A 70,677-nucleotide genomic window follows, 5' to 3' on the forward strand; every position below is an offset into this window, starting at 1 on the left:
CTTGCAAGCGAGTACATGTCTGACTTAAATTGTGCATTTGAAAAAGATTTAGTTGTTATTAATATGATAAGATGGATGAATGAGCAATAGCCCATTCTAAAAATATTTTAAAACTATTTCTGTCTCCACAGCTGCTGTGAGATCTGTTGAGCATTTCTAACAATTTCTAATTTTATTTCAGATTCCAGCCTTTGCAATATTTTACTTTTGTAAATCAACATCGGTGCCATGATATGTATGGTAACGTCAATAAAATAAAACTGAAGAGAATTGAATGCAACATGCTTCACTAGAATAGGAAACCGAAAGATCTGCTATGAAGGACAAACAAAGTATCGTAATTCAAGTAACGATGTCTTCGTCACAGAGTGAGACAGGAAATTGTGGTTGAGGACCAGTAACCACCTAGTCTGCAGTTGCATGGATACCAACACACAGCTGCATCCTTTTCTGCTATAGAAGCAGAGCAGGAAAGATTAAGTGAGGAAAACTCATATGAACTGATGTTCAGAACTATTAAACATTGACTGAATTAAGTAACAATGTGGATTAAACAACTACGATGTCCACTTGTGTTGGAGTCCAACACTAGAAGCCCCAAATATAAGACAGTCACTGACCCATTCAATGTGGACTTCAATACGGAGTGGTTAGTAAGTGAATCTTGCTACCATGTGAAGTAGTTTTGGTGTATAGTACTGATTCATTTAAGAGAAAGCTTGATAAATATGTGAGGGAGAAAGGAATTTATGGTTTGTCGACAGGATTGGATGAAAAGCTTTGGCAGAAAACTTCTATGGAGCAACTGGGCTGAATAATCTGTATTGGTGATACAAATTCTATGCAATGCTATGCGATTTCAGTAATGTGGATCTAGCTATTCTAGAGTGCATGAGCACTGACATAAATAACATGGTGGCACAGTGATTAGCACTGCTGTCTCTCAGAGCCAGGGACCGGCCTTGGGTGACTGTCTGTGTGGAGTTTGCACATTCTCCCTGTGACTGCGTGGGTTTCCTTTGGGTTCTCCAGTTTCAGGTAAGTCCAGGTTAGGAGATTGACAATGCTAAATTGCCCTTTAGTGTCCAAAGGTGTAGGTTAGAAGAATATAGCCTGGGTAAGATGCTTTGTGGGAAATTTGGTGCTCGATAGACTAAATGGACCCCTTTTCACTGCAGAGATTCTATGATTCAATGAAAAAGAAATGGGGAGTTAGAAAATTACTCACTTCAGAAAACTCGTGAAGTAGTTTCAAATAGGTATGAAATTGAATGTTGACCTGAAAATAAATGGTTATGTGGAATTTCTGCTGATTTCTATTTCCAGTGACCACAAAATCCACAAACTAAATTAATTATTTAGAGAGACAGAAAATTAAGTCCTCCATTCACGACATCAGTGTTATGAAAACAATTTCTTTTTTACAGTTCCTTGAAGATAATAAAACTTCTCAAGTTTGATCATCCTAACAGGCCATTGCCCCCGCTAGCTGTGTGCTTGATATGTCAGTGTGACTGGAGATTGAATGCACAGTTCTTTACTTTCTATTCCTCCTTCATAAGACAAAAATAAAATTCATTTTCCCTCTCTGAGGCCACAGTGAGGGATTTGCAGTGGATCGTGTATATAAAGATATGCTCATTGATATCTTCAATAAAATCAAACTGGACAAAGATCTAAAATGGCTGATAAGCCTGAGCAGAAGGAAGCTACTTAGTGGTACAGGGGACACTCACATATTTTATCCCTGAAGAGCCACTAATGACTCCCTGTAGGCCTCACAGACCAAATTCAGGGACAGTTGTACAAATGCCAGCTCCAGCAGGAGTCTATGCACTGGTTAAGACAAAGGGCTCTGCAAATTTCCTTTCAGTTTTTAAGGAGTGAGACATTTAACAATCGCAGAGACCCAGACAAAAGATACAAGTCCTTTGTCGAAGACAGTATGGAGTGGTGGGAGTCATGTGATATGGGCCCCTGGCTTGTGTGGGCAGTAATATTGTCTTGCAGAACTCCTACAGTGCCATTCGGCCCATCAAGTTTGAACCAAACCCCCAAAAGAGCACTTTATTGAGGCCTACTCCCCCATCCTATCCCCGTAACCCTGCACATTGATCATGGCAATCCACCTAAACCTAATCTGCACATATTTGTGATGAGGGAGAAACCGCACACTTGGGGAGAATGTGCAAACTCAACACATACAGTCACCTGCAGTCGGAATTGAACTCGGGTCCTTGGCGCTGTGAGGAAGCAGTGCTAACCACTGCACCACTGTGCTATCATCTACTCTACTTCTGCTGGAAATTTTGCATCATCAGTTGCAAGAAAGATTCACCTCTGCCTCCCTTTCTCATCTTGTGAAGTTCATTCTAGTGGAAAAGTGGACGAGACAGCATCAGTCAACCTCCATGAAGGAATACCTCATTGCAATTTGATTCAATTGCATGAATCATTTTCTCTGTGGTCTCTACACTGAAAAAAAGACTTATTTCCTCTATCCCTCTCTTTACTGTCTGAGTTTGAAGGCAATGTTGTGACCCTCCTCCAGTGTTTGAGTGTATGCAAATAAATTAACCCTTTGAGCTCATCCTATCTAAGTTTGCTGTGGGAATATTAATAGAAAATTGGATCATACCAAAACCAGATGGTTGTGAAATAAACCAACACTAATAAAGAGAAAATAAATCAAAACACATTTTGTTTATGAGTGGGTAGTCAGAGGATAAATTAGTGCTGTTTAAAATAACCCCCCAAATAAAATCATTTATTTTAACAAAAAATATATTTTAAAATGCTGCCCAACTGTGACGATTCCTGGCATTTTTTTGCATTCTGTAATGTGTAAATGAGTTTGCTCAGCATTTGAAGACAGATAAAACATTTTCCAACATGTGTGTAATATGCAACCCAGGCAAGAGCTCTAACCTGACATAGCAAATTCTCCACAATTACATGTAAGTTATATGTATTTAATCCCAATCAGATGAGAAGGTGATAGGTGTAAAACACCCCGATTAGCAAAAGGAAAATCACCTCTCATGCTGCGATTCTTAAAGACCAAGATGACAGACATTTTTTTAAAATAACTGTTTTATCAGCATCTCATGCCCCCCTCAATTTTTTTTATGTGAACCTGCAGGTCTTTCTACTCCTCCAGCCCTTTAAAATGGTGCTGTATTTATACTGCACCTCTCCATTCATCTTCCCAAATTGCAGCAATATTTTGCATTCCTGTGACACCTTTTAAGGTACAAAATAACTCCAGCAGCATTATCAAAGAAAATTTGACAGGGAGATATGAGCACAGTGGCCCACAGTGGTTAAAGAAATGTTATTAGGGAGTACCTTAAAAGAGAGAGAGGAGGAAAGATGGGAGAGATTTAGGGAGGGAATTTCATAGCTTCCAATTTATCTGTATTAAATTACAATTGTCATTTGTCTACCCATTTCCACAAAATGGGGAGCAGCACAATGATTAACACTGCTGCCTCACCATGCCAGGACCTGGGTTCAATTCCTGGCTTGGATCCCTGTCTGTGTGGAGTTTGGACATTCTCCCTGTGTCTGTGTGGGTTTCCTCCGGGTGCTCTGGTTTCCTCCCACGGTCCAAAGATGTGCTGGTTAGGTGAATTGGCCATGCTAAATTCTCCCTCAGCGTATCCAAATAGGTGCTAGAATGTGGCAACTAGGAGATTGTCACAGTAATTTCATTGTAGTATTAAAGTAAGCCTACTTTTGGAATATTGTGTGCAGTTCTGGTCACCTCACTATAAGAAGGATGTGGAAGCGCTGGAAAGAGTGCAGAGGAGATTTACCAGGATGCTGCCTGGTTTGGAGGGTAGGTCTTATGAGGAAAGGTTGAGGGAGCTAGGGCTGTTCTCTCTGGAGTGGAGGAGGCTGAGGGGAGACTTAATAGGGGTTTATAAAATGATGAAGGGGATAGATAGAGTGAACGTTCAAAGACTATTTCCTCGGGTGGATGGAGCTATTACAAGGGGGCATAACTATAGGGTTCGTGGTGGGAGATATAGGAAGGATATCAGAGGTAGGTTCTTTACACAGAGAGTGGTTGGGGAGTGGAATGGACTGCCTGCAGTGATAGTGGAGTCAGACACTTTAGGAACATTTAAGCGGTTATTGGATAGGCACATGGAGCACACCAGGATGGTAGGGAGTGGGATAGCTTGATCTTGGTTTCAGATAAAGCTCGGCACAACATCGTGGGCTGAAGGGCCTGTTCTGTGCTGTACTGTTCTATGTTCTATGTACTTGTGACTAATAAATAAACTTTAACTTTATAATAATTAAAAATGATCAAATTCCAAATGTTTATTGTTTCACAGTAATTTCGAACAAAATCTTTAGATAAAAATGCTCTAATAAATATTTCCAACCAGTATATTTTGGCATAAATAATAATATTACAAAAGATATTTCTATTAGAACTAAATTATCAAATAAATAATCATTATTCAAAGTTTTCAATAAAGACCTATTTGGAAATGTTCAAGTGCTTTTAGACTCGTCCGTTTGGGCTATCAGTTGAACACAGGAACACTTTAAATATCATGTAACCATTTCTTAAAAAATGATCACAAATCCCAGTCTGTATTTGAACATTCATCATGGGGGCTATTCTCCCAACCCATTACCCTGCTTTTGTAGCGCAGCAGGCCAGGAGACTCTAGGAAGAACATTTAGTGGCCTCTGCGCATCTCCGGCAGTCAGATTTCCAGCGCCGACAGCTCCACACCGATTTCTGGTGTGGAGCTGCGTAATTTATTCAAATGACCTTTTTAATCCTATTTAAATATAATTAATGGGCCTGCGACTGAAGTCTTCGGGCCTGCTAGCCTCTTCCCCCCTCCATCAGGAGTGTTTCACTCCAGCAGGGTTTAGTATAGTTCCCCGTATGCAGAGAGCAGGTGGCCCAACCCTGCTGTGAAGTCGCATGGGATCAGAGGTGAGCTGGCAAGGTGGATACAGAACTGGCTCTGTCATAGAAGACGGAGGGTAGCAGTGGAAGGGTGTGATTCTGAATTGAGGGCTGTGACAAGTGGCGTTCCTCAGGGATCAGTGCTGGGATTTTTGCTGTTTGTAATATATATAAATGATTTGGAGGAAAATGTAACTGGTTTGATTAGTAAGTTTGTGGACAACACAAAGGTTGATGGATTTTCAGATAACAATGAGGACCATCAGAGGATACAGCAGGATATAGATTGGTTGGAGACTTTGCTGGAGAAATGGCAGATGGAATTTAATCTGGACAAACGTGGGGTAATGCATTTTGGAAGGTCTAATACAGATAGGAAATATACAGTAAAGGGCCGAACCTTTAAGAGTATTGATAGGCAGAGGGATCTGGGTGTGCAGGTACACAGGTCACTGAAAGTGGCAACGCAGGTGGAGAAGGTAGTCAAGAAGGCATACGGCATGCTTGCCTTCATCGGCCGGGGCATTGAATTTAAAAATTGGCAAGCCATATTGCAGCTTTATAGAACCTTAGTTAGGCCGCACTTGGAATATAGTGTTCAATTCTGGGCACCACACTACCAGAAGGATGTGGAGGCTTTGGAGAGGGTACAGAAAAGGTTTACCGGGATGTTGCCTGGCACGGAGGGCATTAGCTATGAGGGGAGGTTGGAGAAACTTGGTTTGTTCTCACAGGAATGACGGAGGTTGAAGGGCGACCTGATAAAAGTCTACAAGATTTTGAGGGGCATGGACAGAGTGGATAGTCAGAAGCTTTTTCCCAGGGTGGAAGAGTCAGTTACTAGGCGTCATAGGTTTAAGATGTGAGGGACAAGGTTTAGAGGAGATGTACGAGGCAAGTTTTTTACACAGAGGGTGGTGGTTTCCAGGAACTCGCTGCTGGGGGAGGTTGTGGAAGCAGATACGATCGTGATTTTTAAGGGGCATCTTGACAAACACATGGATACGATGGGAATGGAGGGATATGGCCCCTGGAAGGGTAGAGGGTTTTGGTTCAGTCGGGCAGCATGGTCAGTGCAGGCTTGGAGGGCTGAAGGGCCTGTTCTTGTGCTGTAATTTTCTTTGTTCTTTGTTCTTTGATCCCATTGGAGTAAAGGGGGAGCAATCAAGGCCCCCAGAGGGTAAGGTGTGAGGGGGTGCCGTCTGGGCATTGCCACCTTGGCAGTGCCAGCCTGGGCCCCCGATACTGCCCAAGTGGCAAAGTTCCAATGCCCAGGGGCCTGGGGCAGTGCCAAGCGGGTGGGGCCTAATGGAGGCAGAGTATCGGGGGATCAGGAGATTGGGGCTGCGGCAGGGGAGAACATTGAGGCGGCCGAGTATGGGGAGGGGGTGGTCGAGGCTGGCCTGGGTATGTTCGGGGAGCCAGCGATTGGGCTGAACGGGGGTCACATGGCCGGTGACATGGGGGTTGTGGAGCTGGCCAGCGGTCGAGCTGACCAGCGATTGGGAAGCTGGCAGCGTGGGGCCACTGCACATGTGCCAATCTCGGCGCTGACAGTGCATGCACAGTGGCCCGTTCAACGCTATGCTGCTGGCCTCTCCAATGGGAATAGGCCCCACCCACAGCTTTTTGGAGTGATTCATGCTAGTGCACTCTGCAGTGCAGTGTGTGAGAGATTCATTTTGAAACCCCCACTGAAAAAAACAGCATGATTTACTCCAGTTTTTATGTGAATTTGACATATGGAATTTTTTGGGGAGAATCGTCCTCCCCATATTTTGCTGATTTTTGTTATGTTAGAAAGAGTCTGCTGTAAAAGCGCCCTGGTCCTAAGGCAGATGACTTTCCAGGTGCAGTCACTGTAATCCTAAAAAAAAGGGAAATTGATTAGCGGGTGAATAGATTTAAAGGGGGTGAAATGTAATGTCAGTAATCGCAGGTCACTGAATGAAATACCAATTGGCCCACCTTCTCTTTGAGGAACATCTCCAAATCTCTGAAATATTTGTGAAGGGTGGCATTGGCCCTCATAAACCATGAGTCAGGATGCCCAGCACAGAGCTGCAGCTGCCTGAAGTGCCCCTCCAAGACCAGCTGGATATTCAACACCTTGTCCTGGACCCATGTGACTGAGCCCAGTTCATGCTGTAGATCTTACTGATCTGGCTCAGGGTTTGATGGATGAGCTCCAACATCCTGTGCAAAGTAGACAGGAGGACATTAAAAGGCAGTAATATTCCCAAACAACCGGCGTGGGATGGAGCTAATCTCACAGCTGGTCGCTGCAACTCAGTGTCTCATTTTTAATGTCATCTATAGACAGTGGTGTACATGGTAAAGCCATGTCTTTCAAAGCACACCCTAAATAGTGATTGCTACTAATAGCTAACTGCTTCCACCCACACTCCACTGTTGTATTAACTTTTATCTCCAGGCAAGTAGACATATCACTCAAAAAGCACGGTGGCACAGTGTTTGGCACTGCTGCCTCACAGGGACCTGGGTTTGATTCCAGCCTTGGGTGACTGTCTGTGTGGAGTTTGCACGTTTTCCCCATGTAAGTGTGGTTTTCCTCCAGGTGCTCTGCTTTCCTCCTACAGTCCAAAGTGTGCAGGTTAGGTGGATTGGCCATGCTAAATTGCTCTTTTGTGTCCCAGGATGTGTAGGTTAGGGGGATTTGTGGGGTAAATGTGAGGTTACAAGGATAGGGCTCTGAATCGGTGCTGACTCAATGGACCAAATGGCCTCCTTCTGCACTGTAGGGGTTCTATGATTCTATGACGCTATGTCCTCCCAACAGCTTGGTAAAATTATTTACATTTGACAAAATCACCAAACAAATACTAGTAGAGTGAATGCTGCACCCCTATGATTAACATAAGGTTTGGCAAATTAAAGGCCGACATTTTTCTGCTTTTTCATTTTATAGTTTTTTCCCATCTTCTTGCGAAACTCGCAAGATTTATGCAGTACTTTTCCTCTCTTCAATAAATGTACCTTGCAATGCAGAACATCAGGACCATTCATGAGCACCAGCAATTATTCTGAGTTTAGGCTGGGGTAGGATTCAATCTCAGATCTCAGAAGGAGCGATGCACTATTGAGACACCAAAATTCCTGTGTTCCAGATAGGTGGATTACTGCTGTAAAAAGTGGTAAGAAGAGGAACACCTCTGATCCAGTGCCTTGACCAAATTTTTCAGTTAAAGTTTATTTATTAGTCACGATTAAGGCTTACATTAACACTGCAGTAAAGTTACTGTGAAATTCCCCTAGTCATCACATTCCAGTGCTTGTTCAGGTCAATGCATCTAACCAGCACGTCTTTCAGACTGTGGGAGGAAACCGGAGCACCCGGAGGAAACCCACGCAGACACAGGGGGAACGTGCAAACTCCGCACAGACAGTGACCCAAGGCGGGAATTGAACCCGGGTCCCTAGCGCTGTAAGGCAGCAGTACCAACCACTGTGTCACCATGCTGCCATTACACTTGCAAAAAACCTCAACGTAAGTATTTAGCTCAGTATGTATTTTTATTCAGTGCCTGACAAATTGATCATTGAAATCATAGAAAACCTACAGTGCAGAAGGAGGCCATTCAGCCTATCGAGTCTTCACTGACAACAATCCCATCTTGGCCCTAACCCTGTAACCCCACATATTTACACCGCCAATCTCTCTAACCTACACATCCTGGGACACTAAGGGGCAATTTAGCAAGGCCAATGCACCTAACCCGCGCATCTTTGGACCGTGGGAGAAAGCCAGAGCACCTGGAGGAAACCCACGTAGACACGGGGAGAAAGTGCAAACTCCACACAGACAGTGACCCAAGGCCGGAATTGAACCCAGGTCTCTGGAGCTGTGAGGCAGCAGTGCTAACCACTGTGCCACCATGCCGCCCTCAGTTTTTAAATGAGTAAACGACAGCACAGCAGAGCACATTTAACCAGTTAGCCTTTAGTATTTTAACAAGTCACATTTCCCTTGTGTTTTCTATAGGCCAAGGACAAGATGCTGATCATCCATCAATGATTGGATCAAATCATCAGTTCTTTACTGTTTGCCTTGGGACTATGTCAGATTCTACAATGAGCAAATTGAGGAACTCTTCATGAATCTGAGGGAAACTTTAGAACTGGAGATTCATATTTGATTGTTTTATCCATTGTGAAGGATGTCAATAACTCCAATTTATCAATTGTCTGAGAGTCAGAATGACTCCAGTTTTGACATGTGGGCACTGTGGGTGTATTTGTAAAAATTTCCTCTCCTGGGTATTTCCAATTGGAAAATATTGGGCCATAATTTGCTGTCAAAATTATATTGAGACTGACAGCACTCATTGTTACTTCTGTGCAAAAAGAGCATCGACTTCAGACTTAGGGAGGTGTAAGTCAAAAACACAGAAAGCCAAAGGTTATTGTGAATGTGATGTTTCATTGTTTGCCTTACAATGGAAATAAATTAAATGATGAACAGTTGATATATTTTGATGATAGATACAAACTAAACGGACTTTGAAAAATTAAGCCCTGCCCGTTTTAATCTAAGAACCATTTTAATAACATAACTATTAATTACTTCCAGACAACCTCTCTGACACTGGGAATTTACTATTAAAAATGTGCGTCTAATTCATTCTGATCAGTTAGGATTGTAACTGCAAGGATGTATATCTGTTTAAATGGCAGTAACATACAGATTATTACTGTGCTACAGGGTGTAAAAAAATCAGAATTAATGCTTGGGCATTTGATGGTCTGATAATCAATTATTGAGCTCAGAAGCCATCATGTGCTGCAAATTTCCCACCTAAAACCTGCACATCTTGTAGTGGGTGATGTGGTTAAGTTTATATTTACTGTCAATAATCATTTAAGTGCTAGGGCAGGGGGAGCAAAGGAAATCTAGGATGGAGTAGTTTTTTTTGCAAAAATGTACTTAATTCGTAGAATATCTGAAAGAACATTACAAACATTTCAAAATTACCATCACACAAAGCACAATAATATTCAGGTTTTCTTCAAGGGCAGCACGGTGGCACAGTGGTTAGCACTGCTGCCTCACAGCGCCAGTGACCTGGGTTCAATTCCCGGATTGGGTCACTGTCGAGGTGGAGTTTGCACATTCTCCCTGTTTCTGCGTGGGTTTCCTCCAGGTGCTCCGGTTTCCTCCCACGGTCCAAAGATGTGCAGGTTAGGTTGATTGGCCGTGCTGAATTGCCCCTTAGTGTCCCAGGATGTGTAGGTTAGAGGGATTAGCAAGGTAAATATGTGGGGTTGTGGGATAGGGCATGGGTGGGATTGTTGTCAGTACAGACTCAATGGGCCGAATGGCCTCCTTCTGCACTATATGGATTATGTGGATCGGTCATGTTGCACTCTGAGGTGCTTCCATACAGTTGTGATACATGTAATATTCACTGTATACTTTCAATGTATTCGATGCATTTAATCTAGAATGGGGTGCTGAGTTGTTGCTAGGCCCCAGATTCAGCATTATTTGAGGGAAGTTGGCAGGGACCAACCAGCCAATGCATCTTAAAACAAACTCCATCGCCTGTTGCATTATTGTAACATTTTTCCTCCACCAGCCATTTTAAGCAAAATTTGCGATTTTATGTTGAATTAGGGAAACTTTTTGCCGGGAAGCCCATAAAACTTCAAGTGATCCCCTACATGTAATCACATCAATGGTTTGCACTGTCTCCCTTATCAAGTGAGCTATCTGCATAGGAGGTTTCTCATTTGCTGACCACAGACAATGAGAAATCCCACTCTCCACGTTCAGTTAAAATGAAACTGAAAGGGATACTGAGTCTGAAAGCAACTGTGAATGTAGCAGGCAACAGGAGAACAATTTGTGTAGAGATCAGAGGCTGGCCTTACTGCAACAGAGAGCGAATTAAAAAAAGAGGAAACATGTTTGTCACAGAAAATGTGTTGGAGCTGCAGCGACGCGGTACGGTGCCTGCCAAGCTCCAATCCAATGTTTCCTCCCATGGTTTTTCCAGTGATTGCGGTCTGGAAAATAGTCTAACCAATAGTTTGTTAAAGTGATGTGCTGCTTGCTGATTACTACATCAACGATAACACAGGCCTCAGCAGTTTGTGGATGTTTTTTTTGCAAACCCGTGTTATATTTTCCGGAGATTTTTAGATGATGGAAGTGCTACTTTTTCAAATACTACTACCAGTGAAGCCTAGAATATATTAGATTTAGCCCTTCTTTGGGGTTAGCTAACCTGGCATAATATTCTGGGTGCCCTGCATTTTAGTAGGTTTGAAATCAGCAAGGCTCCCCATTTCTGATCATTATTCCATTCTGACTGCTGATAATGGTGTACCTTCCTATTTTAGGGTCAGGCCACAACTGGTAATACCCCAAATTCTAGGCCATCTGATTAATGGCCATTTTGAGGAAGTAGTGGAGGATGGCACAGTGGTTAGCACTGCCGCCTCGCAGCACCAGGGACCCAGGTTCAATTCTGATGTTGGGTGACTGTGTGGAATTTGCACATCCTCCCTGTGTCTGTGTGGGTTTCCTCCCACAGTCCAAAGATGTGCAGGTTAGGTTGATTGGCCATTCTAAATTGTCTCTTAGTGCCCAAAGATATGTAGGATAGGGAAATTAGCAGGGTAAATATGTGGGGTTGCATGGATAGGGTCTGGGGGGTATGCTTCGTCAGAGAGTTGGTGCAAACTCAATGGACCAAATGGCCTGCTTCTGCACTGTAAGGCTTCTATGATTTCTATGATATTGGCATCTGTAAAGCTGTATCAACCGGTATTATTAGAGGAGCTAAGAATGACCCATTAGGTGTGAGTTTATCAATCCCCTGTGTTTACTATCTGATTCATGTTCATGATTCAGCTTGTTCTTATCAAATAAACAAACTCAGCCCAAATACTGGGGAAAGCTCCTTCCCTGAACTGCTCAGAGACATGAAAAAAATATCAGTAATATCATTAAGTATGTCTTTTCCAAAGTATCAAAGATAGAAAGTGCAATTTTCAGTATCCAGAGTTTATCAAGCTACATTATCCTCAAGTTGATCTAGAGTTTGCTTATTGAGAAACATTTATTAAAGCTCACTGTTTCATTCAGTGTTTCATCGATTGAGCAACAGCAACTTAAAAGAGCTGAGTAAATAAGAACACATAGATTTGGGGTGGCATGGTGGCACAGTGGTTAGCAGTGCTACTTCACAATGCCAGGGACCCAGGTTCGTTTCCCGGCTCAGGTCACTGTCTGTGCCAGGTTTGCACATTGTCCCCGTCTCTCCATGGGTTTCCTCTGCGCGCTCCGGTTTCCTCCCACAGTGCAAAAGACATGCTGGTTAGGTGCATTGGCCATGCAAAATTCTCCCTCAGTGTATCCAAACAGGTGCAGGAGTGTGGTGACTAGGGGATTTTCACAGTAACTTCATTGCAGTGTTAATGTAAACCTACTTGTGACACCAATAAGTAAATTTGAAAAACTTTAAGCTTCGGCCTAACCTCAGTCTTTGTGCAGTGGAAATATAGGCCGCGATTCTCCCATTGCAACACCCAACTTTTCTGGCAGGTGGCGGTGAGAGATGCACGTCGCCATCCTTGTACCGGGATTTGCACGTGCGCCGGGAACGCATGCGCATCTCCCAGAGCCGGCGAACAGTTGTTGCCGGTCAGACCACGCTGGAAACCAGCAGGAAAGCAGGTAAGTCATCTGAATCTTTTCTAAATGTATTTTAAATATGTTTGAAACGTGATTATCGGGAACTTTCAGGTCCAGATTGAATCTCCCACCCTGCCAGGGTACTTCATTCTGGCGGGGTTTACAGTAGCTCCCCACGTTCGGGAACTAGCGGGAGACCCTGCCGGAGTGAAGGGGGGGCAATCGGGGCCCTGCAGGGGTTTGGGCGGTAGGGGGATGGTGCCCCCTGGGCATGGGCTCCCTGGCAGTGCCAGCCTGTGTTCCCTGGCTTTGCCCAAGGGGCAAAGTGTCCATACCCAGGGGGCACCTTGGCACTGCCCATCAGGCATCGGGCAGTGCCAAGGGGACGGGTCCTACTGCAGGTGGGGCCTAGGGGCGATCGGTGGGGATGGGGGGGGTCCCGCTGTCACTCTGCAGACAGGAACAGTCTGGGCTGGAGGGAGGGCAGGGATTGGGGCAGGCTGGGAGGCGGGTGGTCTGCCTGGGGGGTCCTACCTCTGGGTGAGGGGTGGGGGTCTGACCCCAAGGGGGAGATCAGCAGTGGGAGTCTGCCGGGGTGAGGGGTGTGGGGGGATTGCCACTGCTGGGGTAGGTGGGCTGTACATTGGGGCGCTCCGGGATGGGGGGTCAGGGCTGGCCCAGGAATTGTTGTGGGGGCCGTGATCGGACTGTGGGGGGGCTGAAGGAGCAGCACTGTGGGGGTCCCGGGCTGGCCAACAAATGGGAGTTTGACAGTTTGGGGCCACTGCACATGCGCAGAGCTCCAGAACTGTCAGAGTCCGGCATGAATAGGTCCCGCCCCCCTGGGCTTTTAATGAGATTCACGACTGGGACCTCTGCAGTGCACAGAGTGAGGGAGATTCGAGTGAGAAGCTGAACTGAAAAAACAGTGGGGATCTAGAACAGTTTTCCACCCAATTCAGTGCTTTTGGGAGAATCACGGCCATTACTTCCAAACCCCCGTGTCACCTGACCTCAAGATGGAACGTTCAACATTCCAGTCACCTTTTCCACTTATGCTTTGTAATCTCTCCATCCGTGGTGTGGGCATCACTGGCTAGGCTCAGCATTTATTGGGCAGCACCTTGGCACAGTGGTTAGCACTGAAGCCTCACAGCACCAGGGGCCTAGATTCCTGTCTGTGTGGAGTTTGCAAATTCTCCCTGTGTCTGCGTCGGTTACCTCCGGGTGCTCCGGTTTCCTCCCACTGTCGAAGTATGTGCGGGTTAGGTTGATTGGTCATGTTAAATTGACGCTTCGTATCAGGGGGATTAGTCGGATAAATATGTGTGGTAACGGGGATTGGGCCTGGGTGGGATTGCTGTTGGTGCAGGCTTGACGGTCTGAATAGCCTCCTTCTGTACTGTAGTGATTCTATGATTCTATTCTATGATTCTATATACCTAAGCATAGTTGAAGAAATGAAATTCATGGAATCATAAAATATTACAACACAGAAGGCCTTTCTGCCCCTATTGCTCTTTGAAAGAGCTATCCATTTAATCCCACTCTACTGCTTTTCAATATAGCCCTTAACTTTTCCTTAACTAGGAAGCCTCCAGTTCCCTTTTGAACGTTACTACTGAATCAGCTATACCATTCTTTCTGGCAGTGAGTTCCAAGTTATAACAACCTGATGCATTAAAAGATCCTTACCTTCTCATGGTATTTCTTCTCTTGTTGAATAATTTATTTTCCTCTATTTAAACTCAACTTATTTATATCTTAGTGAATGTAAATGTTCTCTATCTAAGCAATTATTTCTATCGATCTCATTTCTACTTTTGCTTTTTTCTGGAGCCCCTTATACATTTGAAATCAAGGGTGCAATCTTACCACCCGTTTGACGCCATGCTTCTGCTGCAGCGAGGTCAGAGAACTTGGCACCCAGCCAACTCTCTGTTCACTGCAGCAGGATGGGAAAATCCCGTCGGCATGAACGGTGATAAGATTTTGGCACTGATCTCCCACCTAGTTTTATTTTAGGCTTAGGCTATTATCGCGCCTATGACCAACATGATCATTATCAGATCATGCACTCACCATCCTGACTTGAAAATATATCATCTTCCTTCATTGTCGCTGGGTCAAAATCCTGGAACTCCCTCCCTAACAGCACTGAGGGTTTATGTACACCACATGAACTACAACGGCTCAAGAAGGCAGCTCATCATTGCTTCTCAAGGGCAGTTAGGAATGGGCAATAAATGTTGTCCTAGCCAGCGATGCCCACAAACCATAAATGAATAAAAAATTCATAGGGCGATATCTTACCGGCCGTTCAAACCCCGCTCCCGCTGTAGCGAGGTTGGAGAATTTGGCAACCAGCCAAATCTCTATTCACTGCAGTGGGATGGGAAAATCCCACCAGTGTGAATGGACTTAACGTTCCGGACATAGCCTTTCACTTGAAATATTAACTCTTACAATGGATAATATTTTATCACAGTTACAGGAGCTTCTACAACATAATAAACATACAATTTCAGTAATTTCAGCAGGTAATAGTTAATGCACAAAGTTATTACACTAGTGAGGAGAATTCTGAGCCACCATGTGTGCCAACATTATAAAAATATTTCTAAAATCTTTCTCTGAAAAAAATGTAACCTTTAGACAGCACCAGGAAATCTGCTGTCCATAGCCAGTCTGGCCTAAATGTGACTCTAAACCGAGAGAATTGTGGTCGAACCTTAAGCAACCACTGAAATGGTCTATAAGCCACTTAATGAGCAGTACAGTGGCACAGTGGTTAGCACTGCTGTTTCACGGCATCAAGGACCAAGGTTCAATTATGGCCTCAGGTGACACTCTGTGGAGTTTACACATACTCCCCGTGTCTGTGTGGGCTTCCTCCGGGTGTTCCAATTTTCTCTTATAATCCAAAGATGTGAAGGTTAGATTGATTGGCCATGCTAAATTGCCTCTTAGTGTCAGGGGGATTATCAGGGTGGGATTATGGGGATAGGGCCTGGGTGGGAATTGTTGTCGGTGCTGGTTCGATGGGCTGAATGGCCTCCTTCTGCACTGTGGGATTCTATTCTATGATTAGTTGTATCTAACCACTGTGAAAATGTTGAATATGTATGAAACCAGATGGACCACCTGGCACTAATCTAGCCACTGAACACAACATGATTTCATATTCTCCCCCTGAGGAGTAAAGGATGGATTCACAAGTCGACTCACCTTCCATGCTTGTACATTACTTTCTCAGCCGTAACCATCTACATCTGAGTTGAAAGGCTGATTTCAAATAATCCTGTACATTAGCAAGATTTCATGTAGTCCCACAGCCAATACACTGAGAAGCTGAGAATCTCAATTTTTGGGCACAAATATATGGCTGGGCAGCATGGTGGCACAATGGTTGGCACTGCTGCCTCACATCACCAGGGACCCGGTTTCAGTTCCAGTCTTGGGTGACTGTGTGGAGTTTCTGTGTTCTCCCTGTGTCTGCGTGGGTTTCCTCCCACTGTCCAAAGATGTACAGGTTGGGTGGATTGGCGATGCTTAATTGCCCCAAAGTGTCCCAAGATGTGTAGTATAGGGGGATTAGTGGAGTAAAAACGTGGGGTTATGAAGATAGGGCCTGGTTTGGATGATCTGTCAGAGAATCAATTCAGGTTCAAAGACAAAATAGCCTCCTTCTGCAATGTCGGGATTCTATGGGACAACCCAGAATTCAGAGCCAGAGGTTGTGTCTCCACCATAACTCTCAAGTGAATTTGAACTTTCCAACCTTTGAATCCAAGGCAGGATTACAAACTCTATCATTCCAAAATCTCATTTCAAGCATGGATGAGATTCTGTAGAACAGATTTCTGAAGATTCTCCATCTTTTAGATTTTAAAAAAAGTTATTTTTCAATTGAATGTGGACAAAGGCAGGGTATATTTGCTAATAATAAGTAAAACATTATCCATTTGCAGATGAATAAAGACAAATTGTACTTGAATGTGATTAAATGACAATGATCAGAAACAGACCTCAGTTTTTCTCAGTGCAAGGTGAAAGATGAGCCCATGAAGAACGGAATGATCAAAAGAAAGACTGAAGTGAGTAACAATGGAATAGAGCGGAAGGGAGGATTACTTTGTGAATCTGTCTGGAAGTAGAAAATTTAGTCGGCTTAGATGGTTTGAATGCAACATCAGGAGTGTAGAGAGAAGAAATAAACCACAATTTTCAACAATGTTTGGGAATAGGTATTGACGAATAGCCCATTCCACTTAATGCCTGCAGTTACCCCCTTCTCTTTCTGTTTAACCCCTCAAGTTTGACCCCTCGCTCAAGAGGGAGAATATAGAGTTGAATACCAGAAGACTAAACAAGCTGTCATGCCTAGGAAACAGAAAATTGAGCCCATTGGGTTCAAAGGGATTTATGTGTTTTGCCTGGAGCGGGAATATCAAACATTGCAGAGAGGAAAATAGATTATTGAAGGAGTATCAGTAACAGCGACAGGGAGAGCAATTCAGATCATTTAGAGTCAAAGGGTGTGATCTTACCGGCTCGCTGTGCCCGTTGATTAGCATAACGAGCTGGATAGATAGCGTGAGAGGCCAAAGATCCGATTCATGAATTGGATTGGTATCTTCCCGGCCCTGTTTTACTGGTGAGAATGGCTTCGCATCCAGGAAGGGCTCATTAACACAGGATTGCCTGGATCTCCATATAATTAGGGAATCCGGCACAGCTGCTTCTCCCCTCCCGGATGCTTCCAACCTCACCAGTAGGCAGTGCCTGCCTCGTAGTGCCCACCTGGCATCATGGCCATGCCCACCTAGCACCCTAGCAGTACTCACCTGGCACCATGGCAGTGCCCAGCTGGCACTCTGGCACCATATGACAGAGGCAGTACCAAGGGGATAGGGTCTATATGGGGGTGGAGCATGAGTGGGGGAGTGAGGCTGTGTTAGGGGGCTATGAGTGGAGTCTATGCACAATGACTATGAGGGGCGTCTATGCACTCTGACAGAGAGCTATGCGCAATGACAAGGGGCTATGCATGGGTGGGCCTATCAGGAGGGAGGGTCATTTTGGAGGTTGCTAAGCAGGGGGATTGTTCAAGGGGTATCGTGCAGGAGTGGGTCATGGAGGGGGTCATCATGGGTGGTGGGGAGCCATGCCAGTGTCAACCAGGGGATTTACCTGGAGGGCTCTGATGCCCCGATGCCAATGAGCCGTGTCAGTTTGGGGAATACCAATGCTGTTAATGAAGGGGGTGCTCCAATGTCCGTTGGGAGACAGGAGTGAGAGGAGGTTTTCCAGTTCACCAGCAGGTTGGGGAACGCCGCAAAATGGCGCCCAAGCACTCTGAAGCCAGCTCCCCCGGCATATTTAACCTCCTCCACCCCTTTGTACCGGCGTAAGTCTCCCAGCTGTCAGAAAAATTGACATAGTGCCGAAAGATTGCAGTGCCAAGTTGCTGAAAATGTTGGCATGGAGGACTCCTTCTTTCTCATCATTGAGACACAGAAATGTTTTGGGAAAATTCCGCCCATTGAGTTTTACAGCACAAAAGAGGCCCTTTGGCCCATCATGTCTGCTTCGGCCATTGAGTACCTATCTATTTTCATCCCATTTTCCAGCACTTGATCCATAGCTTTGCATGCTACAGCACTACAAGTGCTCATCTAAATACTTCTTAAATGTTTTGAGGAAGACCACCTCTACCACCCTTTCAGGTAGTGAATTCTCAACACCCTCTGGGTGAAACAAATTCTCCTCAAATCCCCTCTAAATGCTGACTATCCCTGATTAATCTTTGCCTCTCCAAATGGATATTAATTCTCTCCCTCTGAATTTTGTTCTAATAATTTCTCCACCACTGATGTTAGGCTCACTGACCTGTAATTACTTGGTTTATCTCTACTTCCCTTGTTGAATAATGGTACCACGTTAGCTTTCCTCCTGCCCTCTGGCATGTCTCCTGTCGTAGTCATGATGTGGAACACAGGAACTGCATGTGGAACTGCAGGAAAGGATGTCCTGAGGCATGGTACATTGGGGAAACTATGCAGACGCTGCGACAACGGATGAATGAACACCGCTCGACAATCACCAGGCAAGACTGTTCTCTTCCTGTTGGGGAGCACTTCACCGGTCACGGGCATTCGGCCTCTGATATTCGGGTAAGCATTCTCCAAGGTGGCCTTCGCGACACACGACGGCGCAGAGTCGCTGAGCAGAAACTGATAGCCAAGTTCTGCACACACAAGGATGGCCTCAACTGGGATATTGGGTTCATGTCCCACTATTTGTAACCCCCACAGTTGCCTGGAACTGCAGAGTCTGGAGACAATACACATCTTTTTAGCCTGTCTTGATGCTCTCTCCACTCACATTGTTTTGTTTCTTAAAGACTTGATTAGCTGTAAGTATTCGCATTCCAACCATTATTCATGTAAATTGAGTCTGTGTCTTTATATGCCCTGTTTGTGAACAGAATTCCCACTCACCTGAAGAAGGGGCTTGGAGCTCCGAAAGCTTATGTGGCTTTTGCTACCAAATAAACCTGTTGGACTTTAACCTGGTGTTGTTAAACTTCTTAATGTCTCCTGTGGCCAGAGAGGATTGCAAATTAGTGTCAGAGCCCCTGCAATCTTTTCCCTTGCATCCCACAGCAACCTGGGATACATCTCAACTGGGCCTGGGGATTTATCCACTCTTAAACCCACTGAAACCATTAATATCTCCTCCCTCCCAATGCTGATTGCTTCAATGATATCATATTTATAGTGAAGAGAGAGACCAATGGACACAAATGAGTAATGTGTAATATAAAATACAATTTATTTGCACAAACATATTTCATTCAATATAAAACATTTTATAAATATATTATTGATTTTCCAACTTTTAATAAATATCCAATAAATTAATGTTTCTTTTTGAACTCACTTCACACATTGTATAAAACTGTAACAATCCATTACACAAAGCCATCACAGTGATAAATACAAATACATTAAAATGATTTGATGTGGAGATGCCGGCGTTGGACTGGGGTGGGCACAGTATGAAGTCTCACAACACCAGGTTAAAGTCCAACAGGTTTATTTAGTATCACGAGCTTTCGGAGCGCTGCTCCTTCATCAGGTGAGGAGTACCGCTCCAAAGGCTTGTGATGCCAAATAAACCTACTGGACTTTAACCTGGTGTAGTGGGACTTCTTAAAATGACATACAATTAACCGAAATGGTGACCTCGTGGAGAACAGAAATGTAAAGGTTAGTGTGGAACAGGGATGGAATCAGGAGTTTGCATCCCCACCCTTGAGACTGAGGAAACCTGGAAGTCAAAGCTGAGAATGGGCCGGACCATTCCAATGCAGATTTGTCACTGGAAGTTCAGCAGTTACACTAAGCAGCTCAGTGGAAATAGAATCATAGAATAGAATCATAGAATCCCTACAGTGCAGAAGGAGGCCATTCAACCCATCGAGTCTGCACTGACTCTCCGATAGATCATCTTACCCAGGCCCTATCCTCATAACTCCATACTTTTACCCCACCGATCCCCCCAAACTACACTCCTTGGGACACTAAGGGACAATTCAGCATGGCCAATCCATCTAACCTGCACATCTTTGCACTGTGGGAAGAAACCGGAGCACCCAGAGGAAACCCACACAGTCACCCAAGGCCAGAATCGAACCTGGGTCCCTGGTGCTGTGAGGCAGCAGTGTTAACCACTGCAGCCCCAAATGAAGTGGAGTTTTGAGCTTTCAAGCTGACGGAATTGTTTAATGACATAAATACTGTGCACATGAAACATAATACTTCTTTAAAAATTGAGGCCTTTCAAATAGCTTATTATCATTTCAGCCTGTAAAGACATGAGAAATATTCAGTTCCTTTTTGATTTTTGATTTTATACCTTCAAAGTTGTAAAATCTGTGGTACAAGGACATTGTGGTGATCAATTTAACTGAAGACAGATAAAGATGAGGAGCAAGAAGGATTAAAGTCAGCTAGTTGGGCAGCTCAGAAATTTCACAGTGGAAAAGTCAGCCAATGGAATAAAATGCCCAAAAGAGCAAACCTGGATTGAAACGTTTCATTGTCACCCCTGGCAGCCAATAAAGGAAGGGGCAGAATTATTTTCTCTTGGATTTCCCCTCGTGAAACATTTAGCATTTCATCATAGAAAACCATCGCAGCAATAAATATTAATAGATTAGAATAAATAATTAAACATAAAATAACATAATTCTTTGCTCTTCATCAGTCACCAAACATCAAAGTTTCACCACAGCGATACAGTAAAATACATGTTACGATATCATTATATTTTATCAGTAGCAGCTCATTTAAATTAATTATTCTAGTTTCTACGAAACATGGGGTTGGATTTTTTTCACGTTCTTCTGCTGATTTGTGCCATTACGAAAAGGAGCTGTTGTAATCGGGCTCTAGTCTCAGTGTGGATTATTTCCCAGGCGCAGTTGCTGAATCCCTGAAAAAGTGAAACAAACATTCAGGAAACCCCATTTGAAAATGGACAGATTTGAATACAGTTAAATTAACTACATGCCAGTAATCCCACTCTCAAATTTCAATTGTCCCACCTTCTGTTTGAGAAACTTCCTCAGTTTCCTGAAGTATTTTTGAATGGTGGAGTTTCTCCTCAGCCTATGCTCTGACCCTGGATTCCTGACACATTCTTCCAGCTCACTGAGCTGCCGATCCAGGAAAAGCCGGACGTTTTCCACCTTGTCCCGGGCCCATGTAACTGAGCCCAGATTCATGCTGTAAATCTTGTTGATGTGTCGCAGGGTTTGATGGACAATCTGGATCCTGTCCTGTGTCTGGACAAAATATACACAATGCCATTAGAGAGAACATGTTCCCTTTTAACCAGCAAAGTACAATTTGCACGGTTAATCCTTCACTGTTACTCTGGAGAAGCTAAGGATTGATGTAACACCACTGAAGCTGTTGCTCCATCTGATTGATGGTACAGTGGTTAGCACAGCTGCTTCACAGCACCAGGGACCCAGGTTCGATTGCTGGCTTAGGTCACTGTCTGTGTGAAGTTTGCATGTTCTCCCCGTGTCTGCGTGGGTTTCCTCCGGGTGCTCCAGTTTCCTCCGAAAGACGTGCTCGTTAGGTGCATTGGCCTGAATATGGGCCTGATAGTAGCGACTAGGGAAATTTCACAGTAACTTCATTGCAGCGTTAATGTAAGCCTTACTTGTGAGTAATAAATATACTTTCAAATGTAGTTACTAGGAGGTACAAGCTTGCATTGATGCAGATTGTACACTCTAACTGGCACCGAATATCTGCCACCTGGACAAGTACTTTGAGACCTCACACCCCATTTAGCCCAGTCCATGCACAGTTCCAATTTGCCCCATGTTGCCAACAATGGCTTGCATTTATATTTCACGTTTAACACAGCGAACAATCTCAAGGTTCCCGGGAGAATTACCAATCAGGGAGTTGGTGAGGTAGTGGTATTGCCACTGGATTTGTAATCCAGAGACTCAGGGGACATGGGTTCAATTCCCACTATGGCAGAGGGTGAAATTTGGGCCACAATTCTTCCATCACAACATGCAACTTTTCTGGTGGGTCATGGTGGGAGATGTGCGTTGCTGACCTTGTTCCGGGATTTGCACATTCGCTGGGGACACATGCGCATCTCCCAGAACTGGTGAACAGTCACCGGTCAGACCACACTGGAAACGGGCGTGAAGACAGGTAAGTCATTTGAATCTGTTTTAAATGTATTTTAAATATGTTTTCAATCTAATTATCGGGAACTTTCTGGTCCCGATTGAATCTCCCACCCAGCTAGGAGTACTTCATTATGGCAGGGTTTAGACTAGCTCCCCATGTTCGAGGGACTAGCGAGAAACCCTGCCGGAGGGGGGGCAATTGGGGCCCTCCAGCGGGTCGGTTGGTGGGGGTGGTGCCCCCTGGGCATAGGCACCCTGGCAGTGCCAGCCTGTGTCCCCTGGCACTGCCCAAGGGGCAAAGTGTCCAGGCCCAGGAGGCAGCTTCACACTGCCCATTTGGCATCGGGCAGTGCCGAGAGGGCGGGGCCTATTGTGAGCAGGGCCCCGGGTGATCAGTGGGAGTGGGGGGGTTCCACTGCCACTCTGCAGACAGGATCGGTCTGGGATGAAGGGAGGGCAGTGATTGGGGTGTGTTGGAGGGGTGGGTGGTCTGCCAAGGGGGGGCCCTGCCTCTGGGGGGAGGGTCTGACCCCGGGGGAGCGGTATTAGCGGGGGGGGGGGGGTCTGCCGGGTTGAATGGGTGGGGGGATTGCCACTGCTGGGGGGAAGTGGGCTGTACATCAGGGTGCTCCAGGGTGCGGAGGTCAGGGCTGGACCGGGAATTGCTGTGCGGGCCGTGATTGGGCCGTGGGGGTGGGGGGGGGGGGGGGTGGGGGGGGCGGGTGGGGGGGGAGGGGGGTTTGTTGGAGGGGCAGCATTGCGGGGTTCCCAGGCTGGCCAGCAAACGGGGAGACTGACAGATCGGGGCCACTGCATGCACAGAGTTCCAGAACCGTCAGACTCCAGCGTTAATAGGTCCCGCCCCCGGGTTTTAATGATATTCACGATTGGGTCTTCTTCAGTGCACAGAGTGCGGAGATTCGGGTGAGAAGCTGAACTGACAAAACAGTCGGATCTAGAACAGTTTTTCCGCCAATTCAGCACTTTTGGGAGAATTGCGGCCTTGATTTCAATAAAAATCTGGAATTAGAAGTCCAATGATAACCATGAAAGTATTGTCGACTGTCGTTAAAAAAAACCCCATCTGAATGAAAATAAGCCCCATCTGGTCCTTTAGGGAATGAAATCTGCCGTCCTTAGCTCGTCTGGCCTACATGTGACTTCAGAGCCTCAGCAATGTGGTTGACTCTTAAATGGGCAATAAATGCTGGCCCAGCCAGTGACACTCACATTCCACAAAGGAAACGGAGAGTTCGCTTCAGAGTGCAGAGAGACTTAGGCAGCTGAAGGCATGGCCACCAATAGCAGAGCAATGGACATCCAGAATGTGCATGAAATGAAAATTGGATGTAACATAGAATCATAGAATCCCTACAGTGCTGAAGGAGACCATTCGGCCCATTCAGCCTGCACCAACAACAATCCCACCCTACCCCTGTAACCCCACATATTTACCTTGCCAATTCCCCTGACACTAAGGGTCAATTTGGCATGGCCAATCAACCTAACCTGCACATCTACGGAATGTGGGAGGAAACCGGAGCACCCGAAGGAAACCCACGCAGACACAGGGAGAATGTGCAGACTCCACACAGACAGTGACCCCAGGCCTGAATTCAACCTGGGTCCCTGGTGCTGTGAGGCAGCAGTGCTAACCACTGTGCCACCATGCCCACATCTGGAAGCTTGGAGGAAGTCACAGAAATACGAGGGCCAAAACCATGGAGAGATTTCACACGAAGCATCAGAAAGTAAAAAAATACTGTTTCCTGTTCCGAGAATACAGAAGGATTTGATTTGATTTATTATTGCCACATGTATTAGTATGCAGTGAGAAGTATTTTTTCAATATTTTAGTTACAATATTGTTTTCAATAGAAGGGATGGTTGAATTGTGCGAGTTGGGATATTTCGATATACTAAAGCTGGGTTATATTGCAGCATAGTAAGAAGTTTAACAACACCAGGTTAAAGTCCAACAGGTTTATTTGGTAGCAAAAGCCACAAGCTTTCGGAGCCTTAAGCTCCTTCTTCAGGTGAGTGGGAATTCTGTTCACAAACAGGGCATATAAAGACACAAATTCAATTTACAGAATAATGGTTGGAATGCAAATACTTACAGCTAATCAAGTCTTAAAGGTACAAACAATGTGAGTGGAGAGAGCATTAAGGCAGGTTTTGTCTTCATGCTCTCTCCACTCACATTGTTTGTACCTTTAAGACTTGATTAGCTGTAAGTATTCACATTCCAACCATTATTCTGTAAATTGAGTTTATGTCTTTATATGCCCTGTTTGTGAACAGAATTCCCACTCACCTGAAGAAGGAGCTTAAGGCTCCGAAAGCTTGTGGCTTTTGCTACCAAATAAACCTGTTGGACTTTAACCTGGTGTTGTTCAACTTACTGTATTTACCCCAGTCCAACGCCGGCATCTCCACATTATATTACAGCAGTCATGTGAGGAAGTTCAAGTTTACAGAGGATGAAAGGTGGCTGGGTGACGTGGCCAGTATTAGAATAATGGAGTCTCGACACCATACACCAGACTGAGGGAATGGAGACGTGGGCCTTTCTTTGGGGTTCCTAAACTGCGCGGCGTGAGTTCAACCCTGACTCAGAGAGGACCAGATTCAATTTCACCGATACTTTCACAGCAATGAGTGGCCCGCTTTGTAAATCCTGGATTACGGTTGTTCGCCTTAATCAGGTTTTACGTAAAATTCTGTCAGAATGAATGAAAATAAGCCCCAGTGTTCGCTCACCTGCAACCCCTCCGACAGTCTCACAAGATCCAGGGGCTTGGTTTTCAGCGCAAACCTCTCCCTGACACATTGTCGAGGGAAGCGACCGGCCTGAGAGAAAAGACAAACACTGTCTCAGACGACAAACCCAAGCAGCAATGCTGGAGAATCGCTAACAATTAACTGAAAGCCGAGAAACACGTTCCCTGTTTTTTTTTCCAAAAACAAACGCACCCTGTGTGAATCGGAATTTGCTCAGGAAGCAGGTTAAACTCGCCAAAGGCATGATCAACCCGAGTTGGGGATCAGACTGCGGCCGGATCCGGGTTCAACTCCGAACAATAATTATTTTCAAACGAGTGAAACACCGGAGTGGAAATACAGCCTCGCGTGAACCCAGCCTGAACAGTCCAGTCCTGTGTGTGTGTGTGTGTGTGAGACTATGTGTGTGTGTGTCTCTTTCTGTGTGCCTGTTTGTGTGTCTATCTGTACGTTTCTGTTATGTCTGTGTCTGTGTGTCTGTTTCTGTATGTCTGTTTCAGTGTGTCTGTTTGTATCTGTGTGTGTCTGTTTCTATGTGCCCGTGAATGTTTGTGTCTGTGTGTGCATGTCTGTGTCTGTCTGTACGAGTGTCTGCGTGTGTGCCTGTGTGCATGTCTGTTTCTGTGTGCGTGCCGTTCTGTGTCTCTCTATGTATGTCTGTAATTGTCTCTCTGTGTGTCTCTGTGGGTCTTGTCTCTGTGAATATCTGTGTGTATGTGTGTGTGTTTCTCTGTGTCTGTGTTTGTGTGTGTGTGTCTCTGTGGTTTGTCTGTCTGTCTCTCTCTCTTTCTCTCTGTGTATCCGTGTCTATGTGTGGACTGTGCTGGGAGGAACTGTCCCTGCTATGCTGTCGCAGGGACTGGCGATTACATTTAAAAAGTGAAATCTGGTAGCGGGAGTTTTGGAAGTTCTTCAGGAGAGGAATAGTTAGTCAGCTCCCTGTCTGAGGTAAGGAATCTGAAAGCTGGAGATTCCGGAACCAGGGACTGGAAGATCCCCGAGAGAAAAATCACAAACAGCGCTCGGTTCCAGCTCAAAGTTCCAACAATCTGGATTAATATTATTAATATCCATTTTGTAAAAGCAGATTATTTCCTTCAAGTTGATCGGATTCCCTTCATTGGGGCATCATAGGCTGCTTTGATCATCATTCTTTTTCAAAATCACAAATTAAATCCTATGTGACTGTAACCGAAGTTAACCTCCCCTCCCCCCCTCCTCCCGCCCCTCCCCCCACCCCCAGGTCCTACTTGATCTGCCTGCACACTTTGACACGCTTCAATGCATCAGCATCCCCCAGGCCTCTGCACCACTGTCCGGTTGTGGGGGAAGTGGGGTAGGGGTGGTGGGGTGGGGTGGGGTGCTCCACTCGCTTGCTTTTATTCTTATCCATCTAAACGTAGCCAGAGAAACTCCTGCAATTGCTTCTGTTCCCGCTGTCGAGCGGTTTCGTTACCTCTGGTGTCCCCCAAGGATGAATCCTTGGCCTCTCCTCCCTCTCATCTACATCCTGCCTCTCAGATCATCTGTAAACCCTCGGTCAATTTTAACATGTGTCGATCATACCAATTGGAGATGACCTTATTGAAACATAGACGATTCTCAGGGAGCTTGACTGGGTGGATGCTGAGACGATGTTTCCCCCTCGTTGCGGAATCTTGAACTAGGGGGCACAGTTTAAAAATAAGGCGTCTCCCATTTAGGGTGGAAGTAAAGAGGAATTTCTTGTCTCAGAGGGTCATTAGTCTTTGGAATTCTCTTCCGTAGAAAACAGCCCCCTTAGCCATTGAAGATGTTTCAAGGCTAATCCACATGGAAGTCAAATGTTATAGGGGGAAGACAGGGAAAGTGAGGTTAAAGCTGCCAATTGATCAGTCATGATCTTACTGAATGGTAGAGCAGGCTAGAGGGGCCGAATGGTCTACTCCTGCTATGATCTTATGAGAAGACTGAAGCTGGTCCTCCGTGCAATGTTTCTTCCCCAGTCGCTGACACCAACTTCTCCCTGGAAACTAACTGAGGCTGAAGCAGAGATTGCACAAACGTGGCATCATATCTGACCATGAAATGAGTTTCTGATCACATATCCATGCCTTCAGTAAAACTGCCAACTTCCACCTCTATCATATCTGCTGCCTCCTCGTATTTACTGAAACATTAATCTATACCCTTCTAACCTCTGAGTTTGACTATTCCAACACAAATCTGATTGACATTCCACTTTCTCCCCACTGGAAATTTGAAGTTATCTAAATTTGTGATGGCTTTTTCCTAATTCGCAACAGCGGTTTTCTGACTACACCTGAGCTCTAGTTAAACAAGGCCTCAATCCTTAAATTCTTGAACTTGTTTTCAAGTCTCCTCCAGGGTCTGTAATCATCTCCAGCCTCAAGAAAAATCTGACATATCTGCTCTTCTGTTGTTTTGGCTTCCTTTGTACTCTTGACTTTCATTGTTTCACTATTGGTGGCCCGTACCTTCAACTATCAAGATGCTAAGATCAGGAATTCTTTCTGAAAATCTTTGTATCTCTTCAGCTCCCCTTCCTCTTGTGAGACACTCCTGCAAACCTAACTCTTTCACTAACATTTGGGCATCTGCATAACTTGATGTCAATTTTATTGTATTATGTTCCTGTGAAGCACTTTGGATATTTATTACATTAAAGGTGCTATATAAATATAGATTGTTGAGGCTAATGTGTTGTTTCTGAGCCCCCTTTTCATCCCTGCACCCCCCCCCCCCCCCATCACAATCCCCTTCTTGACCCATTTTGTGAGTCTTCCCCGCCTCAGTGTCCATTTTCTATTCACCCTTCAGACCAGATATATTTTTTCACAAGGATTCAGATTCTATCTCCCCCAGAGGATTATTTCCCCTTTCCCCTCAATGCAGTTATCCTTCACAAATTAACTCATTTCCTCTGCATCTGACTACCTCTCTCCACAGAGAATTAGTCTCTACCTGATTGTCACTCTGGGCCTTCTGCTGACCCTTCGTTTTTGTGTCTGATTCTACATCCGTGTTTAATTCAGCCTCTTCACAATGCCAAATTTCTCCTTTCCTCTATCATTCTTCTCTCCACAATGTGTGGGTTCCCATTTTCTCTAAATCTGATTTTTTCCCGTTCAACGCTGATTTCCCCTTGACTCACGGTTTGATTGCACCTAGCCTCAGGTTCAGTTTCCCCTCTGTATGATCAGACCCCCACACCCTCCTGTGTTCAGATTCTCCTGTTGTCTTTTGCCAATCACTGTAAGACTCCCCGACCCTCTATCTGATTTTTTCAGTTCCCTTGGGCTCTGATTTGTTGGTTCCACTGAAAGTTTCAGTACCCGGAATCGCAAAATGGTTGCTGCACAGAAGGAGGCGATTCAGCCCATCGTGCTGTGCTGGTTCTCCAAATCAGCAATTTACCTCATGCCACATCCTGGCCTTTTGGCATAGCCCTGTGCATTTGGCTTTTTCAAATGATAATCCAATTCCTTCTTAGATGGCTCAATTGATCCTGCCTGTGCTGTGTTCTCAGCCAGCACATTCCAGATTCTACTCACTCACTTTGCCAAAAGGAATTTCCTCCTGTCACCACAGATCCTCTTATTAGCTTCATTACCTTAAATTTCTATTTACTTGTTCCCAATCCTTCCATCAGTGGGAACAGCATTTTCCCTTTCTAGCCTAACAGAGAACAAAGAAAATTACAGCACAGGAACAGACCCTTCGGCCCTCCAAGCCTGCACCGACCATGCTGCTCGTCTGAACTAAAAAACCCTGCCCTTCCGGGGAAGATATCCCTCTATTCCCATCCTATTCATGTATTTGTCAAGGCACATTTGTATTTGTCTATCCTGTTCAAACCCTCATAATTTTGAACACCTCTATCAAATTTTCTCTGGACCTTATCTTCTCCAAGGAAAATGGTCCCAATTTACCCAATCTGTCCATGTAACTGACGTTCCTCATCCCGAGAGACATTCTTGTGAATCTTTCTCTGCATTCTCTCGAAATGCTTTCACAACCTCCCTAAAGTGTGGTGCCCAGAACTGGATGCAATACTCCAGTTGAGACCAAACCAGCATTCTATACAAGTCTAACATCACCCGCTTGCTTATGTATTCTATACCTCTATTAATAAAGCCTAGGATGTTGTATGATTTATTAACTGCTCTCTCAACCTATCCTGCCGCTTTTGATGGCTTATGCACATATACACCCTCTACGCCTATACTCGTTTAAAGTGGTATGTTGTGATTGGCATTCTTCCAGCCAAAAGAATCACTTCACACTTTTCTGCATTAAATTCCGCCTGCCATTTGTCTGACCACTGCACCGACTTGAGAAGTTGGTGAAGTTTTCCGCTGTCCTCCTCACAATGCTTCCAAGATTTGTATCATTTGCAAATTCCAAAACTATACCCTGCACACCATCACATCCGTTAACCAGTAATCTCTGCTTCCTGCCACTCGGCCAATTTCATATCCACTTTGCTCCTGTCTCTTTTATTCCAAGTGTCATAACTTTGCTCACAGGTCTGTTGTGTGGCACTTTGTCGAAAGACTATTCGAAGTCCATGTCCAACAGCATTACCCGCGTCAACCAAATCATCAAAAAAACCTCAGCAAGTTAGTGAGACATGGTTTGACCGTGCAGAATTAACCTGAATCCGTCTTAGGGAGAACTGAATTTCTAGAAACTTCCGTTAAACTCGCTACCTTGTTGCATCTACCTTTACTTCATTTTCTGTATAACATTTGCAATGCTCCAGACCCCGACACCATCGAACCTAAGGGACAATTTAAATCACCCAGTCTGTGAAATCGCATGGTAATTCTGTTATTAGAGAAGAGGCGGTAAAGTTGACCCAGGTATATGCAGATAAACACTGATAAATACTGGAGACTTTTTGTTTATTAAATGGATAGAAATTACAAGCCCAAATTTATTTCTCTCCTGATCTGCCTTGGAAAACAAACAGACCCAATCTGATTCGAATCCCACTCTGGGTGCAGTTTCAACTCACCATTCGATTGAGTTTGCTGAGTGTGTGTTTGTTGAGAACTTGATGTAACTGCAGCCTCTCGCAGCCCAGACTGAGGGTCCCGGACAAGAAGAGCGACACCATCCAAAATCTCCAAATCCTCGCCAAAGCCATGACCGACCGAGTCAGAGGGAAAGCCCGATGTGGAAGAGGAGAAACCGGCGGCTTTGGTGGTTCAGCGGCGAGAACGGTTCTTGCGAAGAGAATTCAAGTCGGGAAGTGGATCCGGGAGCGAGCGCCTGTGTTGCCGAATGGTGTGAGTGTGGATTCTGCTGCGAGCTGGCACAGGCACTGCCAGGCTGCCCGCTTTAATGTGTGCCTATTACATTGCAAAAGTGAAAATGGGCTGCAGGAGTTTTGGGAGAGCTGCGGGAGATCAATAGTTTGTGCGGTTTCTGTGTGAGGTCAGGAATGGGAAAGCTGGAGACTCCCGAGGCAGCGAGTGAGAAATCCCCGGGAGAAAATCACAAGCAGCGCTCGGTTGCAGCTCAGTGTTGTGTGCGCTTCACATCACCCGGGGGGGCACTAAGGTACTGCATAGGTGGGCTCTGTATTGGGGGGCAGTGTGGACATGGATTGGGGGCTGCATTTGACCATCCGGATGATAGAGACACCGAGAGCGGCGCCTTTTAGTGCGGACATTCGGCCCCATTCCCTCTGCTATCCCCGCTGTGTTCACATCGCGTTTGCCGTGTTCACACTTCCCAGCTTGAACATTGCAGAGAGACCGGCTCAGAGCCCAGGCTCGCCGCTTAATGGAGACTGACTCCGCTCCCATTGAGCTGCCCCACAATCTGCTCTTTAACTGCAAGAAGTAGCTCATTTCTCGCTTCTTTTCTGCAGCCATTTCCAGACTCTGACTGAGAGAATATTGAATCTGTTCCGATTCTTTTCGCCCCGTTTGTGCCGAAAGCGAAGTGCCTCAGGGAAAGTGAGGCGTTTTGTCGTTTCCGACAGTGGGGAGAGTTTGTGAAGAGAGCGGCTCAGACTGAGAGGGCTGAGGGGAGGGGCTGCCAAGGGGGTTCTGATATTCGTATTTATCCCCGCTTTCAACAGGCAATAAGATATAGGGGCAGAATTAGGCCATTTGGCCCATCGAGTCCGCTTCGCCATTCGATCATGGCTGATATGCTCCTCAACTACCATTTTCCTACCTTCTCCCCTAACTCTTCAACCCATTACCAATTAAAAATCTGTCTAACTCCTCCTTAAATTTACTCACTGTCCCAACATCCACCGCACTTTGGGGTAGCACATTCCACAGATTCACAACCCTTTGGGAGAAGTAGTTTCTCCTCTACTCAGTTTTAAACTTGCTACCCCTTATCCTAAATCTATGACCTTCCGTCCTAGAATGCCCCACAAGAGGAAGCATCCGCTCCACGTCTACTTTATCCACACCTTTTATCATCTTGTATACCTCAATTTTCTAATCTCATTCTTCTAAATTCCAGAGAGTATCGGCCTAAACTATTCAATCTCTCTTCATACGACAAGCCCCTCATCTGTGGAATCAATCTAGTGAACCTCCTCTGAACTTTCCTCAAATGAGGGGACCAAAACTGTGCACAATACTCCAGATGCAACCTCACTGATGCCTTCTATAGTTTCAACAATACTTCCTTACATTATATTCTATTCCTTTAGCTATAAAGGCACCGAATCCCTGTCAGATGGAACTCGGATCCAAATCTTCAGTCCGGGTGTAGGTGGGAGTGCGATCCCACAGCACCAACAGTCTCATAGGATCCTAGAGTGCAGAAGGAGGCTATTCGGCCCATTGAGTCTGCACCGACCACAATGCCGTAGTCCTACATATTTACCCTGCTACTCGCCCTGACACTAGGGTCAATTTATCACAGCCAATCCACCTAACCTGCATATCTTTCGACTGTGAGAGGAAACTGGGGAACCCAAAGGAAACCCAAGCCGATGTGGGAAGAATGTGCAAACTCCACACAGACAGTGATCCAAGGCTGGAATTGAACCCGTGTCCCTGGCGCTGTGAGGCAGCAGTGCTAACCACTGTGCCACCTTGTTGCCCCTTTCTGTAAGAGGTTTAACAACACCAGGTTAAAGTCCAACAGGTTTATTTGGTAGCAAAAGCCACAAGCTTTTGGAGCCTTAAGCCCCTTCCTCAGGTGAATGGGAATTCTGTTCACAAACAGGGCAGAGAAAGACACAAACTCAATTTACAGAATAATGGTTGGAATGCGAATACTTACAGCTAATCAAGTCTTTAAGATACAAACAATGTGAGTGGAGAGAGCATCAAGACAGGCTAAAGAGATGTGTATTGTCTCCAGACAGGACAGCCAGTGAGACTCTGCAGGCCCAGGCAAGCTGTGGGGATTACAGATAGTGTGACATGAACCCAATGTCCCGGTTGAGGCAGTCCTCATGTGTGCGGAATTTGGCTATCAGTTTCTGCTCAGCGACTCTGCGCCGTCGTGTGTCATGAAGGCCGCCTTGGAGAACGCTTACCCGAATATCAGAGGCCGAGTGCCCGTGACCGCTGAAGTGCTCCTCAACAGGAAGAGAGCAGTCTTGCCTGGTGATTGTCGAGCGGTGTTCATTCATCTGTTGTCGCAGCGTCTGCATGGTTTCCCCAATGTACCATGCGTCGGGACATCCTTTCCTGCAGCGTATCAGGTAGACAACGTTGGCCGAGTTGCAAGAGTATGTAACGTGTACCTGTTGGATGGTGTTCTCACGTGAGTATGTAATTGGGTGCAGATTAACTCATTCACAGATGTCTGTTGACCCAAACCATAGATATTTTAATGAACTTATCAGTTTACCCTCTGTTAGAATCCTGCTTTAAAATGCCAGAAAATGACCTTTAAAAAGACAGGTCCATTTTCTGGTGAATCTGGGGTGCGATATTTATTTTCTTTTCAAATTCAAAAGTGACATTGCCAATCACTTTTTCACAGGTCTATTGCTATCTTCACACCAAAATGGCTCAATTTTGTTTCTGGAGCCTTATTGAAGGACTGTAAACAATTTCGATGGTGAATAATTTACCCTGGGGTGAGGCCAATTTCGTGTTGGCCCATTTTTCAGTGTAATTGTTTTGCCAAAAGGCTTACATCCATGTGACACCCTCACTGGTCACAAAATATCTCAAAGCATTTGACTGCTGATGGAGTGCCTTTGAGGTACATTGACTATTGTAATATAGGAAACACTTGAGCCAATTTGTGCTTCATCCTCCCACAAACAGCACTCTGATAACGGACAGAGAACCTGGTTTAATGATATTGATTGTGGGTAATTATCAGGTTGGCAATCCGGAATTAGTGGAATGCTCCTCCTTCTTGTGTTCTTTTGTAATGCAATCATTATTTAACATGCAGATTTCCAGAAGGTGTAAACCATGATACCACATGAGAGATTTTCATCCTCACGTTCCACATGTTCTCTTTCCTACCCAGAGACTGATGTCTACTCAGCTCATTGACTGATTTCCCAATCTGTACTCTGCCGCGTTTTAAAACTCTGTTCACATGGGCTGTTCACATGTTCATTAAAAGAACATTGAATACAGGAGTTGGGACATCTTGTTGAAGCTGTGCAAGACATTGGTAAGGCCACACTTGGAATACTGTGTGCAATTCTGGTCACCCTATTATAGAAAGGATATTATTAAACTAGAAAGAGTGCAGAAAAGATTTACTAGGATGCTACTGGGACTTGATGGATTGAGTTATAAGGAGAGGCTGAATAGACAGGGACGTTTTTCTCTGGAGCATGAGAGGCTGAGGGGTGACCTTATAGAGGTCTATAAAATAATGAGGGGCACAGACAAGGTAGATAGTCAATATCGTTTCCCAAATGTAGGGGTGTCTAAAACTAGAGGACATAGGTTTAAAGTGAGAGGGGAGAGATACAAAAGTGTCCAAGGAGCAATTTATGCACGCAGAGGGTAGTGAGTGTCTGGAACAAGCTGCCAGAGGTAGTAGTAGAGGCGGGTACAAATTTATCTTTTAAAAAGCATTTAGATAATTACATGGGTACGATGGGTATAGAGGGATATGGGCCCAATGCGGGCAATTGGGGTTTGAAAAAAAAGGGCGGCATGACAAGTTGAGCCAAAGGGCCTGTTTCCATGCTGTAAACCTCTATGACTCTGTGACTCTATGCGTTGAATGTCACGGGAATGGTCGGTGTTTGTTGCCCATCCCTAATTGCCCTTAAAGGAGATAGCATGCTAGTCCACTTTAGAGGGCAGTTAAAAGGTAATCACATTACTGTGTTCTGCAGCCACGTGTCGGCCAGAACAGGAATGGAGGGCAGATTTCCTTTCCTTACAGACATGAGTGAATCAGATGGGGTTTTCGGGCAAATTCACAGAAATGAAAAAGAAACATAATTTCAACAAATGTGTATTACAAAAAACAATTTATTGTCAATATTAAATCCATAAAAACATGGTCTCATTCAGTATAAAAATTCCCAACGTGGAAAAACATTGTCTGTTCCATAACTCTGAATAAATATCAATAACTTAACATTTTTAAACTCAATTTGCACATTGTGGAAACTGTCACATTTTGTTACACAAAGACATCACAACAATAAATATCAATAAATTAGGGGAGCTGAAATTGGTTGAAATGTTGTCCATTTAGGAGGGTAGAAATGGAAAGGTCAGCGTGGCTCTGGGTTTAATGTTCTGCAAACCCACTTCCTGAAAGCCTGACAGTACATTCCAAATCAGACTCTCCACACACTGAAAATGTAACGTTGCATCAGAGGAAAATAACACAGCCGTAAATACCAATAAATAAAAAATAAATAAAAATAAATAACCCAACAAGTCATCCATTGTTCTCTCATCATTAAAGCAAAGTACAAAATTCATTGCAAATATCCATAAATAAATATAGTTTTAAATGAAAATTCTTTAAAATAAATATTCATTGTTCCCAGTCTGTAATAGAAAAGTTTTTTCACTTTCTTCTCCTGATTTGTGCCATTACGGAAGTCATCTGTTGTAATCGGGCCCTGGTCTCAGTGCGGATTATTTCCCAGGCACATTCACTGAATTTCTGAAAAAGAAAATTATTCAGAAAGTTGGATTACAGAATGAATAGATTCCAAAGGGGTGAATTAATGTACATGCCAATAACTACACAGTCAATCATCAATAGTCCTACCTCCTGATTGAGAAACTTTTCCAGCTTCCTGAAGTAATTGTGAATGGTGAAGTTTCTCCTCATCTTGTGCTCTGACTCCCGTTTCTTGACACATTCTTCCAGCTCACTGAGCTGCCGATCCAGGATCAGCCGGAAATGTTCCACCTTGTCTCGGGCCCATGTGACTGAGCCCAGATTCATGCTGTAGATCTTGTTGATGTGTCGCAGAGTTTGATGGACAATCTGGATCCTGTCCTGTGTCTATACAAAATATACACAATGTCATGAGAGAGATTCCATTCCCCATAAGGCATAGTATGATATAGGCCATGAACAAATAAGGCTAAAAATGTTCAAATGGAAAATGTTCACCTTCAGCGACTTAAAACAGCATCAGGCATATGTATATTGAAATCAAACATTGCTATTTCTACCTACATAGCATGTGGGCATCACCGGCAAAGCCAGAATTTGTTGCTCACCCTAATTGTATTTGACATGAATATTTCAGGTAATATTTAAGAGTCAACCACATGATTGTGGGTTTGCAGTCACTTGTAGGCGAGACCGAGTAAGGAGAGCAAGTTTTCTTTCCTTAAAGGTCATTAATGAACCACATGGATCTTTACAAGAATCTATGGCAGTCCCATTGCTGAGATTAGCTGTATTTCCAGATTTATGAATTGAGCATGAATTTGACTGGCTGCCCTGGTGGAAATTGAACAAAAGTTCCCAGAGCATAACACTAGGCCTCAGGATTATTAGTCCAGTGGCATGAGCACTGTGCCACTATTACCTCCTAAATATTATTGGGTCAATAATAATTGCAAATAACCAATGGGAGTTTTTAAAAATTGGAGATGTTTTGGATACAAACTGGACTCCTTTCGATGAAGCAGAGAGGCCCGAGGTCATCCGATTTACAATAAAATTTAGACTCTTTGTTCAGTATAGAACCAAGCTGAATGCAGACGATACACACCAAAATTATCAAAAGAAATGAAGGGTGTATACGATGCATGAGAATTAATGCCAGGTATCGTAAAGGTAAAGCTAAAAATGGGTCATAAGAATAGAAAGAATGTGGAGATGCCGGTATTGGACAAGGGAGGAGAAGATACGAGTCCAAGGTGTTTATTTGAAAACCGTAATTTGAATTTGGCTCCAGTTGAGAAGGAGATGCTTCAAATGTTACAGTAAAGGGAGAAGTAGTAAAGAAATTGGATGGGATAAAACTCGATAAAAAGGGGGTATCACTGTCGCGGTGAAACAGGGAATGTTGCTGGTTGTCCTCAATGCACCTGTCAAAAGTCCAGGATCAAAGAGGGACGACATTTCTCAGGTGAGTAAGACTTGGATGGAAGTCCTGGAGAGGTGAGGATTGTAGGAGATATGGGAAATTGGTCAGAAGCATAAGGTTGTTGTTCTTCCATCACATCTTGCACTGCAATGATGCCGGGTCACTTGACCAGTCCAGTACTGCCTTTGAATGAGAGACATACCCACAATTCCACCTGACCCCACCGACAATACTAGCAACCTGGAAGCAAACCGACAACATGACTTTCTGGATTCCCACTTGCCGAATTCCCTGATTCCTACTGGTTGTGTAAAGATGTCAGTGGGGATAAGTCCCTTATATGGGCATTAAATCTGTGTCTCCAAGACCCTCCAACATCAGTTAATGGGAACAGTTTTCTCTTGACTGCATTTCGGAAACAGCCATAATCCTGAAATATTCTGCACTCAGGCTGTTTCCCAAACATGTAATGTACATTGTTAACTCAAGGGATATTTCAATTCCATTGAGTCACATAAGAGTCACATAAGAGTCACACGCTGCATGGAGGCATGTTGAATTTCATTGCACTTTCTGTCATTTTGAAGTTGAAATGTTTTGTAATACTCTTCTGCAAATGTTATGAACAATTCATATTTTTGTGGTGAAAGTTAGTGATCAGAAGAATGAAAGTGTAAGGGACAGGGAGATACAGAAAATACAATAGTTCGCGGGCATCTGATCATTCGAACAAGAGGGCTTATTGGAGAGGAAGGAATGGTTAGAGGGACGGATATAATTTCAGGGGGTTCGAGAAAGAGATAGTAAGTGCGGTAACAGTGAAATTACGGAGTGAGTTAGATACAGAGTGAAATACAATGACAGAGAATTCTGCCATTGTCACAATGGGTGGAAATCACACGATTGAAAATTCTTGCAGTTGCCAGTTCCGATCAGATTGTTGATCTAACTTTCTATAAAACCTCTGTCTAAATAAAATGAACCGAGATTTTACTCACCTCTAATCCCTTCGAAAGTTTCACCAGGTCCAAGGGCTTGGATTTCAGGAAGTGTCTCTGTTTTATGCAGTGTTGGGGAAAGGAGCCACCCTGAGAGGAGAAAAAATATAATTAATTATAAATCCCCAGAAATGTCTCCTGATTTGACATTTCACACGCTGCTCAGAATGCAGCTTTAACTCACCATTTGATTGAGTTTGCTGAGTGTGTGTGTGTTAAGAACTTGCTGTAACTGCAGCCTCTCACAACCCAGACTGAGGGTCCCGCACAAGAAGAGCGACACGATCCAAAATCTCCAAATACTCGCCAATGCCATGACCGACCGAGTCAGAGTGAAACCCCCGAACTGAGGATAAGACACCGGCCGGATCCGGCTTCAACTCCGAACAATTATTTTCAAACGAATGAAAATCTAAATAGTTCCGCTTCTGAACCCCGAGTGAACCGCTGAGCTGTTCAGTTCTCTTTCCGTGTGTCTGTCCCTCTCTCTCTGTGTATCCGTGTATATATGTGGACTGTGCTGGGAGGGACTGTCCCTGCCATGCTGTCGCAGGGGCTGGCGATTACATTGGAAAAGCGAAATCTGGTAGCGGGAGTTTTGGAAGTTCTTTAGGAGAGGAATAATTAATCTGCTCCCTGTCTGAGGTAAGGAATCGGAAAGCTGGAGTTTCCGGAACCAGGGACTGGAAGATCCCCGAGAGAAAACTCACAAACAGCGCTCGGTTCCAGCTCAAAGTTCCAACAATCGGAATCAATATTATTAATATCCATTTTGTAAAAACAGATTATTGCCTTTAAATTGATCGGATTCACATTAAGGGGACAAGAAAAGTTGCGGTTGGTCAGATGGTTGGATTTTGAGGCTGTTCTTCTTGAGTTCTCTGTCCGAAGGCGGGCCCAACCCATTTTCCCACAAGAGCTCCATAAGATGATCATTACATTCAGAAATGACACTCAATGTACCCGTGACACAGGTAAACTCTCCCTCCTCCTTGTCGCTCTGTCCGCAGCCTTTGACATGGGCGCGCAGACCCTCATCATTCAACTCTCTCCCCCACGGTGCAACTGATGGGGAGAACTCTCTCTGCCTCCCATTCTTACTGAAGTCATTGTACCCTGAGAATATCCAGAATCGCATCTTTTCTCCCCCACACTCCACCACGCACCTCACCTTTCATCCTCTGCTGCCCATGAGGATCTCTCCCTGCTCCCTTTTCTAATTCTCATCTCCCAGCTGCCCCATGGGGACATCACTCACCATTTACCCATCACCCCTGTGCTGGTTGAATTATGTTGGCTCCTGCTTCAGGAATGCCTTGATTTTAAAAATCTCACCCTCATTTTCAAACTCCGCCAGTCCCTCATCCCTCCCTATCTCTGTAATCACCTCCAGCCGCGAATCCCTACGAGATATCTGCTCTGCTCCAATTCTGGCCTCTCCAGAATTCCCCATTTTAATTCAACCAACCTGGGTGGTGCCTCTTCAGCTGCTCAACACTCAACCTCTGTAATTTCTGCCCTAAACTTCTCCGCCTCCCTTTACCCCATTAAAACGCTCCTTAAAATCAACTTCATTCATCAAGTTACTGCTCACCTGCCTCAATATCTCCTCGTCTGACTGACTACCAATGTTTCTGGATAACACGCCTGTGAATCACTTTGAACCATCAATCTCTCTCTATAATGATGAGTGCTTGTTACTGATGGGCTGTCTCTGGTTTCCCCTCTCTCAGGCTCACATTCCCCTTTATCCGTCACTCAGTCCCCTTCTCCTCAATTTCTGCTTTCTATTTCTCTCTCAGATCAGAGTTGCTCCTCAAAACAGATTCAGATTCAATCTCTCCCGGTCCCTCTCTCCCCTCAATATCATTCCCAGTTCCAACTCACCATTTGATTGAGTTTGCTGAGTGTGTGTTTGTTGAGAACTTGCTGTAACTGCAGCCTCTCACAGCCCAGACTGAGGGTCCCGGACAAGAAGAGCGACACCATCCAAAATCTCCAAATCCTCGCCAAAGCCATGACCAACCGAGTCAGAGTGAAACACCGGACTCACGATAAGACACCGGCCGGGTCCGGGTTCAACTCAGGCCAACAAATATTTTCAAACGAATGAAAATCGAACAGTTCCACTTCTGATGCCTGAGTGAACGGCTGAGCTGTTCAGTCCTGTTTCCGTGTGTCTGTCTCTCTCTCTCTCTGTGTATCCGTGTATATATGTGGACTGTGCTGAGAGGAACTGTCCCTGCCATGCTGTCTCAGGGGCTGGCGATTACATTTAAAAAGTGAAATCTGATAGCGGGAGTTTTGGAAGTTCTTCATGAGACGAATAGTTAGTCTGCTCCCTGTCTGAGGTAAGGAATCGGAAAGCTGGTGATTCCGTAAGCCAGGGACTGGAAGATCCCCGATAGAAAAATCACAAATAGCGCTGGGTTCCAGCTCAAAGTTCCAACAATCTGGATCAATATTATTAATATCCATTTTGTAAAAACAGATTATTGCCTTCAAAGTGATTGGATTCACATTAAGGAGACAAGAAAAATTGCGGTTCCTCAGATTGTTGGATTTTGAGGCTGTTCTTCTTGAGTTCGCTGCCCGAAGGCGGGCCCAACCCATTTTCCAATAAGAGCTCCATAAGGTGATTATTACATTCAGAAATGACACTCAATGTGCCGTGACACAGGTAAACTCCCCTCCTCCTTGTCGCTCTGTCCGCAGCCTTTGACATGGGCGAGCAGACCCTCATCATTCAACTCTCTCCCGCACGGTGCAGCTGATTGGGAGAACTCTCTCTGCCTCTCATTCGTACTGAAGTCATTGTACCCTGAGAATATCCAAAATCGCATCTTCCCCCCCCCCCCCCCCGCCCCCCACACTCCACCACGCAGCCCACCTTTGAGCCTCTGCTGTCTATGAGGATCTCTCCCTCCTCCCTTTTCTAATTCTCATCTCCAAGCTGCCCCATGGGGACATCACTCAGCATTTACCCATCACCCCTGTGCTGGTTGAATTATGTTGGCTCCTGCTTCAGGAATGCCTTGATTTTAAAATTCTCACCCTCATTTTCAAACTCCGCCAGTCCCTCATCCCTCCCTATCTCTGTAATCACCTCCAGCCGCGAATCCCGACGAGATATCTGCTCTGCTCCAATTCTAACCCCCGCCCAGAATTTCCCATTTTAATTCACCCACCATGGGTGGTGTCTCTTCAGCTGCTCAACCCTCAACCTTTGTAATTTCTGCCCTAAACCTCTCCGTCTCCCTTTACCCCATTAAAACGCTCCTTAAAATCAACTTCATTCATCAAGTTATTGCTCACCTGCCTCAGTATCTCCTCGTCTGACTGACTATCCAATGTTTCTGGATAACACGCCTGTGAATCACTTTGAACCATCAATCTCTCTCGAGAATGATGAGTGCTTGTTACTGATAGGCTGTCTCTGATTTCTCCCCTCTCAGGCTCACATTCCCCTTTATCCTTCACTCAGTCCCCTTCTCCTCAATTTCTGCTTTCTATTTCTCTCTCAGATCAGAGTTGCTCCTTCAAACAGATTCACATTCAACCTCTCCTGGTTCTTCTCTCCCCTCAATATCATTCCCAGTTTCAACTCACCATTTGATTGAGTTTGCTGAGTGTGTGTGTGTTGAGAACTTGCTGTAACTGCAGCCTCTCGCAGCCCAGACTGAGGGTCCCGGTCAAGAAGAGCGACACCATCCAAAATCTCCAAATCCTCGCCAAAGCCATGACCAACCGGGTCAGAGGGAAAGCCCGATGTGGAAGAGGAGAAACCGGCGGCTTTGGTGGTTCAGCGGCGAGAACGGTTCTTGCGAAGTGAATTCAAGTCGGGAAGTGGAATTGGAGCCGCTTGTGATCCGGGAGCGAGCGCCTGTGTTGCCGAATGGTGTGAGTGTGGATTCTGCTGCTCGCTGGCACTGGCACTGCCAGGCTGCCCGCTTTAATGTGCGCCCATTACATTGCAAAAGTGAAAATGGGCTGCAGGGGTTTTGGGAGAGCTGCGGGAGATCAGTAGTTTGTGCGGTTTCTGTGTGAGGTCAGGAATGGAAAAGCTGGAGACTCCCGAAGCAGCGAGTGAGAAATCCCCGGGAGAAAATCACAAGCAGCGCTCGGTTGCAGCTCAGTGTTGTGTGGGCTTCACATCACCCGGGGGGACACTAAGGTGCTGCAGAGGGGGGCTCTGTATTGGGGGGCAGTGTGGACATGGATTGGGGGCTGCATTTGACCTTCCGGATTACAGAGACACCGAGAGCGGCGCCTTTTAGTGCGGGCATTCGGCCCCATTCCCTCTGATATCCCCGCTGTGTTCACATCGCGTTTGTCCTGTTCACACTTCCCAGCTTGAACATTGCAGAGAGACCGGCTCAGAGCCCAGGCTCGCCGCTTAATGGAGACTGACTCCGCTCCCATTGAGCTGCCCCACAATCTGCTCTTTAACTGCAAGAAGTTGCTGATTTCTCGCTTCTTTTCTGCAGCCATTTCCAGACTCTGACTGAGAGAATATTGAATCTGTTCCGATTCTGAGTGGGAAAGTGATCCCGCTCCTTTTCCTTTCGTCCCGTTTGTTTCTCCTCTCTGTCCCGGGAAAGTGTCCGCCTCACTTTCTCTCTGGAAATGAACCTTGTGTCAGTTTGTGCCGAAAGCGAAAGTGCCTCAGGGAAAGTGAGGCGTTTTGTCATTTCCGACAGTGGGGAGAGTTTGTGAAGAGAGCGGCTCACACTGAGAGGGCTGAGGGGAGGGGCAGCCAAGGGGGTTCTGATATCCGTGATTATCCCCCCGTTCCACTGGGAATGGCACCGAATCCCTGTCAGATGCAACTGGGATCCGAATCTTCATTCCGGGTGTCGGTGGGAGTGAGATTCCACAGAACCAACTGTATCATAGAATCCGAGAGTGCAGAAGGAGGCTATTCGGCCCAAAGCGTCTTCTCGCCGACCACAATCGCACCCTATTCCGTAACCCCACATATTCACCCTGCTACTCGCCTTGACACTAGGGTTAATTCAGCACGGCCAATCCATCGAACCTGCATATCTTTGGACCGCGAGGGGAAACCGGAGCACCCGGAGGAAACCCACGCAGACGCGGGGAGAATGTGCAAACTCCACACAGTGAGCCGAGGCTGGAATTGAACCCGTGTCCCTGGTGCAGTGAGGCAGCAGTGCTAACCACTGTGCCACCATGCCGCCCCTTTCTGTAGACAGGAGGCACAATGCAAATTACAATAATGCTGACATGAATAAACTAATGGTAAATAAAACTGTCGGATTTGTAAAGGAGGGTCAGGAATCTCTGGGAAGAATTTTACAAACAACATTCGCCAGAAACATGTCCGGAAATAACAAGACCTATGGCAGCATGTCCATCTTCACCAGGTAAAAATCTCCGCTCCATTCACAGATACCTGGGTCCAATTTGTTTTTTTTATGCTTTCATGAGATATGAGCGACTCTGCAGGGTAACATTTGTTACTCATTCCTAATTGCCCTTCAGAAGGTGATGGTTAGCCGTTTTTTTTAACTTGCTGCTGTCCTTGTGAAGCAAATACATCTACAGAGATGTTGCGAAGTGAGTTCCAAGATTTTTGTCCAGAGACAGTTAAGGAACGGTGACGTGGTCCCATGTCGGCATGATGGGTTACTTGAAGGTGAACTTGCCGGTCCTGTTGTTAACATGCGTCTGTTACCCTTGATTTTCTGGGGGTGGAGGTGGTGAGTTTGGAAGGTGCTTGTAAGGGGAAAAATACAAGGGAGCACACTTTAAAATGGCAATACAAGAAAGCACACTTTAAAATGGCTGCCTGGCACATAAAGGGTTAACTGGGAACGAAGCCAGAAACGCAGACACAGGCTCCCGCTGTTCAGAAATCACTTTAAGTCAAAACCTAACAGACAAGCCATTTCCAAATCACAGACAGTGACTCATAGCAAATAAACACCTCAGGAAGCCAAGCCAAGGGTCAAGACATATGTTAAGATAAGGAAAACCCGAAACAAAGAGCTTAGATTAACGTTAGAGGAACGCGGGAAATATGAATGCGAGGGAACCAATTAGCACCTGAACGAGACAAAACTAGCCATTGATAGATACAGACATAAGGAGCTGTACCCATTCATAAAATGTTAAATGTCTATACCTGTTTGTACTTATGTAAACATGAGGAAATGTACCCATTCATGAAATGTTAAATGTTTGTACTCACTGAAACTATGTGATAATATTCGAATCACTGGCTTACCCATTGTGTAAAGGGTATAAAAATGAACCGCTCCCGACATACCAGTGAGAAAAGGTGTTCTACGAACAAGTGTCTTAACTCCCGGAGCTCCGTTTAATAAATCGTATTTTCTGAATCTCGAAGTCTGACTACTAGTGGATTTTTCCCACAAGAGTGCTGTTGAAGGAGCCTGAGTGGGTTGCTGCAGTCAATCTTGTAGATGGCACACACTGCTGCCACTGTGCGGCGGTGGTGCGGAAGTCAATGTTAAGTTGGTGAAAGGGATGCAGACTTCTGGGTATAGATATTATTCAATGAGTGGAGATTTCATGCTATGTAGAAATTACAGACAATTGTACAGCGGTTTCTTTATCCTCACTTCTGACCCTATCCGCCTCCATCACCCCAACAAAATTGAGAAGCTTTTGCTCAACTTTCTGCTCCAATTTAATTGCCAATTACCAAATGTGACATCGGCCATGGAGCAGCACAACGGGACGGCATATTTAAATTCAATTTTTAACAAATACATTAAAGTATTAATTTATGCATTTCTGCATTTAATTGGGTGCAGATTAACTCATTCACAGATACCTGTTGACCCAAACTATAGATATTTTCATGAACTTATCAGTTTATCCTCTATTAGAATCCTGCTTTAAAATGACTGAAAATGACCTTTAAAAAGGCAGGTCCATTTTCTGGTGAATCTGGGGTGCAATATTTATTTTATTTTCAAATTCACAAGTTACATTGCCCATCAATTTTTCACAGGTCAATTACTGTCCTCACATCAAAATGACTCAATTTTGTTCTGGAGCCTTATTGAAGGAACGTAAATCATTTCAATGGTGAATAATTTACCCTGGGGTGAGGCCAGTTTTGTGTTGGCCCAGTTTTCAGGATAATTGTTTTGCAAAAAGGCTTACATCCATGTGACACCCTCACTGGTCACAGAATCTCTCAAAGCATTTGACAGCTGATGGAGTGCCTTTGAGGTATATTGACTGTTGTAATATAGGTAACACATGAGCCAATTTGTGCTTCATACTCACGCAAACAGCACTCTAAAAGCGAACAGAGGACCTGGTTTAATGATATTGATTGTGGGTAATTATCAGGCTGGCAATCTGGAATTAGTGGATTGCACCTCCTCCTTGAGTTCTTTGTAATGTAATCATTATTTAACATGCAGATTTCCAGAAGGTGTCAACCATGATACCACATGAGAGATTTTCATCCTGACATTCCACATATTCTCTTTCCTACCCAGAGACTGTTGACTCCTCAGCCCATTGACTGATTTCCCAATCTGTACTCTGCAGGTTTTAAAAGTTTGTTCACATGGGTTGCATGTCACGGGAATGGTCGGTGTTTGTTGCCCATCCCCAATTGCCCTTAATGGAGATAGCATGCTAGGCCACTTTAGAGGGCAGTTAAAAGGTAACCACATTGTTGTGGTTCTACAGCCATGTGTCGGCCAGAACAGGTATCGAGGGCAGATTTCCTTTCCTTACAGACATGAGTGAATCAGATGGATTTTTGGGCAAATTCACAGAAATAAATAAGAAACATAATTTCAACAAATGTGTATTATTAAAAACAATTTATTGTAAATATTAAATACATATAAACATGGTTTCAGTATAAACATTGCCTGCGTGGAAAAACATTGTCTATTCCATAACTCGAAATAAATATCAATAACTTAACATTTTTAAACTCATTTTACACATTGTGGAAACTGTCACATTTTGTTTCACAAAGACATCACAACAATAAATATCAATAAATTAGAGGAGCTGAAATTGGTTGAAATGTTGTCCATTTAGGAGGGCACAAATGGAAAGGTCAGCGTGGCTCTGGGTTTATTGGTTTGCAAACCCACTTCCTGAAAGCCTGACAGTACATTCCAAATCAGGCTCTCCACACACTGAAAATGTAACGTTGCATCAGGGGGAAATAACACAGCCGTAAATATCAATAAATAAAAAATAAATAAAAATAAATAACCTAACAAGTCACCCATTGTTCTCCCATCATTAATGTAAAGTATAAAATTCATTACAAATATCCATAAATAAATATAGTTTTAAATGAAAATTCTTTAAAATAAATATTCATTGTTCCCAGTCTGTAATAGAAAAGTCTTTTTCAGTTTCTTCTCCTGATTTGTGCCATTACGGAAGTCATCTGTTGTAATCGGCCCCTGGTCTCAGTGCGGATTATTTCCCAGGCACATTCACTGAATTTCTGAAAAAGAAAATTATTCAGGAAAATGGATTACAGAATGAATAGATTCCAAGAGGGTGAATTAATGTACATGCCAATAACCACACAGTCAATCATCAATGGTCCTACCTCCTGATTGAGGAACTTTTCCAGTTTCCTGAAGTAATTGTGAATGGTGAAGTTTCTCCTCATCTTGTGCTCTGACTCCTGTTTCCTGACACATTCTTCCAGCTCACTGAGCTGCCGATCCAGGATCAGCTGGAAATGTTCCACCTTGTTCCGGGCCCATGTGACTGAGCCCAGATTCATGCTGTAGATCTTGTTGATGTGTCGCAGAGTTTGATGGACAATCTGGATCCTGTCCTGTGTCTATACAAAATATACACAACGTAATTAGAGAGATTCCATTCCCAATAAGGCATCGTATGATATAGGCCACGAACAAATAAGGCTAAAAATGTTCAAATGGAAAATGTTCACCTTCAGCGACTTAAAAGGGGATCAGGTCTGTGTGTATTGGAATCAAAGATTGCTATTTCTTTCTTCATGGGATGTGGGCATCACTGGCAAAGCCAGAATTTGTTGCTCATCCCTAATTGTATGTGACATGAATATTTCAGGTAATATTTAAGAGTCAACCACATGATTGTGGGTTTGCAGTGACTTGTAGGCCAGACCGAGTAAGGACAGCTGGTTTTCTTTCCTTAAAGGTTATTAATGAACCAGATGGATCTTTACAACAACCTATGACAGTCCCATTGCTGGGAATAGCTATATTTGCAGATTTATGAATTGGGCATGAATTCGATTGGCTGCCCTGGTGGAAATTGAACTAAAGTTCCCAGAGCATAACACTAGGCCTTGGGATTATTAGTCCAGTGGCATGAGCACTGTGCCACTATTACCTCCTAAATATTATTGGGTCAATAATAATTGCAAATAAGCAATGGGAGTTTTAAAAGTGGAGATGTGTTGGATATAAATTGGGTTCTTTTCGATGAAGCAGAGAAGCCAGAGGCCATCCAATTTACAATAAAAATTAGACTCTTTGTTCAGTATAGAAACAAGTTGAATGCAGACCATATACACCAAAATTATCAAAAGAAATGAGGGGTGAATACAATGCATGAGAATTAATGAGAGGTATCGTGAAGGGGAAGCTAAAAATGGGTCATAAGAATATAAAGAATGTGGAGATGCTGCTATTGGACTAGGGAGGAGAAGATGAGAGTCCAAGAAGTCTATTTCAAATCAGTGATTTGAATTTGGCTTCAGTTCAGAAGGAGATGCTTCAAATGTTACAGTAAAGGGAGAAGTAGTAAAGAAATTGGATGGGATAAAAACCGATAAAAAGGGGGTATCACTGTGACCGTGCAACTGGGAATGTTGCTGCTTGTCCTCAATGCACCTGTCAAAAGTCCAGGATCAAAGAGGGACGACATTTCTAAGGTGAGTAAGACTTGGATGGAAGTGCTGGAGAGGTGAGGATTGTCAGAGATATGGGAACATGGTCAGAAGCATAAGGTTGTTGTTCTTCCATCACATCCTGCACTGCACCAGATGCCGGTCACTTGATCAGTCCAGTACTGCCTTTGAATGAAAGACATACTCACAACTCCTCCTGACCCCACCTACAATACTAGCAACCTGGAAGCAAACCGACAAGATGACTTTCTGGATTCCCATTTGCTGAATCCCCTGATTCCTACTGGTTGTGTAAAGTTGTCAGTGGGGATGTGGCCCTTATATGGGCATTAAATCTATGTCTCCCAGACCGTCTAACATCAGTTAATGGGAAAAGTTATCCCTTGACTACCTTTGGGAAACAACCATAATTCTGAAATATTCTGCACTCAGACTGTATCCCAAACATATCATGTACATTGTTAACGCTAAGGATATTTCAATTGCATTGAGTCGCATAAGAGTGGGACATGCTGCATGGAGGCATGTTGAATTTCATCGCACTTTCTATAATTTTGAAGTTGAAATGTTTTGTAATGCTCTTCCGCAAATGTAATGAATAATTCATATTTTTGGGGTGAAATTTAGTGATCAGAAGAATGAAAGTGTAAGGGGAAGGGAGATACAGAAAATAAAATAGTTCGCGGGTATCTGATCATTAGAGCAAGCGGGCTTATTGGGGAGGAAGGAATGGTGAGAGCGATCGATATAATTTCAGGGGGTTCGAGACACAGAGATAGTAAGTGCGGTAACAGTGAAATTACTGAGTGAGTTAGATACAGAGTGAAATACAATGACAGAGAATTCTGTATTTCACTCTGTATCTAACTCACTCAGAGAATTCTGTCATTGTCACAATGGGTGGAAATCACACGATTGAAAATTCTTGCAGTTGCCAGTTCCGATTGGATTGTTGATCGAACTTTCTATAAAACCTGTTTCTAAATGAAATGCACCGAGATTTTACTCACCTCAAATCCCTTCGAAAGTTTCACCAGGTCCAAGGGCTTGGATTTCAGGAAGTGTCTCTGTTTTATACAGTGTTGGGGAAAGGAGCCACCCTGAGAGGAGAAAAAATATAATCAATTATAAATCCCCAGAAATGTCCCCTGATTTGACATTTCACACGCTGCTCAGAATGCAGCTTTAACTCACCATTTGATTGAGTTTGCTGAGTGTGTGTGTGTTGAGAACTTGCTGTAACTGCAGCCTCTCACAGCCCAGACTGAGGGTCCCGGACAAGAAGAGCGACACCATCCAACATCTCCAAATCCTCGCCAAAGCCATGACCAACCGAGTCAGAGTGAAACCCCGGACTGAGGATAAGACACTGACCGGGTCCGGGTTCAACTCAGACCAACAATTATTTTCAAACGAATGAAAGTCGAATAGTTCCCCTTCTGACGCCCGAGTGATCGGCTGAACTGTTCAGTTCTCTTTCCGTGTGTCTGTGCCTCTCTCTGGATATCCGTGTATATATGTGGACTGTGCTGAGAGCAACTGTCCCTGCTATGCTGTTGCAGGGGCTGGCGAGTACAATTAAAAAGTGAAATCTGATAGCGGGAGTTTTGGAAGTTCTTCAGGAGAGGAATAGTTAGTCTGCTCCCTGTCTGAGGTAAGGAATCGGAAAGCTGGAGATTCCGGAACCAGGGACTGAAAGATCCCCGATCGAAAAATCACAAATAGCGCTCGGTTCCAGATCAAAGTTCCAACAATCTGGATCAATATTATTAATATCCATTTTGTGAAAACAGATTATTGCATTCAAAGTGATTGGATTCACATTAAGGGGACATGAAAAGTTGCGGTTGGTCAGATTGTTGGATTTTGAGGATGTTCTTCTTGAGTTCTCTGCACGAATGCGGGTCCAACCCATTTTCTCACAAGAGCTCCATGAGGTGATTATTACATTCAGAAATGACACTCAATGTGCCGTGACACAGGTAAACTCTACCTCCTCCTTGTCGCTCTGTCCGCAGCCTTTGACATGGGCGAGCAGACCCTCATCATTCAACTCTCTCCCCCACGGTGCAACTGATTGGGAGAACTCTCCCTCTCATTCTTACTGAAGTCATTGTACCCTGAGAATATCCAGAATCGCATCTTTTCTCCCCCCCCCCCCCCACTCCACCACGCACCCCACATTTCAGCCGCTGCTGTCCATGAGGATCTCTCCCTGCTCCCTTTCTAATTCTCATCTCCAAGCTGCCCCATGGGGACATCACTCACCATTTACCCATCACCCCTGTGCTGGTTGAATTATGTTGGCTCCTGCTTCAGGAATGCCTTGATTTTAAAAATCTCACCCTCATTTTCAAACTCCGCCAGTCCCTCATCCCTCCCTATCTCTGTAATCACCTCCAGCAGCGAATCCCTACGAGATATCTGCTCTGCTCCAATTCTGGCCCCTCCAGAAATCCGCATTTTAATTCACCCACCATGGGTGGTGTCTCTTCAGCTGCTCAACCCTCAACCTCTGTAATTTCTGCCTTAAACCTCTCCGTCTCCCTTTACCCCATTAAAACGCTCCTTAAAATCAACTTCATTCATCAAGTTATTGCTCACCTGCCTCAGTATCTCCTCGTCTGACTGACTATCCAATGTTTCTGGATAACACGCCTGTGAATCACTTTGAACCATCAATCTCTCTCTATAATGATGAGTGCTTGTTACTGATGGGCTGTCTCTGATTTCCCCCCTCTCAGGCTCACATTCCCCTTTATCCTTCACTCAGTCCCCTTCTCCTCAATTTCTGCTTTCTATTTCTCTCTCAGATCAGAGTTGCTCCTTCAAACAGATTCAGATTCAACTTCTCCTGGTTCCTCTTTTCTCTCCATATCATTCCCAGTTTCAACTCACCATTTGATTGAGTTTGCTGAGTGTGTGTTTGTTGAGAACTTGCTGTAACTGCAGCCTCTCGCAGCCCAGACTGAGGGTCCCGGTCAAGAAGAGCGACACCATCCAAAATCTCCAAATCCTCGCCAAAGCCATGACCAACCGAGTCAGAGTGAAAGCCCGATGTGGAAGAGGAGAAACCGGCGGCTTTGGTGGTTCAGCGGCGAGAACGGTTCTTGCGAAGTGAATTCAAGTCGGGAAGTGGAATTGGAGCCGCTTGTGATCCGGGAGCGAGCGTCTGTGTTGCCGAATGGTGTGAGTGTGGATTCTGCTGCTCGCTGGCACTGGCACTGCCAGGCTGCCCGCTTTAATGTGCGCCCATTACATTGCAAAAGTGAAAATGGGCTGCAGGGGTTTTGGGAGAGCTGCGGGAGATCAGTAGTTTGTGCGGTTTCTGTGTGAGGTCAGGAATGGGAAAGCTGGAGACTCCCGAAGCAGCGAGTGAGAAATCCCCGGGAGAAAATCACAAGCAGCGCCCAGTTGCAGCTCAGCGTTGTGTGGGTTTCACATCACCCCGGGGGGCACTAAGGTGCTACAGAGGGGGGCTCTGTATTGGGAGGGCAGTGTGGACATGGATTAGGGGCTGCATTTAACCATCCGGATTACAGAGACACCGAGAGGCGCCTTTTAGTGCGGACATTCGGCCCCATTCCCTCTGATATCCCCGCTGTGTTCACATCGCCTTTATCCTGTTCACACTTCCCAGCTTGAACATTGCAGAGAGACCGGCTCAGAGCCCAGGCTCGCCGCTTAATGGAGACTGACTCCGCTCCCATTGAGCTGCCCCACAATCTGCTCTTTAACTGCAAGAAGTAGCTCATTTCTCGCTTCTTTGCTGCAGCCATTTCCAGACTCTGACTGAGAGAATATTGAATCTGTTCCGATTCTGAGTGGGAAAGTGATCCCGCTCCCTTTCCTTTCGCCCCGTTTGTTCCTCCTCTCTGTCCCGGGAAAGTGTCCGCCTCACTTTCTCTCTGGAAATGAACCTTGTGTCAGTTTGTGCCGAAAGCGAAAGTGCCTCAGGGAAAGTGAGGCGTTTTGTCATTTCCGACAGTGGGGAGAGTTTGTGAAGAGAGCGGCTCACACTGAGAGGGCTGAGGGGAGGGGCTGCCTCTGATATTCGTATTTATCCCCGCTTTCAACAGGCAATAAGATATAGGGGCAGAATTAGGCCATTTGGCCCATCGAGTCCGCTTCGCCTTTTGATCATGGCTGATATGCTCCTCAACTACCACTTTCCTGCCTTCTCCCCGAACTCTTCAACCCATTACCAATTAAAAATCTGTCTAACTCCTCCTTAAATTTACTCACTGTCCCAACATCCACCGCACTTTGGGGTCGCAAATTCCACAGATTCACAACCCTTTGGGAGAAGTAGTTTCTCCTCTACTCAGTTTTAAACTTGCTACCCCTTATCCTAAATCTATGACCTCCCGTCCTAGAATGCCCCACAAGAGGAAGCATCCGCTCCACGTCTACTTTATCCACACCTTTTATCATCTTGAATACCTCAATTTTCTAATCTCATTCTTCTAAATTCCAGAGAGTATCGGACTAAACTTTTCAATCTCTCTTCATACGACAAACCCCTCATCTGTGGAATCAATCTAGTGAACCTCCTCTGAACTGCCTCCAATGTCACTACATCTTTCCTCAAATGAGGGGACCAATACTGTGCACAATACTCCAGATGCAGCCTCACTGATGCCTTCTATAGTTTCAACAATACTTCCTTACACTATATTCTATTCTTTTAGCTATAAAGGCACTGAATCCCTGTCAGATTGAACTCGGATCCAAATCTTCAGTCCGGGTGTAGGTGGGAGTGCGATCCCACAACAACAACAGTCTCATAGAATCCTAGATTGCAGAAGGAGGCTATTCGGCCCATTGAGTCTGCACCGACCACAATCCCGTAGTCCTACATATTTACCCTGCTACTCGCCTTGACACTAGGGTCAATTTATCACAGCCAATCCACCTAACCTGCGTATCTTTCGACTGTGAGAGGAAACTGTGGAACCCAAAGGAAACCCACGCAGATGTGGGAAGAATGTGCAAACTCCACACAGACAGTGATCCAAGGCTGGAATTGAACCCGTGTCCCTGGCGCTGTGAGGCAGCAGTGCTAACCACTGTGCCACCATGTTGCCCCTTTCTGTAAGAGGTTTAACAACACCAGGTTAAAGTCCAACAGGTTTATTTGGTAGCAAAAGCCACAAGCGTTTGGAGCCTTAAGCCCCTTCCTCAGTTGAGTGGGAATTCTGTTCACAAACAGGGCATATAATGACACAAACTCAATTTACAGAATAATGGTTGGAATGCGAATACTTACAGCAAATCAAGTCTTTAAGATACAAACAATATGAGTGGAGAGAGCATCAAGACAGGCTAAAGAGATGTGTATTGTCTCCAGACAGGACAGCCAGTGAGACTCTGCAGGTCCAGGCAAGCTGTGGGGATTACAGATAGTGTGACACGAACTCAATATCCCGGTTGAGCCGTCCTCATGTGTGCGGAATTGGGCTATCAGTTTCTGCTCAGCGCCATCGTGTGTCGCAAAGGCCTCCTTGGAGAAGGCTTACCCGAATATCAGAGGCCGAATGCCCGTGACCGCTGAAGTGCTCCCCAACAGGAAGAGAGCAGTCTTGCCTGGTGATTGTCGAGCGGTGTTCATTCATCCGTTGTCGCAGCGTCTGCATGGTTTCCCCAATGTACCATGCGTCGGGACATCCTTTCCTGCAACGTATCAGGTAGACAACGTTGGCCGAGTTGCAAGAGTATGTACCGTGTACATGGTGGATGGTGTTCTCACGTGAGTATGTAATTGGGTGCAGATTAACTCATTCACAGATGTCTGTTGACCCAAACCATAGATATTTTTTTTTAATACTTTTCCAATTCAATCAGATCAAATCCAATTCAGAGTCTCAACAAGTTGAGACATTTCCGATCCAGGCTGACAAGACAGGGCGGGTGACTAAGCCACCCTGTCCTGGGCCTGATCTACATGAGTCAAGCTGATTGGAGAAGTGGGAGGATCCTCCTCCAAGACTTGAGCTCATTTGCATCTTAGCCAAAAAGCCGAGATGCCGCTTTTAAAAATTGCTTCATATGAAGCCTCAGCATAACCTCATGACCTCAACCAAGTGCAGATCCGATACTACGCTTGATCTTAGCCAAAAGGCTGAGAAGCAACAAAGGTACTTATCAGTTTACCCTCTGTTAGAATCCTGCTTTAAAATGCCAGAAAATGACCTTTAAAAAGACAGGTCCATTTTCTGGTGAATCTGGGGTGCAATATTTATTTTCTTTTCAAATTCAAAAGTGACATTGCCAATCACTTTTTCACAGGTCTATTGTTATCTTGTCACCAAAGTGGCTCAATTTTGTTTCTGGAGCCTTATTGAAGGCCTGTAATAATTTACCCTGGGGTGAGGCCAATTTCGTGTTGGCCCATTTTTCAGTGTAATTGTTTTGCCAAAAGGCTTACATCCATGTGACACCCTCACTGGTCACAAAATATCTCAAAGCATTTGACTGCTGATGGAGTGCCTTAGAGGTACATTGTCTGTTGTAATATAGGAAGCACTTGAGCCAATTTGTGCTTCATCCTCCCACAAACAGCACTCTGATAACAGACAGAGAACCCGGTTTAATGATATTGATTGTGGGTAATTATCAGGTTGGCAATCCGGAATTAGTGGAATGCACCTCCTTCTTGTGTTCTTTTGTAATGCAATCATTATTTAACATGCAGATTTCCAGAAGGTGTAAACCATGATACCACATGAGAGATTTTCATCCTCACGTTCCACATGTTCTCTTTCCTACCCAGAGACTGATGTCTACTCAGCTCATTGACTGATTTCCCAATCTGTACTCTGCCGCGTTTTAAAACTCTGTTCACATGGGCTGTTCACATGTTCATTAAAAGAACATTGAATACAGGAGTTGGGACATCTTGTTGAAGCTGTGCAAGACATTGGTAAGGCCACACTTGGAATGCTGTGTGCATTTCTGGTCACCCTATTATAGAAAGGATATTATTAAACTAGAAAGGGTGCAGAAAAGATTTACTAGGATGCTACCGGGACTTGATGGATTGAGTTATAAGGAGAGGCTGAATAGACAGCGAGGCTGAGGGGTGACCTTATAGAGGTCTATAAAATAATGAGGGGCACAGACAAGGTAGATAGTCAATATCTTTTTCAAAAGGTAGGGGAGTCTAAAACTAGAGGACATAGGTTTAAAGTGAGAGGGGAGAGATACAAAAGTGTCCAAGGGGCAATTTATGCACACAGAGGGTGGTGAGTGTCTGGAACAAGCTGCCAGAGGTAGTAGTAGAGGCGGGTACAAATTTATCTTTTAAAAAGCATTTAGATAGTTACATGGGTCCGATGGGTATAGAGGGATATGGGCCAAATGCGGGCAATTGGGGTTTGAAACAAAAGGGCGGCATGACAAGTTGAGCCAAAGGGCCTGTTTCCATGCTGTAAACCTCTATGACTCTATGACTCTATGCGTTGCATGTCACGGGAATGGTCGGTGTTTGTTGCCCATCCCTAATTGCCCTTAATGGAGATAGCATGCTAGTCCACTTTAGAGGGCAGTTAAAAGGTAACCACATTATTGTGGTTCTGCAGCCACGTGTAGGCCAGGACAGGAATGGAGGGCAGATTTCCTTTCCTTACAGACATGAGTGAATCAGCTGGGTTTTTCGGACAAATTCATAGAAATGAAAAAGAAACATAATTTCAACGAATGCGTATTACGAAAAACAATTTATTGTCAATATTAAATCCATAAAAACATGGTCTCATTCAGTATAAAAATTCCCAATGTGGAAAAACATTGTCTATTCCATAACTCTAAATAAATATCAATAACTTAACATTTTTAAACTCATTTTACACATTGTGGAAACTGTCACATTTTGTTACACAAAGACATCACAATAATAAATATCAATAAATTAGGGTAGCTGAAATTGGTTGAAATGTTGTCCATTTAGGAGGGTAGAAATGGAAAGGTCAGCGTGGCTCTGGGTTTAATGTTCTGCAAACCCACTTCCTGAAAGCCTGACAGTACATTCCAAATCAGACTCTCCACACACTGAAAATGTAACGATACATCAGAGGAAAATAACACAGCCGTAAATATCAATAAATAAAAAATAAATAAAAATAAATAACCCAACAAGTCATCCATTTTTCTCTCATCATTAAAGTAAAGTATAAAATTCATTACAAATATCCAGAAATAAATATAGTTTTAAATGAAAATTCTTTAAAATAAATATTCATTGTTCCCAGTCTGTAATAGAAAAGTCTTTTTCAGTTTCTTCTCCTGATTTGTGCCATTACGGAAGTCATCTGTTGTAATCGGGCCCTGGTCTCAGTGCGGATTATTTCCCAGGCACATTGACTGAATTTCTGAAAAAGAAAATTATTCAGGAAAATGGATTACAGAATGAATAGATTCCAATGGGGTGAATTAACGTACAATGCCAATAACCACACAGTCAATGATCAATGGTCCTACCTCCTGATTGAGAAACTTTTCCAGTTTCCTGAAGTAATTGTGAATGGTGAAGTTTCTCCTCATCTTGTGCTCTGACTCCTGTTTCCTGACACATTCTTCCAGCTCACTGAGCTGCCGATCCAGGATCAGCCGGAAATGTTCTACCTTGTCTCGGGCCCATGTGACTGAGCCCAGATTCATGCTGTAGATCTTGTTGATGTGTCGCAGAGTTTGATGGACAATCTGGATCCTGTCCTGTGTCTATACAAAATATACACAATGTCATGAGAGAGATTCCATTCCCCATAAGGCATAGTATGATATAGGCCATAAACAAATAAGGCTAAAAATGTTCAAATGGAAAATGTTCACCTTCAGCAACTTAAAACGGGATCAGGCCTATGTGCATTGAAATCAAACATTGCTATTTCTTCCTACATAGCATGTGGGCATCACCGGCAAAGCCAGAATTTGTTGCTCATCCCTAATTGTATTTGACATGAATATTTCAGGTAACATTTAAGAGTCAACCACATGATTGTGGGTTTGCAGTCACTTGCAGGCCAGCCCAAGTAAGGAGAGCAAGTTCTCTTTCCTTAAAGGTCATTAATGAACCACATGAATCTTTACAAGAATCTATGGCAGTCCCATTGCTGAGACTAGCTGTATTTCCAGATTTATGAATTGAGCATGAATTCGACTGGCTGCCCTGGTGGAAATTGAACAAAAGTTCCCAGAGCATAACACTAGGCCTCCAGTGGCATGAGCACTGTGCCACTATTACCTCCTAAATATTATTGGGTCAATAATAATTGCAAATAACCAATGGGAGTTTTTAAAAATTGGAGATGTTTTGGATACAGACTGGACTCCTTTCGATGAAGCAGAGAGGCCAGAGGTCATCCGATTTACAATAAAATTTAGACTCTTTGTTCAGTATAGAACCAAGCTGAATGCAGACGATACACACCAAAATTATCAAAAGAAATGAAGGGTGTATACGGTTCATGAGAATTAATGAGAGGTATCATGAAGGGGAAGCTAAAAATGGGTCATAAGAATATACAGAATGTGGAGATGCCGGTATTGGACAAGGGAGGAGAAGATACGAGTCCAAGGTGTTTATTTGAAAACCGTAATTTGAATTTGGCTCCAGTTGAAAAGAAAATGCTTCACATGTTACAGTAAAGGGAGAAGTAGTAAAGAAATTGGATGGGATAAAACTCGATAAAAAGGGGGTATCACTGTGGCTGTGCAACTGGGAATGTTGCTGCTTGTCCTCAATGCACCTGTCAAAAGTCCAGGATCAAAGAGGGACGATATTTCTAAGGTGAGTAAGACTTGGATGGAAGTGCTGGAGAGGTAAGGATTGTAGGAGATCTGGGAACATGGTCAGAAGCATAAGGTTGTTGTTCTTCCATCACATCTTGCACTGCAATGATGCCGGGTCACTTGACCAGTCCAGTACTGCCTTTGAATGAGTGACATACCCACAATTCCACCTGACCCCACCTACAATACTAGCAACCTGGAAGCAAACCGACAACATGACTTTCTGGATTCCCACTTGCCGAATCCCCTGATTCCTACTGGTTGTGTAAAGATGTCAGTGGGGATAAGTCCCTTATATGGGCATTAAATCTGTGTCTCCAAGACCCTCCAACATCAGTTAATGGGAACAGTTTTCCCTTGACTGCCCTTCGGAAACAGCCATAATCCTGAAATATTCTGCACTCAGGCTGTTTCCCAAACATGTAATGTACATTGTTAACGCAAGGGATATTTCAATTCCATTGAGTCACATAAGAGTCACATAAGAGTCACACGCTGCATGGAGGCATGTTGAATTTCATTGCACTTTCTATCATTTTGAAGTTGAAATGTTTTGTAATACTCTTCTGCAAATGTTATGAACAATTCATATTTTTGTGGTGAAAGTTAGTGATCAGAAGAATGAAAGTGTAAGGGACAGGGAGATACAGAAAATACAATAGTTCGCGGGCATCTGATCAATCGAACAAGAGGGCTTATTGGAGAGGAAGGAATGGTTAGAGGGACGGATATAATTTCAGGGGGTTCGAGATAGAGATAGTAAGTGCGGTAACAGTGAAATTACGGAGTGAGTGAAGTACAGAGTGAAATACAATGACAGAGAATTCTGCCATTGTCACAATGGGTGTAAATCACACGATTGAAAATTCTTGCAGTTGCCAGTTCCGATCAGATTGTTGATCTAACTTTCTATAAAACCTCTGTCGAAATAAAATGAACCGAGATTTTACTCACCTCTAATCCCTTCGAAAGTTTCACCAGGTCCAAGGGCTTGGATTTCAGGAAGTGTCTCTGTTTTATGCAGTGTTGGGGAAAGGAGCCACCCTGAGAGGAGAAAAAATATAATTAATTATAAATCCCCAGAAATGTCCCCTGATTTGACATTTCACACGCTGCTCAGAATGCAGCTTTAACTCACCATTTGATTGAGTTTGCTGAGTGTGTTGAGAACTTGCTGTAACTGCAGCCTCTCACAGCCCAGACTGAGGGTCCCGGACAAGAAGAGCGACACCATCCAAAATCTCCAAATACTCGCCAATGTCATGACCAACCGGGTCAGAGTGAAACCCCCGAACTGAAGATAAGACACCGGCCGGATCCGGCTTCAACTCCGAACAATTATTTTCAAACGAATGAAAATCTAAATAGTTCCGCTTCTGAACCCCGAGTGAACCGCTGAGCTGTTCAGTTCTCTTTCCGTGTGTCTGTCTCTCTCTCTCTGTGTACCCGTGTATATATGTGGACTGTGCTGGGAGGGACTGTCCCTGCCATGCTGTCGCAGGGGCCGGTGATTACATTGGAAAAGTGAAATCTGGTAGCGGGAGTTTTGGAAGTTCTTTAGGAGAGGAATATTTAATCTGCTCCCTGTCTGAGGTAAGGAATCGGAAAGCTGGAGTTTCCGGAACCAGGGACTGGAAGATCCCCGAGAGAAAACTCACAAACAGCGCTCGGTTCCAGCTCAAAGTTCCAACAATCGGAATCAATATTATTAATATCCATTTTGTAAAAACAGATTATTGCCTTTAAATTGATCGGATTCACATTAAGGGGACAAGAAAAATTGCGGTTGGTCAGATTGTTGGAGTTTGAGGCTGTTCTTCTTGAGTTCGCTGCCCGAATGCGGGCCCAACCCATTTTCCAACAAGAGCTCCATAAGGTGATTATTACATTCAGAAATGACACTCAATGTGCCCGTGACACAGGTAATCTCTCCCTCCTCCTTGTCGCTCTGTCCGCAGCCTTTGACATGGGCGCGCAGACCATCATCATTCAACTCTCTCCCCCACGGTGCCACTGATTGGGAGAACTCTCTCTGCCTCTCATTCTGACTGAAGTCATTGTACCCTGAGAATATCCAGAATCGCATCCTTTCTCCCCCACACTCCACCACGCACCTCACCTTTCAGCCTCTGCTGTCCATGAGGATCTGTCCCTGCTCCCTTTTCTAATTCTCATCTCCCAGCTGCCCCATGGGGACATCACTCACCATTTACCCATCACCCCTGTGCTGGTTGAATTATGTTGGCTCCTGCTTCAGGAATGCCTTGATTTTAAAAATCTCACCCTCATTTTCAAACTCCGCCAGTCCCTCATCCCTCCCTATCTCTGTAATCACCTGCAGCCGCGAATCCCTACGAGATATCTGCTCTGCTCCAATTCTGGCCTCTCCAGAATTCTCCATTTTATTTCACCCACCATGGGTGGTGTCTCTTCAGCTGCTCAACCCTCAACCTCTGTAATTTCTGCCCTAAACCTCTCCGCCTCCCTTTACTCCATTAAAACGCTCCTTAAAATCAACTTCATTCATCAAGTTATTGCTCACCTGCCTCAGTATCTCCTCGTCTGACTGGCTATCCAATGTTTCTGTATAACTGTGAATCACTTTGAACCATCAATCTCTCTCTATAATGATGAGTGCTTGTTACTGATGGGCTGTCTCTGATTTCCCCCCTCTCAGGCTCACATTCCCCTTTATCCGTCACTCAGTCCCCTTCTCCTCAATTTCTGCTTTCTATTTCTCTCTCAGATCAGAGTTGCTCCTTCAAACAGATTCAGATTCAATCTCTCCCGGTCCCTCTCTCCCCTCAATATCATTCCCAGTTCCAACTCACCATTTGATTGAGTTTGCTGAGTGTGTGTTTGTTGAGAACTTGCTGTAACTGCAGCCTCTCGCAGCCCAGACTGAGGGTCCCGGACAAGAAGAGCGACACCATCCAAAATCTCCAAATACTCGCCAAGGCCATGACCAACCGAGTCAGAGGGAAAGCCCGATGTGGAAGAGGAGAAACCGGCGGCTTTGGTGGTTCAGCGGCGAGAACGGTTCTTGCGAAGAGAATTCAAGTCGGGAAGTGGAATTGGAGCCGCTTGTGATCCGGGAGCGAGCGCCTGTGTTGCCGAATGGTGTGAGTGTGGATTCTGCTGCGAGCTGGCACTGGCACTGCCAGGCTGCCCGCTTTAATGTGCGCCCATTACATTGCAAAAGTGAAAATGGGCTGCAGGAGTTTTGGGAGAGCTGCGGGAGATCAGTAGTTTGTGCGGTTTCTGTGTGAGGTCAGGAATGGGAAAGCTGGAGACTCCCGAAGCAGCGACTGAGAAATCCCCGGGAGAAAATCACAAGCAGCGCTCGGTTGCAGCTCAGTGTTGTGTGCGCTTCACATCACCCGAGAGCGGCGTCTTTTAGAGCGGGCATTCGGCCCCATTCCCTCTGCTATCCCCGCTGTGTTCACATCGCGTTTGTCCTGTTCACACTTCCCAGCTTGAACATTGCAGAGAGACCGGCTCAGAGCCCAGGCTCGCCGCTTAATGGAGACTGACTCCGCTCCCATTGAGCTGCCCCACAATCTGCTCTTTAACTGCAAGAAGTTGCTCATTTCTCGCTTCTTTTCTGCAGCCATTTCCAGACTCTGACTGAGAGAATATTGAATCTGTTCCGATTCTGAGTGGGAAAGTGATCCCGCTCCCTTTCCTTTCGCCCCGTTTGTTTCTCCTCTCTGTCCCGGGAAAGTGTCCGCCTCACTTTCTCTCTGGAAATGAGCCTTGTGTCAGTTTGTGCCGAAAGCGAAAGTGCCTCAGGGAAAGTGAGGCGTTTTGTCATTTCCGACAGTGGGGAGAGTTTGTGAAGAGAGCGGCTCACACTGAGAGGGCTGAGGCGAGGGGCTGCCAAAGGTTTTCTGATATCCGGGATTATCCCCCCGTTCCACTGGGAATGGCACCGAATCCCTGTCAGATGCAACTGGGATCCGAATCTTCAGTCCGGGTGTCGGTGGGAGTGAGATCCCACAGAACCAACTGTATCATGGAATCCTAGAGTGCAGAAGGAGGCTATTCGGCCCAAAGCGTCTTCTCGCCGATCACAATCCCACCCTATTCCGTAACCCCACATATTTACCCTGCTACTCGCCTTGACACTAGGGTTAATTCAGCACGGCCAATCCATCGAACCTGCATATCTTTGGACCGTGAGGGGAAACCGGAGCACCCGGAGGAAACCCACGCAGACGCGGGGAGAATGTGCACACTCCACACATTGAGCCGAGGCTGGAATTGAACCCGTGTCCCTGGTGCAGTGACGCAGCAGTGCTAACCACTGTGCCACCTTGCCACCCCTTTCTGTAGACAGGAGGCACAATGCAATTTATAATAATGCTGACAGGAGTAAATGAATGGTAAATAAAACTGTCGGAATTGTAAAGGAGGGTCAGGAATCTCGAGGAAGAATTTTACAAACAACATTAGCCAGAAACATGTCCGGAAATAACAAGACCTATGGCAGCATGTCCACCTTCACCAGGTAAAAATCTCCGCTCCATTCACAGATACCTGGTCCAATTTGGGTTTTTTTAATGCTTTCATGAGATATGAGCGACTCTGCAGGGCTAACATTTGTTGCTCATCCCTAATTGCCCTTCAGAAGGTGATGGTTAGCCGTTTTTTTTTAACTTGCTGCTGTCCTTGTGAAGCAAATACAACTACAGATGTGTTGCGAAGTGAGTTCCAGGATTTTTGTCCAGAGACAGTGAAGGAACGGTGACGTGGTCCCATGTCGGCATGTTGGGTTACTTGAAGGTGAACTTACCGGTTGTGTTGTTAACATGCGTCTGTTACCCTTGATTTTCTGGGGGTGGAGGTGGTGAGTTTGGAAGGTGCTGTTGAAGGAGCCTGAGTGGGTTGCTGCAGTCAATCTTGTAGATGGGACACACTGCTGCCACTGTGCGGCGGTGGTACGGAAGGCAATGTTAAGTTGGTGAAAGGGGTGCAGGCTTCCGGGTATAGATATTATTCAATGAGTGGAGATTTCATGCTATGTAGAAATTACAGACAATTGTACAGCGGTTTCTTTATCCTCACTTTTGACCCTTTCCGCCTCCATCACCCCAACAAAATTGAGAAGCATTTGCTCAACTTGCTGCTCCAATTTAATTGCCAATTACCAAATGTGACATCGGCCATGGAGCAGCACAACGGGACGGCATATTTAAATTCAATTTTTAACAAATACATTAAACTATTAATTTATGCATTTCTGCTCTTAATTTGGTGCAGATTAACTCATTCACAGATACCTGTTGACCCAAACTATAGATATTTTCATGAATTTATCAGTTTACCTTCTGTTAGAATCCTGCTTTAAAATGACTGAAAATGACCTTTAAAAAGACAGGTCCATTTTCTGGTGAATCTGGGGTGCAATATTTACTTTCTTTTCAAATTCACAAGTTACATTGCCCATCAATCTTTCACAGGTCTATTGCTGTCCTCACACCAAAATGACTCAATTTTGTTCTGGAGCCTTATTGAAGGACAGTAAATAATTTCAATGGTGAACAATTTACCCTGGGGTGAGGCCAGTTTTGTGTTGGCCCCGTTTTCAGTATAATTGTTTTGCAAAAAGGCTTACATCCATGTGACACCCTCACTGGTCACAGAATATCTCAAAGAATTTGACAGCTGATGGAGTGCCTTTCAGGTACATTGACTGTTGTAATATAGGAAACACATGAGCCAATTTGTGCTTCATACTCCCACAAACAGCACTCTGATAGCGAACAGAGAACCTGGTTTAATGATATTGATTGTGGGTAATTATCAGGTTGGCATTAGTGGATTGCTCCTCCTCCTTGAGTTCTTTTGTAATGTAATCATTATGTAACATGCAAATTTCCAGAAGGTGTCAACCATGATACCACATGAGAGATTTTCATCCTGACATTCCACATATTCTCTTTCCTACCCAGAGACTGATGACTCCTCAGCCCATTGACTGATTTCCCAATCTGTACTCTGCAGGTTTTAAAAGTTTGTTCACATGGGTTGCATGTCACGGGAATGGTCGGTGTTTGTTGCCCATCCCTAATTGCCCTTAAAGGAGATCGCATGCTTGGCCACTTTAGAGGGCAGTTAAAAGGTAATCACATTGTTGTGGTTCTACAGCCATGTGTAGGCCAGAACAGGTATCGAGGGCAGATTTCCTTTCCTTACAGACATGAGTGAATCAGATGGGTTTTTGGGCAAATTCACAGAAATAAATAAGAAACATAATTTCAACAAATGTGTATTATTAAAAACAATTTATTGTAAATATTAAATACATATAAACATGGTTTCAGTATAAAAATTGCCTGCGTGGAAAAACATTGTCTATTCCATAACTCTAAATAAATATCAATAACTTAACATTTTTAAACTCATTTTACACATTGTGGAAACTGTCACAGTTTGTTACACAAAGACATCACAACAATAAATATCAATAAATTAGAGTAGCTGAAATTGGTTGAAATGTTGTCCATTTAGGAGGGCATAAATGGAAAGGTCAACATGGCTCTGGGTTTATTGGTTTGCAAACCCACTTCCTGAAAGCCTGACAGTACATTCAAAATCAGAGGGAAATAACACAGCCGTAAATATCAATAAATAAAATAACAATAAAAATAAATAACCTAACAAGCCACCCATTGTTCTCCCATCATTAATGTAAAGTATAAAATTCATTACAAGTATCCATAAATAAATATAGTTTTAAATGAAAATTCTTTCAAATAAATATTCATTGTTCCCAGTCTGTAATAGAAAAGTTTTTTCACTTTCTTCTCCTGATTTGTGCCATTACGGAAGTCATCTGTTGTAATCGGGCCCTGGTCTCAGTGCGGATTATTTCCCAGGCACATTGACTGAATTTCTGAAAAAGAAAATTATTCAGGAAAATGGATTACAGAATGAATAGATTCCAAGAGGGTGAATTAATGTACATGCCAATAACCACACAGTCAATCATCAATGGTCCTACCTCCTGATTGAGGAACTTTTCCAGTTTCCTGAAGTAATTGTGAATGGTGAAGTTTCTCCTCATCTTGTGCTCTGACTCCTGTTTCCTGACACATTCTTCCAGCTCACTGAGCTGCCGATCCAGGATCAGCCGGAAATGTTCCACCTTGTCTCGGTCCCATGTGACTGAGCCCAGATTCATGCTGTAGATCTTGTTGATGTGTCGCAGAGTTTGATGGACAATCTGGATCCTGTCCTGTGTCTATACAAAATATACACAATGTAATTAGAGAGACTCCATTCCCCATAAGGCATCGTATGATATAGGCCACAAACAAATAAGGCTAAAAATGTTCAAATGGAAAATGTTCACCTTCAGCGTCTATGTGTATTGGAATCCCCACATGGCAGGTTGGTTAAGAAGGTTAAGGCTCATGGGATAGAAGGAGAAGTGGCTAGATGGGTGGAGAACTGGCTTGGCCATAGGAGACAGAGGGTAGTGGTCGAAGGGTCTTTTTCCGCCTGGAGGTCTGTGACCAGTGGTGTTCCGCAGGGCTCTGTACTGGGACCTCTGCTATTTATGATATAAATGATTTGGAAGAAGGTGTAACTGGTGAAATCAGCAAGTTTGCGGATGGCACAAAGATGGCTGGACTTGCGGATAGCGAAGAGCATTGTCGGGCAATACAGCAGGATATAGATAGGCTGGAAAATTGGGCGGAGAGGTGGCAGATGGAGTTTAATCCGGATAAATGCGAAGTGATGCATTTTGGAAGAAATAATGTAGGGAGGAGTTATACAATAAATGGCAGAGTCATCAGGAGTATAGAAACACAGAGGGACCTAGGTGTGCAAGTCCACAAATCCTTGAAGGTGGCAACACAGGTGGAGAAGGTGGTGAAGAAGGCATATGGTATGCTTGCCTTTATAGGACGGGGTATAGAGTATAAAAGCTGGAGTCTGATGATGCAGCTGTATAGAATGCTGGTTAGGCCACATTTGGAGTACTGCATCCAGTTCTGGTCGCCGCACTACCAGAAGGACGTGGAGGCGTTAGAGAGAGTGCAGAGAAGGTTTACCAGGATGTTGCCTGGTATGGAGGGTCTTAGCTATGAGGAGAGATTGGGTAAACTGGGGTTGTTCTCACTGGAAAGACGGAGAATGAGGGGCGATCTAATAGAGGTGTACAAGATTATGAAGGGGATAGATAGGGTGAACGGTGGGAAGCTTTTTCCCAGAGCAGAAGTGACGATCACGAGGGGTCACGGGCTCAAGGTGAGAGGGGCGAAGTATAACTCAGATATTAGAGGGATGTTTTTTACACAGAGGGTGGTGGGGGCCTGGAATGCGCTGCCAAGTAGGGTGGTGGAGGCAGGCACGCTGACATCGTTTAAGACTTACCTGGATAGTCACAAGAGCAGCCTGGGAATGGAGGGATACAAACGATTGGTCTAGTTGGACCAAGGAGCGGCACATGCTTGGAGGGCCGAAGGGCCTGTTTCCTGTGCTGTACTGTTCTTTGTTCTTTGTTCTTTGAATCAAAGATTGCTATTTCTTTCTTCATGGGATGTGGACATCACTGGCAAAGCCAGAATTTGTTGCTCATCCCTAATTGTATTTGACATGAATATTTCAGGTAATATTTAAGAGTCAACCACATGATTGTGGGTTTGCAGTCACTTGTAGGCCAGACCGAGTAAGAACAGATGGTTTTCTTTCCTTGAAGGTTATTAATGAACCAGATGGATCTTTACAACAACCTATGACAGTCCCATTGCTGGGAATAGCTATATTTGCAGATTTATGAATTGGGCATGAATTCGATTGGCTGCCCTGGTGGAAATTGAACTAAAGTTCCCAGAGCATAACACCAGGCCTCGGGATTATTAGTCCAGTGGCATGAGCACTGTGCCACTATTACCTCCTAAATATTATTGGGTCAATAATAATTGCAAATAAGCAATGGGAGTTTTAAAAATGGAGATGTGTTGGATATAAATTGGGTTCCTTTCGATGAAGCAGAGAAGCCAGAGGCCATCCGATTTATAATGAACATTTGACTCTTTGTTCAGTATAGAACCAAGCTGGATGCAGACCATATAAACCAAAATTATGAAAAGAAATGAGGGGTGAATACGGTGCATGAGAATTAATGAGAAGTATCATGAAGGGGAAGCTAAAAATGGGTCATAAGAATATAAAGAATGTGGAGATGCTGCTTTTGGACTAGGGAGGAGAAGATGAGAGTCCAAGACGTCTATTTCAAATCAATGATTTGAATTTGGCTTCAGTTCAGAAGGAGATGCTTCAAATGTTACAGTAAAGGGAGAACTAGTAAAGAAATTGGATGGGATAAAAATCGATAAAAAGGGGGTATCACTGTGGCGGTGCAACTGGGAATGTTGCTGCTTGTCCTCAATGCACCTGTCAAAAGTCCAGGATCAAAGAGGGACGACATTTCTCAGGTGAGTAAGACTTGGATGGAAGTGCTGGAGAGGTGAGGATTGTCAGAGATATGGGAACATGGTCAGAAGCATAAGGTTGTTGTTCTTCCATCACATCCTGCACTGCACCAGATGCCGGTCACTTGATCAGTCCAGTACTGCCTTTGAATGAAAGACATACTCACAACTGCTCCTGACCCCACCTACAATACTAGCAACCTGGAAGCAAACCGACAAGATGACTTTCTGGATTCCCATTTGCTGAATCCCCTGATTCCTATTGGTTGTGTAAAGTTGTCAGTGGGGATGAGGCCCTTATATGGGCATTAAATCTATGTCTCCCAGACCGTCTAACATCAGTTAATGGGAACAGTTTTCCCTTGACTACCTTTCGGAAACAGCCATAATTCTGAAATATTCTGCACTAAGGCTGTATCCCAAAGATGTAATGCACATTGTTAACGCTAAGGATATTTCAATTGCATGGAGTCGCATAAGAGTGGGACATCCTGCATGGAGGCATGTTGAATTTCATTGCACTTTCTATAATTTTGAAGATGAAATGTTTTGTAATGCTCTTCGACAAATGTTATGAATAATTCATATTTTTGGGGTGAAATTTAGTGATCAGAAGAATGAAAGTGTAAGGGGAAGGGAGATACAGAAAATAAAATAGTTCGCGGGTATCTGATCATTAGAGCAAGCGGGCTTATAGGAGAGGAAGGAATGGTTCGAGAGACCGATATAGTTTCAGGGGGTTCGAGACACAGAGATAGTAAGTGCGGTCACAGTGAAATTACTGAGTGAGTTAGATACAGAATGAAATACAGCGACAGAGAATTCTGTCATTGTCACAATGGGTGGAAATCACACGATTGAAAATTCTTGCAGTTGCCAGTTCCGATCAGATTGTTGATCTAACTTTCTATAAAACCTCTGTCTAAATGAAATGAACCGAGATTTTACTCATCTCTAATCCCGTCGAATGTTTCACCAGGTCCAAGGGCTTGGATTTCAGGAAATGTCTCTGTTTTATGCAGTGTTGGGGAAAGGAGCCACCCTGAGAGGAGAAAAAATATCATCAATTATAAATCCCCAGAAATGTCCCCTGATTTGACATTTCACACGCTGCTCAGAATGCAGTTTTAACTCACCATTTGATTGAGTTTGCTGAGTGTGTGTGTGTTGAGAACTTGCTGTAACTGCAGCCTCTCACAGCCCAGACTGAGGGTCCCGGACAAGAAGAGCGACACCACCCAAAATCTCCAAATACTCGCCAAAGCCATGACCGACCGAGTCAGAGTGAAACCCCCGGACTGACGATAAGACACCGACCGGGTCTGGGTTCAACTCAGACCAACAAATATTTTTAAACGAATGAAAATCTAACAGTTCCGTTTCAAAGCCCCGAGTGAACGGCTGAGCTGTTCAGTCCTCTTTCCGTGTGTCTGTCTCTCTCTCTCTCTGTATCCGTGTATATATGTAGACTGTGCTGAGAGGAACTGTCCCTGCCATGCTGTCTCAGGGGCTGGCGATTACATTTAAAAAGTGAAATCTGATAGCGGGAGTTTTGGAAGTTCTTCAGGAGAGGAATAGTTAGTCTGCTCCCTGTCTGAGGTAAGGAATCGGAAAGCTGGAGATTCCGGAGCCAGGGACTGGAAGGTCCCCGATAGAAAAATCACAAACAGCGCTCGGTTCCAGCTCAAAGTTCCAACAATCTGGATCAATATTATTAATATCCATTTTGTGAAAACGGATTATTGCCTTCAAAGTGATGGGATTCACATTAAGGGGACCAGAAAAGTTGCGGTTCCTCAGATTGTTGGATTTTGAGGCTGTTCTTCTTGAGTTCGCTGCCCGAAGGCGGGCCCAACCCATTTTCCAACAAGAGCTCCATAAGGTGATTATTACATTCAGAAATGACACTCAATGTGCCCGTGACACAGGTAAACTCTCCCTCCTCCTTGTTGCTCTGTCCGCAGCCTTCGACATGGGCGAGCAGACTCATCACTCACCTCTCTCCCCCACGATGCAGTTAATTGGGAGCACTCTCTCTGCCTCTCATTCTTACTGAAGTCATTGCAGCCTGAATATATCCAGAATCGCATCTCTCCCCCCGCCCCCCCTCCCCCCCGCCCCCCACACTCCACCACGCACTCCGCCTTTCAGCCTCTGCTGTCTATGAGGATCTCTCCCTGCTCCCTTTTCTAACTCTCATCTCCGAGCTGCCCCATGGGGACATCACTCACCATTTACCCATCGCCCCTGTGCTGGTTGAATTATGTTGGCTCCTGCTTCAGGAATGCCTTGGTTTTAAAAATCTCACCCTCATTTTCAAACTCCGCCAGTCCCTCATCCCTTCCTTTCTCTATAATCACCTCCAGCATCGAATCCCTCCGAGATATCTGCTCTACTCCAATTCTTTCCCCGCGCCCCCTCCCCACCCCCCAGAATTCCCCATTTTAATTCACCCACCATGGGTGGTGTCTCTTCAGCTGCTCAACCCTCAAACTCTGTAATTTCTGCCCTAAATCTCTCCGCCCCTCTTTACCCCATTAAAACGCTCCTTAAAATCAACTTCATTCACCAAGTTATTGCTCACCTGCCTCAGTATCTCCTCGTCTGACTGACTATCCAATGTTTCTGGATAACACGCCTGTGAATCACTTTGAACCATCAATCTCTCTCTATAATGATGAGTGCTTGTTACTGATGGGCTGTCTCTGATTTCCCCCATTTCAGGCTCACATTCCCCTTTATCCGTCACTCAGTCCCCTTCTCCTCAATGTCTGCTTTCTATTTCTCTCTCAGATCAGAGTTGCTCCTTCAAACAGATTCAGATTCAATCTCTCCCGGTCCCTCTCTCCCCTCAATATCATTCCCAGTTTCAACTCACCATTTGATTGAGTTTGCTGAGTGTGTGTTTGTTGAGAACTTGCTGTAACTGCAGCCTCTCGCAGCCCAGACTGAGGGTCCCGGTCAAGAAGAGCGACACCATCGAAAATCTCCAAATCCTCGCCAAGGCCATGACCAACCGAGTCAGAGGGAAAGCCCGATGTGGAAGAGGAGAAACCGGCGGCTTTGGTGGTTCAGCGGCGAGAACGGTTCTTGCGAAGAGAATTCAAGTCGGGAAGTGGAATTGGAGCCGCTTGTGATCCGGGAGCGAGCGCCTGTGTTGCCGAATGGTGTGAGTGTGGATTCTGCTGCTCGCTGGCACTGGCACTGCCAGGCTGCCCGCTTTAATGTGCGCCCATTACATTGCAAAAGTGAAAATGGGCTGCAGGGGTTTTGGGAGAGCTGCGGGAGATCAGTAGTTTGTGCGGTTTCTGTGTGAGGTCAGGAATGGGAAAGCTGGAGACTCCCGAAGCAGCGAGTGAGAAATCCCCGGGAGAAAATCACAAGCAGCGCCCAGTTGCAGCTCAGTGTTGTGTGGGCTTCACATCACCCGGGGGGGCACTAAGGTACTGCAGAGGTGGGCTCTGTATTGGGGGGCAGTGTGGACATGGATTGGTGTCTGCATTTGACCATCCGGATTACAGGACACCGAGAGCGGCGCCTTTTAGTTGCGGGCATTCGGCCCCATTCCCTCTGATATCCCCGCAGTGTTCACATCGCCTTTGTCCTGTTCACACTTCCCAGCTTGAACATTGCAGAGAGACCGGCTCAGAGCCCAGGCTCGCCGCTTAATGGAGACTGACTCCGCTCCCATTGAGCTGCCCCACAATCTGCTCTTTAACTGCAAGAAGTAGCTCATTTCTCGCTTCTTTTCTGCAGCCATTTCCAGACTCTGACTGAGAGAATATTGAATCTGTTCCGATTCTGAGTGGGAAAGTGATCCCGCTCCCTTTCCTTTCGCCCCGTTTGTTTCTCCTCTCTGTCCCGGGAAAGTGTCCGCCTCACTTTCTCTCTGGAAATGAGCCTTGTGTCAGTTTGTGCCGAAAGCGAAAGTGCCTCAGGGAAAGTGAGGCGTTTTGTCATTTCCGA

At 44.8% G+C, this 70,677-nt stretch overlaps 5 protein-coding genes across 5 annotated transcripts; all 5 read right to left on the reverse strand.

Annotated features, from left to right (window-relative positions):
- Positions 1-21,002: 21,002 nt before the first annotated feature.
- On the reverse strand, positions 21,003-30,265 carry LOC144500264 (interferon alpha-F-like). Its single transcript, XM_078222942.1, has 4 exons — positions 30,134-30,265; positions 25,093-25,182; positions 21,214-21,453; positions 21,003-21,101 (listed from the first exon to the last, which is right to left on the reverse strand). Exons 1-4 carry the CDS (start codon positions 30,263-30,265, stop codon positions 21,003-21,005), a joined length of 561 nt encoding a protein of 186 aa, XP_078079068.1.
- A 4,841-nt stretch (positions 30,266-35,106) lies between these two features.
- LOC144500265 (interferon alpha-B-like) lies at positions 35,107-37,906 on the reverse strand. Its single transcript, XM_078222943.1, has 4 exons — positions 37,775-37,906; positions 37,591-37,680; positions 35,314-35,553; positions 35,107-35,205 (listed from the first exon to the last, which is right to left on the reverse strand). The coding sequence occupies exons 1-4, from the start codon at positions 37,904-37,906 to the stop codon at positions 35,107-35,109; spliced, it is 561 nt and encodes a 186-aa protein (XP_078079069.1).
- An 8,067-nt stretch (positions 37,907-45,973) lies between these two features.
- LOC144500946 (interferon alpha-7-like) lies at positions 45,974-48,802 on the reverse strand. Its single transcript, XM_078224444.1, has 4 exons — positions 48,671-48,802; positions 48,487-48,576; positions 46,181-46,420; positions 45,974-46,072 (listed from the first exon to the last, which is right to left on the reverse strand). Exons 1-4 carry the CDS (start codon positions 48,800-48,802, stop codon positions 45,974-45,976), a joined length of 561 nt encoding a protein of 186 aa, XP_078080570.1.
- Positions 48,803-55,746: 6,944 nt separating this feature from the next.
- Positions 55,747-60,228, reverse strand: LOC144500947 (interferon alpha-B-like). Its single transcript, XM_078224445.1, has 4 exons — positions 60,097-60,228; positions 58,220-58,309; positions 55,955-56,194; positions 55,747-55,845 (listed from the first exon to the last, which is right to left on the reverse strand). The coding sequence occupies exons 1-4, from the start codon at positions 60,226-60,228 to the stop codon at positions 55,747-55,749; spliced, it is 561 nt and encodes a 186-aa protein (XP_078080571.1).
- A 3,836-nt stretch (positions 60,229-64,064) lies between these two features.
- On the reverse strand, positions 64,065-67,979 carry LOC144500266 (interferon alpha-F-like). Its single transcript, XM_078222944.1, has 4 exons — positions 67,848-67,979; positions 67,649-67,753; positions 64,272-64,511; positions 64,065-64,163 (listed from the first exon to the last, which is right to left on the reverse strand). The coding sequence occupies exons 1-4, from the start codon at positions 67,977-67,979 to the stop codon at positions 64,065-64,067; spliced, it is 576 nt and encodes a 191-aa protein (XP_078079070.1).
- Between the last annotated feature and the right edge of the window lie 2,698 nt (positions 67,980-70,677).

The sequence above is a fragment of the Mustelus asterias genome, chromosome 11 (assembly GCF_964213995.1).
Source record: "Mustelus asterias chromosome 11, sMusAst1.hap1.1, whole genome shotgun sequence".
Classification (NCBI taxonomy): domain Eukaryota; kingdom Metazoa; phylum Chordata; class Chondrichthyes; order Carcharhiniformes; family Triakidae; genus Mustelus; species Mustelus asterias.

Bases quoted from the DNA above. Each gene is read 5' to 3' on its own strand.
- LOC144500264 (XM_078222942.1), bottom strand. From the start codon at position 30,265: ATGGCTTTGGCGAGGATTTGGAGATTTTGGATGGTGTCGCTCTTCTTG. The intron at 25,183-30,133 runs GTGAGTTGAAAC...CTTTTCTCTCAG, and splicing joins TCAGCAAACTCAATCGAATG to GCCGGTCGCTTCCCTCGACA. The intron at 21,102-21,213 runs GTGGGACAATTG...TCACTTTTTCAG, and splicing joins GGAAGTTTCTCAAACAGAAG to GGATTCAGCAACTGCGCCTG.
- LOC144500265 (XM_078222943.1), bottom strand. From the start codon at position 37,906: ATGGCATTGGCGAGTATTTGGAGATTTTGGATCGTGTCGCTCTTCTTG. The intron at 37,681-37,774 runs GTGAGTTAAAGC...TTCTCCTCTCAG, and splicing joins TCAGCAAACTCAATCAAATG to GGTGGCTCCTTTCCCCAACA. The intron at 35,554-37,590 runs GTGAGTAAAATC...TATTTTGTATAG, and splicing joins AACTTTCGAAGGGATTAGAG to ACACAGGACAGGATCCAGAT.
- LOC144500946 (XM_078224444.1), bottom strand. From the start codon at position 48,802: ATGGCTTTGGCGAGGATTTGGAGATGTTGGATGGTGTCGCTCTTCTTG. The intron at 46,421-48,486 runs GTGAGTAAAATC...TATTTTGTATAG, and splicing joins AACTTTCGAAGGGATTTGAG to ACACAGGACAGGATCCAGAT. The intron at 46,073-46,180 runs GTAGGACCATTG...TTTCTTTTTCAG, and splicing joins AAAAGTTCCTCAATCAGGAG to AAATTCAGTGAATGTGCCTG.
- LOC144500947 (XM_078224445.1), bottom strand. From the start codon at position 60,228: ATGGCCTTGGCGAGTATTTGGAGATTTTGGATGGTGTCGCTCTTCTTG. The intron at 56,195-58,219 runs GTGAGTAAAATC...TATTTTGTATAG, and splicing joins AACTTTCGAAGGGATTAGAG to ACACAGGACAGGATCCAGAT. The intron at 55,846-55,954 runs GTAGGACCATTG...TTTCTTTTTCAG, and splicing joins AAAAGTTTCTCAATCAGGAG to AAATTCAGTCAATGTGCCTG.
- LOC144500266 (XM_078222944.1), bottom strand. From the start codon at position 67,979: ATGGCTTTGGCGAGTATTTGGAGATTTTGGGTGGTGTCGCTCTTCTTG. The intron at 67,754-67,847 runs GTGAGTTAAAAC...TTCTCCTCTCAG, and splicing joins TCAGCAAACTCAATCAAATG to GGTGGCTCCTTTCCCCAACA. The intron at 64,512-67,648 runs GTTCATTTCATT...TATTTTGTATAG, and splicing joins TAGAGATGAGTAAAATCTCG to ACACAGGACAGGATCCAGAT.